This window comes from Antechinus flavipes, chromosome 1 (assembly GCF_016432865.1).
Source record: "Antechinus flavipes isolate AdamAnt ecotype Samford, QLD, Australia chromosome 1, AdamAnt_v2, whole genome shotgun sequence".
Taxonomy (NCBI): domain Eukaryota; kingdom Metazoa; phylum Chordata; class Mammalia; order Dasyuromorphia; family Dasyuridae; genus Antechinus; species Antechinus flavipes.
In genome coordinates this window covers 695,757,287-695,829,375 of record NC_067398.1, presented here as the reverse complement: position 1 = coordinate 695,829,375, position 72,089 = coordinate 695,757,287, and the positions used below count along the sequence as shown (strand labels likewise).

The 72,089-nt window shown below is 38.3% G+C and overlaps 1 protein-coding gene across 1 annotated transcript; it reads left to right on the top strand.

Moving 5' to 3' along the window:
• The first annotated feature begins 47,860 nt into the window (after nt 1-47,860).
• Nucleotides 47,861-70,794, top strand: PPP1CC (protein phosphatase 1 catalytic subunit gamma). The gene is made up of 8 exons (XM_051972778.1): nt 47,861-47,977; nt 59,872-60,003; nt 61,485-61,715; nt 63,860-63,964; nt 68,235-68,458; nt 68,609-68,743; nt 69,362-69,422; nt 70,402-70,794. The coding sequence occupies exons 1-8, from the start codon at nt 47,923-47,925 to the stop codon at nt 70,470-70,472; spliced, it is 1,014 nt and encodes a 337-aa protein (XP_051828738.1). The 5' UTR covers nt 47,861-47,922; the 3' UTR covers nt 70,473-70,794.
• Nucleotides 70,795-72,089: the final 1,295 nt, after the last annotated feature.

The window sequence follows — 72,089 nt, the reverse complement described above, 5'->3', positions numbered from 1 at the left end:
ATTGGAAAAAGAAATGTGAGCTATGCAAGAGAGAGTCAACAGCTTGGAAAAGAAAGGACAAAAATTGACTGAAGAAAACATGAAAAAAGAAGCTACCTGAAGAAAACAATTCCTTGAAAATTAGACTTAGGCATAGGACTTAGCAACTTCTACATCAAAGGATTGGAAAGCCTGGAATATAATAGTCTGAAAAACAAAAAAGCTTGATTTACAACTAAGAATCAACTACCAGCAAAATGTAACATAATCTTCCAAAGGAAAAAAGATGGACATTCAGTGAAATAGGAGATGATCACATTTTCTTGGTGAAAAAAACCAGAACTGAAGAGAAAATTCATTTTTCAAATACCAGACTCAAAGAAGCATAAAAAGATAAACAGAAAAGGGGGGAAAAAATGTTGTTCAATAAGGTTAAATTGTTTACATCCCTACATAGGAAGATAATACTTGTAACACTTGAGAATTGTATATCAATTGGGGCAGTTAGAAGGCGTATACATAGATGGAGGGTATGCATATTAAGTCAATTTTGATGTGATGATATGAAAAAAAAATTAGGGGTGAAAAAAAGAATTGTACTAGGAGAAAAGGAAAGGAGGAGGCAGAGTAGGGTAAATTACATCACATAAAGAGGCACAAAAGACCTATTACAGTGGAGGCGACGGACAAAGAGGTGAGCATTATTTGAAGCTTATTCTCATCAGATTTGACTCAAAATAGGGAATAACATACACACACTCAGTTGGATATAGAAATTTAACTTATCCTAAAGGGAAATAGGAGAGAAAAAGGTAAAGAAGAGAAGAAAGGATAGATGGAAGGGAGGGCAGAGAAAAGGGAAAGAAAAGGAAGTAGGCAGTGATAGAAGGGAAGGCAAATTGAGGGAGGCAGTGGAGCAAAACACTGATGAGAATTAAGAGAATGAAAGGAGAGAAAAAAGTATAAACAAGGAGAAAAATAAGATAGAAGGAAATACAGAGTAGTTATAACTATGAATGTAAATGTGATGAATTCTCCCATAAAACTAAAGTGGATAGCAGAGTGGATTAAAAACCAGAATCCTACAATATGTTGTTTGTTAGAAATACGTTTGAAATAGAGTTACACATAAAGTAAAGGCGAAAGGCTTGAGCAGAATATATTATGTTTCAGCTGAACTACCAAGCATTCCAACTCTACTGCAGAGAATACAATTATGTTGGGTGGGTCTCATTGTTCGAATGCCAGGTGTATGCTTGCCAAAAAAAATTGCTTTATGAAGGATTCACACAAGGCAAGTGCTACAAAATGGTCAGAAAAAGTAAGACAAGGACATTCTCAAGGTATCTCTTAAGAACTTTAGAATCAGCTGTATGACATGGGAGATACTAGCACAGGACTACCCAACATGGTGTACCCTCATCAGAGAAAATGCTATGCTCTATGAGCAAAGCATAATTGAATTAGCCCAAAGGAAATGCAAAATACACAAAATTAGAGAAACAAATCCAAATGTTCATATGGACTATTTGTGTCCAACTTGTAGTTAAGCTCATATTGGTCTGATCAGCCACAATCGGATACACTCTAACTTGATTCTAATATAGTAACTGAAAACAAAAGACAACAACAATGCTTCAGCTGCTGTTAAAAAAAAAAAAATCAAATATAGTAATCCCAATCTCAGATAAGGCAAAAGCAAAAATAGATTTAATTAAAAGAAATAAAGAAGAAAAACACATCTTGCTAAAAGACACCATAGACAATGAAGTAATATCAATAGTACACATATATGCACCAAGTGGTATAGCATCCAAATTTTTAGAAGAAAAGTTAAGTGAATTACAGGGAGAAATAGGCAGCAAAACTATTTTATTAGGGGACTTTAACCTCCTCTTCTCAGAACTAAATAACCATAAAATAAAAGTTAAGGAAGTGAATAGAAGTTTAGAAAAGTTACATGTAATAGACCTCTGAAGAAAATTGAATGGCAATAGAAATAAATATACCCTTTTCTCTGTGGTACATGGCTCCTATGCAAAAATAGACTTTTTTTCTTTATGAATATTGATGTAAAAAAATTTAAATAAAATATTAACAAAGAGATTATAGCAATTTCTCATAAGAAAAATATACTATGATCAGATGGGATTTATACTAGGAATTCAGGGCTGGTTTAATATTAGGAAAATTATCAAAATAATTGACCATATCAGTCAAAAAATAACAAAACTGACAGAAGTCTTTATTATTGCAATATATGCAAAAAAAAGCATTTGACAAAATGCAGCACCCATTCCTAATAAAAACACTAGAGTTTTCTTAAAATGATAAGTACTATCCATCTAAAACGATCAGCAAGCACTATCTGTAATGAGAATAAGCTAAAAGCTTTCTCAGTAAAATCAAGAGTAAAACAAGGGTGTTCATTATCACCACTATTATTAATCAATATTGTACTAAAAATGTTAGCTTTGGCAATATGAGAAGAAAAAGAAATTGAAGGAAATCAAACAGGCAATAAGAAAAACAAGACAATTACTCTGTGCAGGTTGTATATGATGGAATATAGGATGATAAGATGGTATATATGAGAATCTTAAAGAATTAATTAAAAACTACTTGAAATAATTAACAACTTTAGCAAAGTTTCAGGTTATAAAATAAACCCCACATAAATCATAAACATTTCTACGTATTATCAACAAAACCCAGCAGCCACAGAGAGAAAAAGAAATTCCACTTAAAATAACTATAGATAATATAAAATTTTTTATAATCTGCCTGCCAAGACAAATACAAGAACCATATGGACACAATTACAGAACACTTTGCTCACAAATAAATTTAGATCTAAATAATTGGGAAATATCATTATTCCGTGGCATACCAAATTTCCAAAAATTATTTTATAGAGCTAAAAAAAGTAACAATAAAATTCATCTGAAGGAATAAAAGGTCAAGAATATCAAGGGAAATAATGAAGAAAAAAAATAAGGCAGTTGGTCTAACCATGCCATTTCTAAAACTATATTATAAAGCAGCATTCATCAAAAGTATTTGGTACTGGCCAAATACAATGGGGAATCAGTAGAAGAGGTTAACTCTACAAGAAGAGTGACAAATGACTGCAACAGATGATAGCTTCTGTGACAAGAACCCACGATTTGGCAAAAACTGCTAAAAGAACTGAAAAATAGTATGGCAGAAAGCAGAGACCAACATCTTACTCTGCATATCAAGATAAGATCAAAATGGGTTCCTGATTTGCACACAAGGGGTAATAATTAAGCAAATTAGGAGATAAAGAAATAGTTTACCTACCTTTCTATGGAGAAAGGAAGAATTTATGACCAAATGATCATTTTATGACATACAAAATAGTTAATTTTGATTACATTAAATTAAAAAAGGTTTTGCACCAAAAAAAAAAAAAAAACAATGCAACTAAGATTAGAAGGAAAGCAGAAAACTGAGAAACAATTTTTTACAGCCAATGTTTCTGATAAAGCTCTTATTTCTCAAATATATGGAGAACTGAGTCAAATTTACAAGAATACAAGTCATTCTCCAGTTGATAAATGGTCAGAGGATATGAACAGGCATTTTTTAGATAAAGAAATTAAAACTTTCTACAGTCATAGGGAAAAAAATGCACTAAATCACTACTGCTTAGAGAAATACTAGTTAAAACACCTCTGAGATACCATCTTACACCTATCAAATTGACAATGTGACAGAAAAGGAAAATGATAAATGTTGGAAAGGAAATTTGGAATAATAATGCATTGTTGGTGAAGTTATGAACTGATACAACCATTCTGGAGAGCAATTTGAAACTATGCCCAAAGGCCTATCAAACTGTGTATACCCTTGATCCAGCAGGGTCTCTACTAGATCTGTATCCCAAAGAGATCATAAAAAGGAGTATATGGGATAAAGAGCACCAGCTCAAATAAATCAAATAAATTAAGGAGAGTTCTCAAGGTAAAAGCAGAAAGGAATTTTATTACGATTGATCTCATGAGAAAGGACATCTCCCTCTTTACAAGCAGTTAAGCAAGGAGAGGTGAGGCCCAGTTAACAGACAAGAATTATATAGGAGCCTGGGGTATGATTCCCTATATGCTGACTCATTGCCCTAATTAGTCAGGACAAATGATCTCACATTCTAAGTCATAAATAAGGAAAAACCTTTAACTCAACCACATCTTTAGAATTACTAAATTACCTTCTATGGGAGTTTCATTGCCAAGGTGGCCCCAACTTAGTCTCACAAAGAAAAGATCCCATTCCTTATAGACCACATGATTTCTTTTTTTTTTTTAATTTAAAAAAAAATTTTTTTGGCTATATGATTCTGGAGAAAGAAACCTGGCCCTGGGGCACAGCCGACCTTCACTCAGTTTTTAGAACACTGTCTCCATCTTGTGAGACAGCTTTCACAGTTCATTCAAGAGGAAAGGACCCACATGTACAAAAATATTTGTGGCCACTCTTTTTGTAGTGGCAAGGAATTGGAAACGGAGTGGATGCCCATCAGTTGGAGAATGGCTGACTCAGTTATGGTACATGGATGTTAGGGAATATTATTGTTCTATAAGAAAGGATCAGCAGGATGATTTCAGAGATGCCTGGAGAAACTTATATGAACTCATGCTAAGTGAATTGAGTAGAACCAAGAGATCATTGTACATGGCAACAAAATCATGTGATGATCAACTATGATGGATGTGGCTCTTTCCAACAATGAGATGATTTAGGCCAATTCCAATAGACTTGTGATGAAGAGAGCCCTCTGCTTCCAGAAGAGGACTAAGGGGACTGAAGGGGGTGTTTGGACCACAACATAGCATTTTCACCTTCCTTTTTGCTGTTTGCTTGGGGTTTTTTTCTCATTTTTTTTTTCCTTTTTGATCTGATTTATCTTGTGCAACATGATAAATATAGAAATATGTTTAGAAGAATTGCACATGTTTAAACTATATGGAATTACAGCCTGTCTAGGGGAGAGGGAAGGAAGGAGGGGAGAGAAAAATATGGAAAACGAAGTTTTACAAGGATGAATGTTGAAAATCATCTTTGCATGTATTTTGAAAATAAAAAGTGATTGTCAAAAAAAAACTCCTTAAGGGCAAGGCTTTTTTGTTTTTCTTTTTGCTTGTATTTTTATCCCCAAAGCTTAGCCCAGTTCCTGGCTTGTTGACCAATGGTTGAAATCCCTTCCTTGCTTTAAGATACAACTCAAGAGCCATTTTCTCCCTGAAGGCTTCTGTGACACTCCCTTCTCCCAGCTCCTAAGATAATGAGTTCCTCCCTCATCAAAGCTATAATGGCATTTTTCTGGATAATCTTTACTCCCATCACATTCTATTTATGCTTATTTATCTATGTGTTGTCTCTCTGCTAAGATAGCATAGTCATGGGATCCATGAGCTGGGCTTCTGCCAGGAAATAGTGTCCCTCCCCCAATGTCATTGCTTTGGGGCAAGGTCCCAATTGTTTAAGTTACCCCACCCTAGTTATGGCTTTGGAGCCTATGATCCATGACCTCATTGTTGTTTATTCTAGGAATGGTGTATATCTTTGGCAGTAGCCTCCAAGGATCTGATAGGTCAGTCATCATATTCCCTAAGAAGGGAATCCAGGTAGGGTTTGCTGTAGCAGTTGATTTTAGAGTCAACAGCTTTCTCCATCATTGCATCTGGAGGCAGCCATCCCTCTACACTTCAACCTCAGGATCACCCTGCAGAACATCATAGCCCTATCGGGTGGGCAGGAAGGTGGGAACAGGCCTCAGCAGGTACTGACCAGGCTGTGAGCAATAGCAAGAGGCAGAGCTGACTTCCTAAATCCTCACCCTCCTGCCCACTCCACTTACCTTAAACCTTCCCTTCTGCACCGGCCCAAAGTCTTGTTATGTCATGAGGAAATAAGGAGGAAGCCAATGCTACAGACTGCCCTGCTCTAGTACTCCCAACCCCAAGGCAGGGCAGGCTTCTCTCTGCTTTCAGAGCAGAAACCTGGACAGCCCAAACAGCCTGACATGAGCAATCACTTAATTATACAGGGAGGAACACCTGGAGTCAGAAGAATGAGGAGGAGGCATTGGGGACAGGGGGAGAATTCCAACAGAGTTGGTTTCTTTGTGAGCCCCACCTGAGATGTGGATGAATAGCTCAGTTCTCAGTCCCAGAAACCTGTTCATCTTGGGAGCTGCTTCCTGTTTTAACCCCGTAATCCCTCAGCATCTTGGATTCCCTAATGTACTTCAGTGGGGAGACAGCATGAGAGGCTGCAAGGAAAAGGGATTCTGAAGGAGGACCACCACCATTACTACAACCCAGCCAGTCCAAAGTGGGCAATGCCCAAGGTGAACGATGACCTAGGCAATATAAATTAGACTCCACTGTCGTAGGATATAAAGGGTCTGCCTTGTAGTTGATACCAGATTAATCTAGACCCAGCTTGGGAAAGACACCTTTGTCTCTTTTGTTTGGGCAGGGATGTAGACAAGAGCTGAGTTTGCTTCCTCTGACATTCTCACAGTCAAAGCCAAAGAGTATTAGGGAGACAGCAACATGGTAAAGTGGCCAAAGCATTGGATTTAGAATCAGAGGATCCCAGGAAAAAATGTTTCACTTCATTGGGCTTCAGTTTCCTTTTCTGTAAAATGAGGAAAATGAACAAGCAACTAGATGGTATAGTGGATAGACCTGAAGTCAGAAAGACTGTTCTACCTGTTTGACCCTGAGCAAGTCATTTTAATCTGTTTGCCTTAGTTTCCTCATCTATAAAGTGGAGACAATAACTGCACCACCAATCTCCAGTAGCTGTTGTGGGGATCAAATGAGATAAAAAGTATAAAGCACTTAGCACAATACCTGGCACACAGTAGGCACTATATAAATATTAGCTATTGTATTGCTATAGAAATATACCTGGCACACAGTAGGCACTATATAAATGTTAGCTACTATTATTACTTTTACTTCTGAGGTTTATTCCAGTTCTCTATCATGATCCCACATCTTGCCTATTTCAGTCATCAAGGACTCTCACTTTGGCCAGGGGCCTTGAATAGGATGAAAATCCAACATACAAGTTTTAAAAATATTGTTACCAGTGGACAGATTTGATGGCAAAAGATTTAGGATTAAATCTTACCTCTAATACCTACTCTTTGTGACCATTCCTTTTTCCTGTTCCCTCTGTCTCCCCTTCTTTGAAATGAAGGAGTCAGACTATATGGTTTCTGAGTCCCTGACACTTCTAGCTCTTTGATCCTAGGATAATTATTATTCAAATCACATATCTCTAATTAATATCCCCAAGGAGCCCTTTTATGATTCCCTCCCCAAATTGTGTAACATACTCTGAAATTATTTCATATTGACTTCTTATATATTTCACATTAACTTATCCATCTATGCTGTGCCCTTTGAACCTATACTTGAGAGTTCTTTCCCTTCCATCCTTTCCTTCTCTGGATCTGGAATGGTACTTGACATATGGGACCATTAATAAATGCTTGTTGAATCAATGGATGGATGGGTGGATGGATGAATGAATAAATGTATGAGTGAATGAATGAAACCAACCATGAAGCAATTTTGAAATTTGAAATGTTGAAAATTGTTTTTGTGTGTAATTGAGAAGATTCTCTCTCTCTCTCTCTCTCTCTTTCTCTTTCTCTCTATATATAGATGTTGCTCTCTCTCTCTCTCTCTCTCTCTCTCTCTCTATATATATATATATATATATATATATATATATATATATATATGACTCTCTCTCTCTAATTGATTTTTAAAGATGAATTCCAAATTCCCCACACTCCTCATAAAGAAGGTAAGAAATCTGATCTAGATTATACATGTGCAATCATATAAAATATATTTCCATATTAATTATGTTGTAAAAAGAAAGCAGACCAAAATAAAAACCCAAGAAAAATAAAGAAAGTTATAAAAATATGCTTCAATCTGTATTCATACTCCATCAGCTCTTTTTCTGGGGATGGATAGCATTTTTCATCATAAATCCTTTAGAGTATTTATCTTGGACCATTGCCTTGCTGAAAATAACTAAGTCATTCACAGCTGATCATCTTACTCTACGGCTGTTACTGTGTACAATATTCTCCAGGTTTTACTCTTTTCACTTTGCATCAATTCGTATAGGTCTCTTCAGATTTTTCTGAGAGCATCTAGCTCGTCATTTCTTATACCTGCTGCTCTTTCTTTAAAGGGTTTACTTACCTTTGAAGTATAAAGATCATTATTTGAAAACCAATAAAAAAGGGCGTCCTTCTCCTAGGCAGCAAGAAGTATGTATGTGGAGCCACTTACCCAACAGGTGGCCCCAGCCAAAAATAAAACGAGGGCTTAAATAAATCCTCAGATGATTGACATCTGTCAGTCGCCAGGAACTGTCCCTGACAATGAGGAACATGTTACTCAATGTAATAAGGGCCTCCCTCAAAAGATGTCCTGGTGCAGTCAGTCAAAAAGCATTTATTAAGTGTGCACTTTGTGCTAAGTGATAGAATTATAATGGAAGGCAAAACCAGAGCCTCCCTTCTTGGAACTTATATTCATATGTGTGTGTGTGTGTGTGTGTGTGTGTATATATATATATATATATATATATATATATATATATATATATATATATATATATATATATATATACACACACACACATATATAAGTACACACACACACACACACACACATTATATATATATTAATTTTTTTGCTGAGGCAATTGGGATTAAATTAATTGCCCAGGGTCACACAGCTAGGATGTGTTAAGTGTCTGAGGTCAGATTTGAACTCAGGTCCTCCTGATTTCAGGGCTGGTGTTCTATCCACTGCACCACCTAGTTGTCCCAGAACTTATATTCTTAATGGAAGAGAAGGAATTTCAGCATCCTGGACAGGCCACAGAAGGGAGCTGGCTCTATCTAATCAGTCATTTCTCTTCTTTTGATGAACCAACCCCATTTCCTATCTTTCTTCCCTTCAGGTTCTACTCCATTACTGATTGATTGACCAGGGTACTATATTGATCATTCATAAGATCATGGCTATGGAGCTGGAAGAGACTCAGAGGCCATTACTCCTCAATTTAGAGTGGAGGAAACAGGCTGAGGAAAGCCACGTGACTTGCCCGAGATGACAAGGCAATATCAGAGGTCCATTGTGAGAGTGTCAAAGGTTATTGGGAAAGCTCAGGTCCTCCTGACTTCGAATCCAGCACTTCTTTTCCCTGAGGAATCAGAATCATGAAACTATCCCAGAATTATTCTAACTGAAATCCTAGGGGATGTGGAATGAGTATATGAGTTACCATCATTACCACCCCTACCACAATCTTCTTTTGGTCCCGAGGACATCCAGTGGTGCAATGGAAAGAGGAGAAAACCTGGTTCTGTTATAGACTACCTTTGTAACCCTGGTCAAGTCACTTCTCCAGGCCTCAGTTTCCTCATTTGTAAAATGATAGAATTGGACTAGCTGTATTCTAAGGCTTCTTCTGGGTTTAAATCTATGATCCTTTGATAACTACATCTTTCTCTGTGTCTTTCTTTTAACCCGTCTCTCAGTTCTTCGAGTCTCCAGACTTATCATTCCCAGAAGCCTTCTCACCTTAAAATGTATCTCTGTCCTATAGCTCCTTCTATCCCCAAATCTTCTCCATGGATTGGAGAGTTCCTCTGTTTTAAGAAAGCTAATCACACTCACTCTTCCATTCCTCCTCTGTTTCTGCTCCCGACTCTCTGGGAGTCACCATGCCCCCATCATGGGTATCTTCTCCCAGACCATTGATCAGCTCCATTAAAAAGTAAGTTCCTTAGGGCAGCTAGATAGTGAAGCGGATAGAGCACCAACCCTGAAGTAAGGAGGACCAGAGTTCAAATCTGGCCTCAGACACTTAACACTTCCTGGCTGTGTGACCCTGGGCAAGTCACATAACCCCAATTACCTCAGGAAAAGAAAAAGTAAGCTCCTTGAGAGCAGGGACCACCTTTGTTTTTACATTCTCGATGTTTAGCACAGTGCCTGGCACATAGTAAGTGTTTAATAAAATGCTTGTTGACTTGATCTGATACAACATACACATCTGTAAAATGGGGAACTTGAACTAGGTGATCTCTAAAGTCCCTTCCACTTTTAAAACCTGTGTTGTTATATTTCCTCTTCACAAATTTCGTCATCAGATGAGGAAGGTTGACTGAATTCAGTTTTGCATGGCATAGAAAGACAGAGTGCTAGCTTTGGCGTCAGACAATCTAGGTTCCAATCCAACTCTTCCACTGGTGAGACTTTGGACAAGGTCCTTATGCTCCTAGACCTCAGCTTCTGACCCCGTAAAAAGGAGTTTGATTAGCTGATCTCTGAGAACTTCTTCCAGCTCGGTGTATATTATATAAGACAGCCTTCTTTTTCTCTGCCCCTTTAGAATTTTCCTATGTGCTTTTCTGTTTTATGGACATTCTTGCTTTCTTCTCCCTCTTCCTTTTCTCCTCTTCCTCTTCCTCCTCCTCCTCCGATCTCATCACACACCAAATCTCCAAACAACCAAGCATTAATTATTCCTATACTACATCTTGCAGCCAACCAGCCCACTCACCAAGAGAACTATCTTAAATAACACTGAAGAACTCAGTGCAGCATCAGAGTCAGAAAGACCTCCATTCAAGACCTGCCTCAGTACTTGCTTGCCTTAATCTTTGTCAGTATCTGTTTCCATATCTGTAAAATAAAATGCCTACTGTTTCACAGAGTTGTTGGGATAGGAAAATGAAATAAGTTATATAAAGGACTTTGTAAACCTTAAAATGCTATTTTAATACTAGTATGTTGTTATTAGATATTATATATCACATATTACATAAATAACATATATTACATATATAACTGTTGGAGACAGGAAACAAAGAGCCAAGAAGAACGTGACTACCTGTGCGTAAACTCTGATACGGTTAGCTAAAACCTTATTGTGAACAAACATTACGTCCTAAATTCCTGAGACAAGATAATGTGTGTCCCAGGAAATTGGCCATTTCCGCCCGGAACTAGATAACGAGTATGCCCCAGGATGTCAGCCACACCTGTGGTCTGACATTCTTCTCTTTACATTGCAACCCCCCACCCAGAAAACGCAGGCAGTCAAACCATATATAACTAAGATCCTTTTCTTTCAATAAATGAGACTCTTTTCCACCGCAATGTAGTCTCCCTCCTCCTTCTCGCCCGTTTCTCTTACAGGTCTTGTCCTCCTCGACACCCCACAAATGACGAGGTCCTGCTGGTTAGGACATATAACACATGTATTATATAAGTTATTAGGGAACAATTCAAAGGCTTATGGGTTCATAGAATTCAGGATTGGAGGAGAAGGATCTTAGATATTATCCAACCCAATCCCCTTAATCAACAAACAAGAAAAGTGAGGGCCATAAAGGTTATGGGACTTGTCCAAGATCACACAGCTAATATTATTAATGGCAAAGCTGGGATACTACTCCAGCTCTAGGTACAAATATAAGGAGTGTCCTTCCTACTATGGTATTCTCCTATTGCCAAGCTGTGATACATTTGCTGAGGTGATTTATGGCAGAAATTTCCTGGAGAGAAGAACTCACCACAAAGGTCTGGAAAGAGCAGCCTCAGTTAAACAATATGCCATCATGATCTAATAAACAAGAGAAAACCACAGTCGAATCTATAGATGAGGACAAGGAAGAAGAAAAATCCATTCCCAGCTGGAAATAATAAGAGCTAATATTTATAGAGCCAGTTACAGACACGGCCTTGTTTGATTCTTATACTAACTCTGGGAGAAAAGCACTGGGAATGTTATTATTCTGACTCAAGGGATGAGAAACTTGCATCTTAGTTAGGATTAATGATGGACTTGTGGATTTGAATCCAGCTCCCATCTTACTCGAAGTTCAGCACTAACCATTATACCTTCACAGCCTCCATGAAGGGTCTTTCCATTGTTCCACAATGGACCACCCAAAGGATAACTCCTCAAGGAACTCACTGAACATGAAGAATAATACTTTGATCCAGACATCGCACAGCTAAGCATATACCCCAAGGAGGTGATTGATAAGAAGAGAAGCCAAATGCACCTAAATATTTATGGAAGCACTTTTTATGATTGCAAAGAATTGGAAACAAAGAAGATATCCATCATGTGGGAAATGGCTAGGCAAATTGACATAGATGACTGGGCTGGAATATTAACAGTGCAGTAAGAAATGACATGCGTGATGGAGAAATGTGTGGAAAGACAGCCATGAACCAATGCAGAATGAAGTCGGTAGAGCCAAGAAAACAATATACACAATGACTACAACAATGAAAATGGAAAGAACAATCTTGAACACACACAGAGACTTTTTACTTTTGTCTTAAAAATAATTTATATTATATAGGATAATTCCCTGGTGGAGGGAGGGGAAGGATGTTTTATTTGTTATTTTCAAGACATCACTAAAGCTTTTTTTTTTTTTTTTTAAACTGAATGCTGTGAGATCATAAAGACTTCTTTCAGCTCCAAAGAGGAATGATCAAAGATATCTTCCCTTATTCCTTTGCAAAGAGTTCAGGGTCCAGGAGATATGAAACATCCTGTTTACATCAGAGTTTTTTCAAGTGTTGATCAATTTTGCTGAATTATTCTCTCTTCTCTTTCTCTTTTTAAATTTTTTATTAAAGATGGTTCCCTGGAAGAAGCAAAAGAGGGATAGATATAAGAGAAAATCAAAGTGATATAAAAAATAAAATTTATCAATGAGAATCTTTTTAAAAGGGGGGAGGGGGGAGTCAGGTTTCACGAGAAAAAAAGGACAGGGATTAATGCTTAAAGTATTCTACTGATCTCCTGGCAGAAAAACAATCCACTCAAGATGGAGAATGAGACACAAGTTTTTGGAGGGGGCCAAGGTGGGAATCTTTTTTTTGGTGGTCTAGGGATATTTGATGTGAGAGACTTGTTTTTCTTTTTTCTTCAATAAGGGAGAGAAAAAAATGATTATTAATTTAAAAAATCCTTACCCATGCATATGTTCTGTCAATAAAAAGCTATAATAAAAAATGTAATTGATTACAGAAGAAAATCCTTTAATTTAATAAAGAAATTGAACAAGATTTAATAATACTGAATTTGGAGCAAAGGCCCTGACTTCTAGTTGTAGGACCTTGGATAGATCCCCCTCTAGGCTGCCTGTGGAAAATGATGGGAAGGGAGCTAAATTTCTAAGGACCTTTCTAGCTCTGAAATTTAGAGATATGGGGGAAAGAGAAAAGAGGGTGGGAGGGAGGACATCCCATGGAGGCAGCCTGTGCCACAGGCACAGCAAATAAAATTCTAGGCTAGAAAGGAGTGTCCCACCCCCATTAAAGCCAGTGAAGAGATTTCTCTGTAATTAGCCGGGTCCCAGCTGCACGAGAGTCTCTCCTCCAAGTACTCCAGGGAAGCGAGTGGGTGTATTGGTTGATGCTTCCGTACTGGGAGTTTGCAGCCAAGGCATTTAGGGAGGAGGGGGGCGTTCTGGGCTGTCTTCTGTCAACCCCTAATAGCATCCTCCCCCCCAACCTAGCAATTCTGATTCATCTGAAGACTTCTCCGGTCAGTGCCATATGAGCCTTCACAGGGGGAAGGGAAAGTTGTTGCTATTCTAGATTCTTCCTGACCCCATTTGGGGTTTTTTCTTGGCAAAGATACTGGAGTGATTTGTCATTTCCTTCTCCGGCTCATTTTACAGATGAGGAAACTGAGACAAATAGGGCTAAGTGACTTTTCCCCGGGGGTGGTTTGCCATTTTCTTCTACAACTCATTTTACAGATAAGGAAACTGAGGTAAAGGGGATTAAGTGATTTGCTCAGAGTCACACAGCTAGTGAATATCTGATGCTGGATTTAAATCCGGAAAGATGAGTCTATGTGGTAGACAGAACACTGAGTCTGAAATCAAGTATTCCAGGGTATAGATGAATGGATAGAGTGCTGGACTTGAAAGAGCTTAAGTTCCAATCGCCTTTAGATATTTCTTAGCTATGTGACTGAGCAAATCACTTAATTTCTATTGACCTCAGTTCATTCATCTGTAAATTGGGGATGATAGTAGCATCTATCAACCAGAGTTTTGTAAGGATCAAATGAGATAACATGTTAAATGTTTTGCAAATCTAAAAGCCCTCCACAAAAGGTAGCTATGGTTATTTTCCGATTGAAATCTTCTGTATTTACCTGTATTTATCTGGCTACCTCCAGACTTAAAGACAGTGAGCAATACATACTTTCCCTTCCTACTTGTCAAAGCTTCCTGCTTCCTGTCCAGCTGACCAATAAGTCCTCTGATGAATCAAAATTGTTAGTGAAAAAATATCTAGATAATGTAATGCCTGAGAAACTGAGGCAAGATAGAGATTAGAGAGTATTTAATAATTTATTTGAAAGGGAGAGATTTACTGGGACCAAATGGATTCATGGTTTGGTCCCAGGGCTGAATGAGACTATCATCTCCAAGAATCCAGCAAACAATGTGAGTTCTCAATGATATATATACATGTGGCTCAGACACAGGAGGTAGACTGAGGCAGGGGCAGAGTCAGAGTGTTGAGAACGGGAACGGGACTCTGACAGGGTGGGGTGAGCCACTGGAGATGGAGGGAGGCATCTTGATAAAATAGTATCTGGTATTCTAATAGCTTGGGATGGGGAGAGGCATCCTGATATTCTAAAATATAAGATCTTTTTTCCTTATCAAATACTCTGATTAAAAGAGAGCGACAGTTTTGCAAGATTGAGCAGAACAATTATAAACTGAGGCAGAATAATTAGGGACACCGAGGCAGAACAATTTAGGGAAACTGAGTCAGGATAATTAGGGAAACTGAGTCAGGACAATAAAAGAGAACTGTGGCATAACAATAAATCAAGGGTTTTTAAACTAGAGTTTGTGAACTTACTATAACACTTACTATGTGCCAGGCACTGTACTAAATGCTTTATGATTATTATCCCATTAGATTCTCTTAATTTTCCAGATGAGGAAACCGAGGTAGGTAGAGGTAAAGAGGCTTGCCTAGGATCATATAAGTAGTATCTGTGATCAACTTTGGACAGTCTCCTAATATTCAATTCACTGTGGTACCCAGGTTAATACCCAAGGATTCTATTAGCATCTTATATATGATCACATAATGAATGTTTAATAAAATTTGTTTACTTGGATTGAACTAAGACAAGGCCTTTTTGTACTTCCTCACAAATTAGTGAGACCTTTGCTCTCCTCTCACCCATCTACCCAAGCACTCCCATCACGGCCCTTTACAAATTGACTTGTTTGCGCTTCCACAAATTCAGGTGGCTCTGTATCTTCCCCTCGACAGATTTCTCCACTTATTGATCTTTAGAAGAAATGTCACTGATGAGATCATCCATCCCCCAATGGCCAAAAGCATTGCTGACTTGGATCTTCAGAACACCAGCAGATTGCTAGCTCTCCTACACTCTCTCGTGTGGAACATTCATCGTTATATTTCCTGTATTTTGTACAATGTGTAAGGACTTTCTTTCCTATTAGAGAAATAACTCAAATGGAGTTTCCCTTGAGGTAGCCATGTTCTTGGGGCTTTTCTTCAATCAAGAAGTGAAGACTCTTCAGGGGATTAATTTGGACCTCTCAACAGGCTTCAGAAAACTGGTTCCACTCTGAATGTGGATCACAACATAATATTTTCACTCTTTTTGTTGTTGCTTACTTGCATTTTGTTTTCTTTCTCTTTTTTTTTTCCTTTTGAATCTGATTTTTCTTGTATAGTATATTTGTGGAAATGTGTATAGAGGAACTGCATGTTTAACATATATTGGATCACTTGGCGACTGAGGAAGGGTGGGGAAAGGGAGGAAAAAAATTTTAAAACATAGGGTTTTGTAGGGGTGAATGTCAAAAATTATCCATGTATATATTTTAACAATAAAAAGCTATAATTAAAAAAGAAAGAAAGAAAACTGGTTCCACTGGCAAGCCTAGTTCAGTAATTAAAATCAATCAATCATCAGGCATTTATTAACCAAGTACTACATACCAGGTACTTTACTAAGCCCTGCAAAGCTTATGGACCCCTTCTCAGAATAATGTTTCTAAAGTATTTTTTAAATTTAAAATTTATTTAAAATACTATATATGGGATTACAAAAGAAATTTATTATATTGAAACAGTTATCAAAATGTTTTTCCTAGTTTTTGAAAGGAAAATTTATTTGAAAATTTTCACCTAGTTCAATATATCTAAAAGGAGATTCATAATTCAATGAAAGATTTAAATCAAGGTTTCAGAATTTAATATGAACACCAACACCAAATTGTAAAATATCCAAATTGCATTTTAAAACTGTCTCCATTGGCTTAAAAAAAAAAAAAAAACACTTAAACATGTGTCTTACAGCAGGATGATTTCAGAAAGATCTGGAGAGACTTACATGAACTGATGCTGAGTGAAATGAGCAGGACCAGGAGATCATTATATACTTCAACAATAATACTATATGAGGATCAACTCTGATGCACGTGGCTCTCTTCAACAATGAGATGAACCAAATCAGTTCCAATAGTTCAATGATGAAGAGAACCAGCTACACTCAGCAAAAGAACTCTGGGAAATAAGTGTGAACCACAACATAGCATTTCCACTCCTTCTGTTTTTGTCCATTTGCAGTTTTGTTTTCCTTCTCAGATTATTTTTACCTTATTTCCAAGTCTGATTTTTCTTGTGCAGCAAGATAACTATATAAATATGTATACATATATTGTATTAAATATATACTTAACATGTTTAATATGTATGGGATTACCTGCCATCTAGGGGAGGGGATGGAGGGAAGGAGGGGAAAAGTTAGAACAGAAGGTTTTGCAAGGGTCAATGCTGAAAAATTTCCCATGTATATGTCTTGTAAATAAAAAGCTAAAATAAAAAATAACATCAAAAACATATGTCTTACAAAATAGTAAACAAAATAAATTAGAACAAACATGCCAAATGTTCCACTTCAAATATCAAAAAAAAAAATTTTTTTTAAACAAAGTCATGGACCATAGGTTAAAAGTCCTTGGCCTATCTATCCATCCATCCATCCATCCATCCATCCATTTATTTATCCACTCATCCATATCTCTGAGCTCCTAGTTCATTGACTGCCCCTCCTGTCCTACTGCTCCAAATGGTAGAGAAAAAAGAGCATGTAGGAGCTTTCGAGTCAGAAACATGGATTTGAATCCTGATCCTGACATTCTTCCTCTTATATGGGCAGGACAATGTACAACTCAGGTCCTCAGTTTCCTCATCAGTAAAATTAGGGGATTAGACTAAATGACCTCCAGAGTCCCTCCCAACTCTAGATCTATGAGCTTACTTTCTGCCTACTGTGAAAGGACTGAATGAAAAGAGTATTGCTGCTGGAGCCCAAATCACAGAACTTGGGTTCAGATCCCAGCTCTACCCTCTATAGTTTGTGTGAGCAATCCCTTTCCTCTCTCAGCACAGTTTTTCCAACCAGGAAAGCAGGGGCTAGAAGAGATGTGTCTAAAGTCTCTCCTCTTCAAGCAATCTTTGGGTGTTCATCTTTCCACTGCCCACCCTATTGGATCGTAAGCTCCTTGAGAGCAGAATCTGTGAAAAATGATAATTCTCTTAGCCTCCCTAGGGCCAAGCAGAGGAGTGTGCACATTATAAATGCCTGAGAAATGTTTGTAAATAATAAAATGGGATGAGTGACCAAGTCTTCCACTGGGATTGAGGAAGAAAGAAACAGCACAGAATCTCCACCTCTGAGCTCCTATAATTCTGACATCCCCTGTTCTAAGATTCCCCCCCAGCTCTGACATTCTCTGTCCTATGGTTCTGTCCAGTATTCTAAGGCTCTGATTATCCTGCTACAACCAGCAGGACTACACAGGATGTTCCAAAAGCTATTAAAGATGAAAACAGACATTTGGAACAAAATATATTATTTTCCTCCTCACAGCCAGACTCTGTTCCTCAAGGTCTATGTCACTTCAAGGAGATTTTTATAGGTTGTTTGTTGTCGAGAATTTCCACATCGGCCCCACCTCCCACTCCCTTTCTCCATAGCATGTAGGTCACTAGTCAGCCTCAGGGATCCACCAGCTGACATTCATCCTCAATTTCAAGCTCACCCCTGTGTCCAATTTTCTTGAGGCAATTGGATTATGGACACTGCTGATGTTGGAGCTTCTCTAAATGCGATAGAAGTGCGTTAAAAGTCTGTTGCTACTGATGAGTCACAGAATGTCAGAGCTGGGAGAGACCTTAGAACATGGAAGAGCAGAACCAGAAGGGCCTTATAACAAAGACTCTACGAATCGGTCAGTTATGGATGTATTAAGTACCTACTATGTGCCAAGCACTAGATTAAGTCTTTGGGACACAAAGAAACACAAAGATAGCTCTACTCTCAAGGAACTAACAGTCTAATGGGACCTTTAGGACAGGGAATGTCAGAGCTGGGAAGTCCCTTAGAGCATAGAATGTCAGAGCAAGGAGGAATCAACAAATAGAGAATATAACGGGTCTTTAGAACACACAATATAAAATTTTGGAGCTAGAAGAATCCTTAGCGACTTCTGCTACCTCCCACCCAATTTCTCAGATAGGGAAACTGAGACCCAATGAATGATGTGAGATAACTTGCTGAAGCCTCCACAGGTAACAAGTCTGAGAGTCCTAGATGGTATAAATCTGGAACCTTTTCTTACCTTGACAAAGTCTCAGCTCATGACCAGACCCTCCCCAACATCTATAGACTTCTCTGTCATCTTATACTGACCTGGGTTGGAAATATGATTCACTGTGACTTTTTAATTGATATTCCCTATCAGAACTAGATCTAATGTATTTTCTAGACCTTTGTCAAAGAGCTATAAGGGGTAGTTCAGCTTACTTCTTCCCATTACTCTGTCATCTTGGCTCTGTCTCCAGGAAGAGATAAGGGAAAGTCTTTCTTTGTATCACAAAGCTCAGTCCTGGGTCTAACACATAGTTAGTCCTTAATAACTGCTTATTGGTTGGTTGATTGTTTGGTTAATTGCTATTCTTATAAATAGCCCAGGGAACAGCTCTTGATCTTTCCTCCTTAGCCCATCTAGTTGGAGACTTAAGAGAGAACCCTCACTTCCTGCAAGTCAATAGTGACAAGTAAAGTACAATGGGCAATTGGACTGGGATCAGGGTGAGAGTGGTAAATAGGTAAAACAGAAGTGGTATAAAAGATATGAATATTATCCTCAATAAGCTTAATGTTTAGACAAAAAAGGTTGTCATTTTTAGCCCCCTTCCACACATAGACATATATCTTTGCCTAGCCCTCCCCTCTGTAGCCCAGCTAGTAACCTATTGTTGGTCTGGGCAACCCAGGGTAGCTCCTAAGGAAAAAAAATGTGAATAGGGCATTATCCCCTAATCACCTACTGAAACACCTCGGAACTGACTTGAATCCATCTAAACATAGCGTCTGTCCCAGCCCAACTACTAATGGATGGAAAGACAATCCTGAAGCAGACCCACAATCTGATCAATAGTCCACCAACCACAGGCCTTGCTGCTTCTCCAAGAGGCCTGACCTGTCAACAAGCAAAGAAAATGGAACTTGACAAACTTCCTTGCTTTAAGAGCAATTGCTCACATTAAAATTTAAAAAGAAAACTCTTCTATAAAGAGATGAATGTTTTGTATTAGGCCTAAAAATTTTTCTGACTCACTAGACTTTTGGCAGGATAGATTTGTGAAAAAAATAAAAAAACAAAAAAACCTTTATTTAGTGTTTTTCTGTTTTCCTCTCTCTCTCTCTCTCTCTCTCTCTCTGTGTGTGTGTGTGTGTGTGTGTGTGTGTGTTTTTCTGTCTGTCTATCTCTCTCCCTCCCTTCTTGCCTCCCTCCCATATCTCTCTCTATCTCTGTCTCTCTGTGTGTATCTCTGTCTCTCTCTGTCTCTCTTCTCTCTCTTTGTCTCTCTCTCTCTCTCTCTCTCTCTCTCTCTCTCTCTCTCTCTCTCTCTCTTCTCTCTCTCTCTCTCTCCCTCCCTCCCCCTTCTCTCTCCTCTCTATTTCACTGTCTCTCTGTTTCTGTCTTTTGTCTCTCTCTGCTTTTGTCTCTCTATCTCTGTCTCTTTCTCTTTCTCCCCTATCTCCGTCTTGCTGTCTCTCTCTGTCTCTGTCCCTTTGTCTCTCTCTCTTTCTCTGTCTCTGTCTTTTTCTCTCTCTCCCTTATCTCTGTCTCTCTCTCCTTTTTCCCTTGTGTAACCATGCTCTCTTACTCTACCACCATCCCTACCATTTTAAAAACCCCACTCCCTCCCTCCATTATTCTCTGTTTATTTAACTCCCTGTTAATAGAGATGATAATAAACATGAATGAAAGTGGAAAGGTCAATCAGGCATATAGATATTTACAATACCCAGATGTTTAAATATCATTTCAGAACCAATCAATTGAAAGCATTTAAATGCCTATTATGCACTAGAGCCTGGGGATACAACTACAACGAATGCAATAGACTCTACTCTAATGCAGTTTACTTTCTAACAAGGAAATATAGCTATAGGTATATCACAGAATAAGTATAAAAATAATAAATACAAGGCAGCTAGGGAGAGAAAGCACTAGGGTTTGGGTAGGATCAGGAAAGGTTTCCTAGAGAAACTGGGGCCTGAGCTATTTGTTGAAAGAGAAGAGCATTTTATGAGATGGAGGTGAGGAAAGTAAGCATTCAGTGCAGGGGATGGCCAGTACAAAGGCAAAGGTGTGGAGATGAGAGACGGAGCCTTGAATGTGAAGAACAGAGAGGACAGTTTGACTTGATAGCAAAATGCAGGAGGGAGACTGTAAAGATATATTGGGATTAGGTAGTGAATGGCTATAAAAGCCACTGGTGAATTTATATTTGATTCAGGCAATAGCCGAGTCATTGGAGTTTGTTAGGATGAAAGTACCATGGTCAGATCTGTCCCTAAGAAAAATTTATTTGGCAGCCGGGCATAGTGGAGGCTGGAATGGGGAGAGAATTGAGGCAGGAGGAGCAGTTAGGAGGCCTGGACAAGAGGTGATAAGCTAAGTTGGTGAATCTGTAAACAGGGAAGGCATTGATGTGAGAGATGTTGAAGAGATAGAAAAAGAAAAGATTTGGCAATCGATTGGATATGGAGGATGAAGAAGAGTAAAGGGTCAAGTTCTTTATTTTTCTTGCTTTTTTATTTGCAACATAGAAAATGTGAGACTACGTTCTGCATGGCTTCCTATGCATAATGGATATTGCATTTCTACCTTCTTGATAGATGCCGGAGGAAATAGAGGGAAGAAGAGAATTTGAAACTGATAATTTTTTTTTCAAATTTAATTTTTTTAAAGAATAAAGTCAAGGTTATAAATCTTGAAAACTGGAAGAATGAGTTTTTTCTTTTAAAAAGTTATTTCTTTTCTAGATATTGTAAAGTTTGGAAGAGGGCTGGATTTGAAGGAAAGATGCCAAGTTCTGTTTTGGACATTTGAGATGAGTTTGAGATGCATCCAGTACATCCAATTGGAAATGTCCAATCAGCCACTGTCAAGACATGAATGAAGCTCAGAGGAGAGAAATGAAGTTACCATGAGGTTAATGGATAAAGAGCACCAAACCTGGAGTCCAGAAGACCTGAGTTCAAATCCAGCTTCAGACACTCGCTGTGTGACCCTGGGCAAGTCACTTCACCCCAATTGTCTCAGAAAAAAAAAAAAGAAGAAGACATTTGAGGAAAACTATCAGATCTGACCATTAAGAGCTCTTAATTAATAACCTGCAATTTGGACAAATTTATAGCATGGCGGGAGAAGAGGAGAATCTGGTTACCTGAGGGACTTCTTCAGTTTCCATCTGGATTATTGACCATTCAGTGGACACAACGGGCATGCATGTCTCCATCCTTGATCCCCTAAGGTCATAGGATCATCAGGAAATCACAGATTTACTCTGACTTGTTATTTTTAAGTACAGTCACGACTTTGGAATGTCCTTCCCTAAGACTCCAATGATCATTCAGTTCCTCCCATTGAAAGATGAGTGAACTCGGGAAGTTGTTGAGTCTTAGGACGGATTTGCCTTTCATTGGGTGCCCAAAAGCCTTGCCAACTACTGGAACAAGAAAACAAATCCCACCCACCCCCAGCAGAATAAGCCTTGCCAATGGCAGCAAGCATGAGGATGCGAGACTGTCTGACCCTTTCCAAGGCTCACTCCACCCATGAGAAGCATTTGACCAATGGGCCAACATTCTTGCTTCTCTTGTGTTGGAGCCATTAGTCAAAATGCAGCAGGACATTCTGAGCTGCCAGCCTGACCTCAGACTCTATGAAAATTCGATGTTCGCAAGATTCTTGAGAGTTTTTATTATTAAATTCTCATATTATCAAAAGATTTGGGGACTCACGGGTTGATTTCCTTTAGGCTTTGGGCCTGGGATTAAAACCCAACAAATCCTAGAGCCTAATATGTTATGCTTTTTTTTTTTTGAGAAGCATTTGGGGTTAAGCATCACACAGCTAACTAGAGACAGACCCAAGACTAGACTTCAGTTCTCACTTCTCCTAAGTCAATAGGCTATAAATGCATCAAATGCCAGACTCAGCAGCAGGAAGACCTGGGTTTTGTGCCCGACAACGAGTCTAAATCTATGATTCGATTGTGATAAATTGCTCCTAAATAATCATGAATTTGTACATATATGTATATAGACACAGACATACAGAGCTGTAATGCACATACATGTTTGCATACAACAGACATTGTCATTGCAATGTATGTACAACTAGGAACAAACTGCATGTACATACACACAGGTTTAGATATATACAGTCACAACACTCGATGCATGTACACATGTACTGTTACATTACACATGTGTCTGCATTGCTCGTGTTGACATGCACTGGAGCTGGAGGTCTTCTCACTTTCTCCCAACATTTCAAGGGCACCAGCAAAGTACTTAGGCTGTCCCAACTATAGACATGTATTATATGCATTCATAAACACACATGTATACCTATGTGCATGCACATGCATGAGTCACATATGTATATAATGTACATCCATATCTCTTTTTTTGGAGGCAATTGGGGTTAAGTGACTTGCCCAGGGTCACACACCAGGAAGTCTTAAGTGTCTGAGGCCAGATTTGAACTCAGGTCCTCCTGATTCAGGGCTGTGGCTCTATCCACCGCCCCTCATTTTTTTACATCCATATCTTATATCAACACACCTTTATATATACTTGCCTATATTCATATGTATACACGTGCATACATAAGTACACCTTTAGGTACGTGTGCGTGTATACATCCATCCATAGCTTGCACGTGTGATTTATACACTGTGCGGATTTGTGATGTTGCCTCATATTTATTGCCATTTGGTCACAAATCCCAGAATGCAGCTGCTTCTGAGGAGCTTAAACCCGGGATCACGCCATGGGGCTGCAGAAGCGGGGAGCAGGCGCGTGCTGGCTGTCCCAGGCCACTCCCACCGTCCCAAAATCCAGTTTCCCCGGGATTGACCCTCAGCACTGCAGCCGGGATGTAGCCGGCTCAGAACTACACAATTCCCAACGTGGCCAAAAAGCTTGAAGCTATTAAAAAAAAAAAAAAAAGCCACGAAGAAACCCCTTGACTCTTCATGCCAACATCTAGCAATGCCGTCTGGGTGTCTTTCTAGTCCAAACAAAAGTTCCCATTCTCTCTTCCAGGATGGACGGCTTTCTTCGTGCTGAGATGCACTGAGACGCGTGCCTTGGAGCTACAATACAACACAACACCAAAATATTCTTTCCCCTGAGACCCCTCTGAGCTCCTGACCTGCGCGGGAGATTCTGGGACTAAAATTAGCCGTCTCTCCCCTTACCTTTTTAATTGTGGGTTTCTCATAATTTTAGCAAAGAATAAAGCACTGTTCATTACAAGGTTATGGAAGAGCAGGGATAAAGGAAGAGATGGGCTGGTCAGGTGGTGAGGGTGAGGGATGGACTCTGCTGATGCCCTTGAAATGATGGGAAAACAGCAGTACAATGATCCAGGATTACTTGGAAGGACTTATGATGAAGAATCCTATCCATATCCAGAGAAGCTGATTCTGTCTGAATATAGGTTGAATATCTCTTCCTCTCTCTCTCTCTCTCTCTCTCTCTCTCTCTCTCTCTCTCTCTCTCTCTCTCTCTCTCTGTCTCTGTCTGTGTCTCTCTGTCTCTTTCTGTCTCTGTCTCTGTGTGTGTGTCTCTGTCTTTTTCTGTCTCTCTCTCTCTCTCTCCTCCCTCCCTCCCTCTCTCGCCCCCTCTCCCTCTCTTCCTCTCTCTCTCTCCCCCTCCCTCTTTCTCTTTCTGTCTCTCTCTGTGTCTCTGTGTGTCTCTCTCTCCCTATCCCCATCTCTCTATCTGTTCTCTTTCTTTCTTTTTTTCTTTCTTTCTCTCTCTCTCTCTCTCTCTCTCTCTCTCTCTCCTCTCTCTCTCTCTCTCTCTCTCTCTCTGTCTCTGTCTCTCTCTCTCAAACTTTATCTTTCTTGAAGTTTTTTTTTTTTTAATCAGGGTAGGAGATTTATGTTTTCTTTCACAATATGATTTTATGGAAGTATTTTACATAATTTCACATGTGGTTTCTTAATGGGAGCTGAGTGGGGAAAAAATAGAGAATCTGGAACTCAAAAGTTTAAAAAATATTTTAAATGTAACTGGAGAAAATATTAAATAGATAAATAAGATTTAAAAAAGAAAGAAAGAAAGAAATATTGGGGGAAAGTAAGAAGTCTTCCAGCTTGTTAGGAGGACCCCCTGCAGCAAGCTTATAGGAAAACAGATCCCATAAGGGTCACACAAGAAGAGCAGGCACAGATGGGTTGTGCAGATCAAATTGAGCTGAGTGATTTTGCACGCTAAATATGATCTATATGTATAGAAAAAATGGATAGCTAGCTTCAATGACTTTTTCGGTTTTTAAAGAAATTTTTTGACATGTAAAAAATTTTTTAAACATTTTAAAATCATTTTTGAATTCCAAATTCCTTCCCCCACCCCTTGGGAAGCTAAGAACTTTAATATAGATTCCTCTTCAGTTTTAATACCTATTCTTCCATCCTACTTTAGAAATCATATAAAGCAGTGGATAGAGCACCAGTCCTGGAGTCAGAAGCACCAGAATTTAAATATGGCCTCAGATGCTTACTAGCTGTGTGATCCTGGGCAAGTCACTTAATTCCAATTGCCAAGAAGGAAACAAACACACACACACACACACAGAGAGAGAGAGAGAGAGAGAGAGAGAGAGAGAGGAGAGAGAGAGAGAGAGAGAGAGAGAGAGAGAGAGAGAGAGAGAGAGAGAGAGAGAGAGAGAGAGAGAAGAGAGAGAGAAAGAGAGAAAAGAAAGAGACAAAAAGAAGGCAGAAGGGAGGGAGAAAGGAAGAAGGAAAGGAAGGAAGGAGGGAAGGAGGAAAGGAGAGAGAGAAGGAAGGAAGGAGGGGGAAAAGGAAGGAGAGAAGGAAAGAAAGAAAAGCAACCTCAACTCCCAAGAATGTCTGATACTTAGTAGCTATGTGACTCTGAGAAAGCCACTTAACTTTTATGTGTCTCAAGAGATGAATTAAGATTTAGGAAGCAAATCAATGACAGGTTATGGTCTACATTGGTGAAAGGAATGTCCACACCAGGAATTCCCTATGTGAATGAAATCAAAGCTCACCCTTGTAATTTATACCTAGAAGCAAAAAATTAATCAACAAACATTTATAAAGTGACTACTCTGTACTAGGGCTGTGTTGGGTACTGAGGATATAAAAATAAAATTAAAACAGGCTTTACCCTCAAAGAGTTTCCATTCTGTGGCCAAAACCAAAACCAAACCAAACCAAACCCCCCAACATGTACACTTATAAACTTTGTATGCAAAATAGAAACAATTGATTAGGGGAAGGGGTGATCACAACATCCCATGAAAATAGAATGTAAACCCTTTGAGGGCAGGTATTATTTAAATCTTTTTTAATTTTTTAATTTTTAAAATTTTTCCTCAGCTTAGCACAGAGTCTGACATTACTAAGTGCTTAATACATGGTCACTGGATTGTTGATTAACTGATTAAAACAGGTTTAAATGGAATATCCACCCCAAGAAAGATTTTGAAGTATTGGAGAAAACAATAATGCAATTATCCAGTTTCAATTCATCAAACACTTATTAAGCACCTAACACTGCCAGGTCCTGTGCAGGACTAGGGTATACAAGGCCCAAAGGAAGAGTTCCTACCCTCAGGAACTTACTTTCCAGTGACAAAGTACTATAACAAGTATCAGGTAACAAAGTTGGCATTTGCTTCTCTCACCAAGAGACAGTCTTTCCTGGAGGCTGCGTAGAAGTCAAACCAGAACTATTCCTCTCCAGATTTGTTTGTTCTGACTTTGGCAGGTCATCCTGATACTCTGCAAGGTGTTTTTGTCCTTGGGATAGGAGCCAGATGTGGGTGTAGTCTGTCACATGCGCGCTCGCGCGCGCACACACACACACACACACATACACACACATACACACACAGAGTATGGATGGATGGATGGCATGTTGGGTAACAACACAGACTTGTCACTTCCCATGAGAATTAATGAAGGAACAAATGAATGAAATATATTTATTAAACATTTACCAGATGCAAAGCCATTAAATAACTGAGCAAGTAAGGCTAAAATAGAGTTTAAGAGCTGCTCAGAAGAATGGAGATCTTTCCTTTTTTGTTGTTTCAACAAGGTGAGAATCTAATTCCCAAAAGTCTAATTTCTTGTGAGGAAGAAATGAAAGGAATAAGCATATATTAAGCACCTACTATGTGCCAGACACTGTACTTTACAAGTACAATGCTTTACATATATTTTTAAATTTGATCACAACAGTTCTGGAGAACAAAACTTATGCTACAGTTCTCTTTTATTGTCCTGACTCAGTTTCCCTAATTATCCTGACTCAGTCTTCCTAAATTGTACTGCCTCGGTTTCTAATTGTTCTGCTCAATCCTGCAAAACCACCCCTCTCTCTTAAGCACCAGAATACTTGATAAGGATAAAAGATCTTATATTTTAGACTATCAGAATGCCTCTCCCCGTCCCAAGCTATCAGAATATCAGATACAGTCTTATCAAGATGCCTCCCCCCATCTCCAGTGGCTCACCCCACCTTGTCAGAGTCCCATTCCTGCTTTCAGCACCCTGCCTCCACCCCTGTTCAGTCTACCCCCTGTGTCTGACCCACATGTATATGTCATTGAAAACTCACATTGTTTGCTGGATTCTTGGAGATGATAAGTCTCATTCAGCCCTGGAGCCAAACCATGGATCTACTTGGTCCCAGTAAATCTCTCCCTTTCAAATAAAATATTAAATACTCTCTGATCTCTATCTTGCCTCAGTTTCTCCGGCATTACAAAACTCCATTTTACAAGTGAGGAAACTAAGGCTAACATGATGCTCAGGATCTCACAATCACTATGTCTGTGAGGCTAGAGTTGAACCCAGATAAGCTTTCTTGCTTCCAAGATTAGTGATGTAACCATTGAGTCACTTAGTTGCTACTGGTTGGGGGTTTTTGAGAAGGGAAGAATCAGTTTTGGATCAGGAAGTTGATCTCCTTTGGAAGACTTGGAATCCAGCAGGACTTTGGGGAGTGCACTACCAGGGTGGTTTTTTACTTTGCCATTGGGGTTTGATTTATTCTTTTTAATTATAAAAGTTCAGCAAAGAAAAACAGAATGGGAACTTCCTTCTAACCCAGAAACAATGGCTCTCTGCTCAATCTCAATAGGATATGGCGTGCCTTCTGTATATCCATGCAAAAGAAAATCAGGTAAATAACTGCATATTCAAGCTTGCAAAGAATTGTCCTGTGGGGACCCATGCTCTATGGGAGATGCTCCTGCCAATCAATAAATACTCAAGAAGCATCTACTATGTCCTAGATGATGTGCTGAAAATTAGAAATGCAAAAAAAAGAGGGGGGTTGGGGGTTGTTCTGTTTTTTTAAGAGGGCACTCCTAACCTCAAGGAGTTTACAATCCAATGGGAGAGACAAAAAATTGTAATGCCGGAGAAACTGAGGAAAGATAGAGCTTAGAGAGTATTTAATAATTTAATAAAAGGGAGAGATTTACTGGGATGCATGGTTTGGTCCCAGGGCTGAATGAGACTATCGTCTCCAAAAATCCAGCAAACAATGTGAGTTCTCAATGACCTATATGCATGTGGCTCAGACACAAGGGGTAAACTGAGGCAGGGGCAGAGTCAGGGTGCTGAGAGCCGGAAAGGGACCCTGACAGGGTGGGGTGAGCCCCAGGAGATGGGGAGAGGCATCTTGATAAGACCGTATCTGACATTCCTATAAGCATTCTGATATGCTAAAACACAACATCTTTTATCCTTATCAAATATTCTGATAAAGAGGGAGGGAGGTTTTGCTGGACTGAGCTTTGAGTTGACAATTATAAACTGAAGCAGAACAATTAGAGAAACTGAGTCAGGACTGGTTCAGGATAATTAGGGAAACTAATAAAAGAGGACTGTGGTATAACAAAATAAACCAGTATGTACAGATAAGATCTGGACTAGATAAAGAGGAAATAGTACAGAAAAGGAAGACTCCAGCATTAAAAGGGGCTGATGGGGGTGAATAAAGGCCCCAAGTCCTTAGTGACTGGGTAAATCTAAGGAGGAGCATTAATAGGAGAGGGCCTGATAACTTCCCAGCTACCTGGGATTAGAGATTAGATAAAAAATGGGCTTTTAATTTGCATTTAAAGGAAGCTGGGAAAGCCAGGAGGTGGAGAGCACTCTAGGCATAGGGGACACTCAGAAAAAGTGAGCTGAGAGAGAAAGGGTTTTGTTCACTGAACAGCCAGGAGACTAGTGTCCATGTATCAAAGAGTAATTAGTGAGGAGTGAGGTAAGAAATTTGCAAGTATAGGAAAGGGCTGAGTCCTTAAGGGCTCAGAGTTTGTATCTGATCCTAGAGGCTATAGGGAGTGAGGTGTGTGTGTGGTGGGGGAGTGAGGTGAGTATAGAGGTTAGAAGATTGAATCTAAGTTGTAGAAAATCACTTTGGTGGCTGAATGGGAGAATGGATTGGAGTAGGAAGAGACTTGAGGCAGGCAGACCTCCCCATCTCCCACCCTCTACCCCAGAGCTACTGCCATAATCCATGTATGAAGCAAAGAAGTGGATGGTGGGACTGTCTCAGCAGAGAAGCCAGTGTATTTGGGAGATTTTGTGAAGGTAAAATAAACAGGCCTTGAAAACAGATTGGAGATGAGGGGTGAAAAATAGTGAAGAGTCCAGAATGACTTCTAAGTTGGGAGCCTAAAAAAGCCAGGACAGGGTTACCCTTGACAGCAATAATGAAGTTAAGAGGGAGGAAGAATTTAGAAAGAAACCTCCTTCACTCCTCCACCTCTTACTTCTGCAGACAGGAGGCTAATTTCAACCTCATAACAAATCTATGAGATGGATTCTACAAATATTATTATCCTTAGGTTACAGATGAGGAAACCAAGGCTCAGTAGGATAAAATGACTTGCCCTTGGTCACTTAGCTATTATCAGAAATAGGACTTAATCAAGAAAAGCCTTTGGGTTTGAACTTCTCCCATGCAATCTCTCTAGTCTCATCTATGTCAGTGTGTGGCTAGAATAGCTTCCAGGTCAAATCTTTCTGCTAATTCTGTGTTGGGTAAGTGAGAATGGGTTAGTATATACATATATATACACATGTGGTGTATATATATATATATATATATATGTATATATATATATATATATATAGGGAGAGAGAGAGAGAGAGAGAGAGAGAGAGAGAGAGAGAGAGAGAGAGAGGAGAGACAGAGAGAAAGAGACAGAGAAAGAATGTTATAGAGATGCCTTTTATATGGATTGGACTTGATGACAACTAAGGAGCCTTCTGCCTCTCAAAATCTGTTATTCCTCCAGCCTACTAAAAGTGAATATACTGTTAAGTTTTTCTCCTGGACACTCATCTCTCTCTAAACTTCTTTTCCTATAATGATCTCATCAGTTCTCATGGGTTTAGTGACAAATTTACAATCTCTTGCCTGATTTTCCATTTCACATTCCCTATTGCCTTCTGGACCATCTCTACCAGTTTGTCCCAAAGACATCTCAAACTCAACAAATATAAACAAAAAGTCATTCTTCCCCATCCCCCCAGCCCACTTCTCTTCCAAACTTCTCCATTTCTGTTGAGGGCCCCATCATCTTTTCAGTTAACCAAATTCATCACCTTGGAGTCATCATTGAACCTTCAAGCCTACTTCTGATTGGTTACCATGAGAGCTTATCACTCTCATATCCACAGAGCTCGAGTTATTAGGAAAGCTGCCTCTCTTCAGTTTTTCCAAACATCGCTTCCAACTTCTGGGGCTAAACATAACAGATTTAATCATTCCTTCACGTGACAATCTTTTAGATACTTGAAGACAGCTGTTACAGACTTGGGATACATAGTCTCATCTTAAGAACTCTTCAAATTCTGGGCACACTGACTTCTCATTGAGTAGTGTTTTTATACACTTGAAGAATTTTCTAAAGTGCTCAGAAATGCCAAGTCAGATGACTGGTACAAGATAAAGCCTGACCTGGGCACCACAGTACATCCCATCTACTGGGATTATTCGCTGAAGACTTGCACTTGAAGTCACCTGTCATAATCTCCAGATGCCCCAGGCAAGGCTCATCCACCTTCCCCAACCCAAAACTCACTGCCCACATATCCAACACAGAATTAATATCAAAGATTTGGCCTTGGGCTTATTCTGGAGAAGTGCCCGGGGGACAGAATGGATGTATGGGAGAGGACCATACCTAAAGATTGTTCCATTCTACAAACACATATCTGCTTCACCAACACATGTAATGATTTACACCTTTGTCTCTCACTTCTTTACTCCTTTTTCTCTCTCCTTCTCCCTCTCTGTCTTTCTTTCTCTGTCTCAGTCTCTCTCTAGCTCTTTCTTTCTCCCCCTCTCTATATATAATCTACGTATAAATATTGAAAACTATAACATACTCAACAAGTGATCATCCAACTATTAACCCACTGGCCTTGGAGCCATTCTAGCTACACACTGACACTGAAGTGTCTGGGGAAAGGGATTGCATGGGAGAGGTTTAAATCCAAAGGTTTTCCTTTTTTTTTTTTTTTTTAAACTAAAGCTTTATATTTTCAAGATATATGCATAGATAGTTTTCAACAATCTCTCCAGGCCTTTCTGAAATCATGCTGCTGATCATTTCTTATAGAACAATAATATTCCATAACATTCATATGCCATAACTTATTTATCTATTCTCCAACTGATGGCATCCTCTCAGTTTCCAGTTCCTTGCCACTACAAAAAGGCTGCTACAAACATCCTTGTACATGTGGATCCTTTTCCCTTTTTTATACTCTCTTAGGGATACAGGCCCAGTAGAGACACTGCTGACTCAAAGGATATGCACAGTTGGATAGTCCTTTGGCATAGTTCCAAATTCCTCTCCAGAATGTCTGGATCAGTTCACAAATCCACCAACAAAGTATTAGTGTTCCAGTTTCCCACATCCCTTCCAAAATTCATCACCTTTCTTGTCATCTTAGCCAATCTGAGAGTTGTGTTGTGGTACCTCAGAGTTTTTTCAACTCACATTTCTCTGATCAATAGTGATTTAGAACATTTTTTCATATGACTAGAAATGGTTTCAATTTCTTCATCTGAAAATTATCTGTTCATATTCTTTGACTATTTATCAGTTGGAGAATGTCTTGTATTCTTATAAATTTGAGTCAATTCTCTATATATTTTAAAAATGAGGTCTTTATCAGAACCCTTGAATGTAAAATTTTTTTTGCAGTTTATTGCTTCCCTTCTAATCTTGTCTGCCTGGGTTTTGTTGGTACAAAAACTATTTAACTTAATATAATTATCCATTTTGCATTCCATAATGTACTCTAGTTCTTCTTTGGCTACAAATTCCTTCATTCTCCACAGATCTGAGAGGTAGATTATCCTTTGTTCTTCTAATTTGATTATAGTATCATGCTATGTCTGAATCATGAACCCCTTTTGACTTGCCCTTGGTATAGGATGTTATATATTTCTGCCATAATAATTTCCAATTTTCTCAGAAATTTTTGTCAAGTATTGAGTTCTTATTCTAGAAGCTGAGGTCTCTGAGTTTATCTAAAACTCGATTTCTATATCATTGACTATTGTTTCTTGTGAACCTAACCTTTCCACTGGTCATCTATTCTATTTCTTTGCCAGTACCAAATGGTTTTGATGACCTCTGCTTTATAATGTAGTTTTAGGTTTGGTACAGCTAGGTCCCCTTCATTTGCATTTTTTTTTCATCAATTCCCTTGAAATTCTTGACCTTTTGGTCTTCCAGATGAATTTTGTTGTTATTTTTTCTAGCTCTGTAAAATAATTTCTTGACAATTTGATTGGTATGGCACTGAATAAGTAAATTAATTTAGGTAGGATTGTCATTTTTATTTTATTAGCTCAGTGAACACTTGACATTCTTTCAATTGATTAGACCTGGACTTTATTTATGTGGAAAGTGTTTTGTAATTGTGTTTATATAGTTCCTGACTTTGTTTTGATAGGTAGACTCCCAGATATTTTATATTATCTACAATTAGTTTAAATGGAATTTCTCTTTGTATTTCTTGCTGCTGGACTTTGTTGGTAACATGTACAAATGTTGATGATTTATATGGATTTATTTTGCATCCTGCAACTTTGCTAAAATTATAAATTGCTTTTAGTAATTTTTAGTTGATTTTCTAGAATTCTCTAAAGATAACATCATATTATCTGCATAGAATGATAATTTGGTTTCCTCATTACCTACTCTAATTCCTTTATTTTTAGCCAAAAGCTAACATTTCTAATACAATATTGAATGGTAATGTGATTCTTTCACTCCTGATCTTATTGGGAATGGTTCTAGTTTATCCCCATTGCATATGATACTTGCTGATGGTTTTAAATAGATACTGATATAATATAGCTTCTAGGGAAATACAGTAGTGGTTTGGGGGACCCCTGACTTTGGGGGGCAATCTGTTCTGGCAATCTATTTGATTCCAAAGTCCTTTGGCTTTGCCTCACCCACCTGTCCAACCTAGAAATGTAATTGTTCTAACAATCTGTCTGATTGTGGAGACTACTCCTCAATTCATTGCTGAGAACCAAATTCTGGAAACCACTCCTCCATCCTACCTATGAGCCATAGAATTAGCATATCAGTGATAGATAGCTGAATAAATGTGTTTTCTTCTGTAATGGGCCAGCCACCACAATACTGAAGATGGAATGTCTCTCTGAGTCTGAGAGCTTGAGCTCCAGCCTCCAGTCCTCTGTCTTCTCCGAGTCTGTCTCTAGATCTGACTCTGACCTCTTAAATACTCTATTACAATTAAATCCATTCATCATACTGAGTATAAGCCAATCATTATATCATTAGGGAACCATTATTTATTGTAAGATTAATTCAATCATACTGAACTAGAGAACTATTAATCACCATGTAAACTAGATAACCATTATATTATCAATTCCACTTGGCACCTTGTAAGAAGAGTCCTGGCTCTCTACATCCTTGCTTCTATTTCTCTGCTAATTTCTTTTGGAACTTCGACTGGCTTTGTAATGGCCTTACAATTACAATAAGTTTTACCCCATTGAACCCCTTGGAATAGGTTCAAGTTTGCAAATTCTTTTGAGACACCTCATAACACTGGTCTGTGACCCCAAACTTTTGGGGTCCTCTTCCCAACCTCAACAATGCTATTGATGATTTTGAGGGGAAATTCCTATAGTGTTTTTAATAGGAATGGGTGTTAGGTTATGTCAAATCCTTTTTCTGCATCTATTGAGATAATTATATGATTTCTATGAGTTTGGTTATTGATATAATCAATTATGCTAACAGTTTTCCTAATATTGAATGATTTCTTGATTCCTAATATAAATTCTACTTGGTTATGGTATATTATCCTAGTTATAACTTGCTGTAATCTCTTTGCTAATATTTTATTTAAGGGAGTTTCCTTTCTGCAGACATTCACCTGCTTCATCAACATATATAATGATCTACACCATTGTCTCTCACCTCATCCCTCTTCTTGCTCTCTCCTCCCTCTCTCTCTGTCTTTTCTCTGTCCCTGTCTCTCTGTTTATCTCTGTCTCTCTGTCTGTCTTTCTCTCTGTCGCTCTCCCCCCTATAAATACATATATGTATAAATATTAAAAACTGTAACATACTCAATAAATTGTTGCTATCCATCCAACTGCTAACCCTCTGCCACATACCCAACACAAAATTAGCAATAAAGATTTAACCTCGGACCCAGTCTAGCTATACACTAGCATAGAAGTGCCTGGGGGAGAGGATTGCATGATAGAGGTTCAAAACCAAAAGTTTTTTCTTTTTGCAGATACTCATCTGCTTCACCAATACATATAATGATCCATGCCAGAGTTTCTCACCTCATTACTCCTCTTGCTCTCTCTTCTCTTTCTCTCTCTCCATCTCTGCCTCCCTTATTTTCTCTCTTTGATCTCTCTACTATCTCTCTCTACTTATTTGTCTCTGTTTCTATGTTTCTTTGGCTCTAACTCTCTCATATCTCATGAAACAATGACCATTAGAATAACTTCTGTTCCTTTAAGGTATAAGAGGCAATCAACAATACTGAACAACTGTTCAACCATTGTGCCAACCAAGTGCATTTATCCTGACTCGGTTTCCTCAGCTGTAAAATGGGGATAATAATACCCATAGTACCTATCTCTCAGTATTCTTGAGAAACAACCTATGACTGTCCTCTCATCATAGAATCATAGATTTAGAGTTGGAAGGGACCTCAGAATTTACCTACTCCAATTCCTTCTTTTTATAATTGATGAAAATTGAAGCCCAGGGGAGTCATTCAAATGGTGTCAGAAGCAGAGACAGACAAAGAGACAGAGAGAAACAGAAATTCACACATAGAATAAGACATACATACACAGAGAGAGAAAGGGAGGGAGAGAGAGAGAGAGAGAGAGAGAGAGAGAGAGAGAGAGAGAGAGAGAGAGAGAGAAGTGAGAGCAGAAGGGGTAAAGAGGTGAGAGACAACAGTGTAGATCATTACATGTATTAGTGAAATAGATGATTCAAGGCCCAATGATCTTTTATGGGTTGGACTAGTTAGCCCCAAAGGCCCCCTCCCAATCCTGAGATTTTGTGATTATATGACTGTCCATCTGTCCACAAATTTCTTTTATTTACCCCCTTAACCAAATCATCCACCTTTAGGTCCACAATTCCTTTCAAATGTCTTTTCGTTGTATCTGGCATGGACTTGTTTATATAGTTACTGCCTTTGTTACATGGCTCTTGGACATAAAGTTTTCATTTGCTTCACTGTATCACTTTTCAGGTCTTCCTACAATTATTCCAATTCCCCATCATGTATTCTGGTGCAGTAATAGTGCATTGTATCCATCAGCCATTGCCCAGATGCTGAGAGCTTAATTTGCTTCTGGTTTTGTTGCTGTTGTTTGTTTTTTAATATTACAAAAAGGGCTGCCAAGAAGCATGGTAACATAAAAGGATTTGAAGCCAAAAGACCTGGATTCCAATCCCAGTGCCTTCATTTATTCTCTATATGACTTAGACAAATCATTTAATTTCTCCAGGCTTCAGTTACCTCATTTGTAAAAATAATAGCATCTCACTGGATGACCCATGTGGTCCTTTCCAACTGTTTTTATGATGGTTCTTTTATAACTTCCTTAAAATTCTCACTTTATCTAACCCATGCTATTAATGTAATTATTATAGCATTAGAAAATGTGGAAATGTAGTTTTTCTTCATCTCAAGCATTTTATAAATGCAACCAATTATCTTGCAAGACTCAGACAAAGTAAAGGGAAAGGTATTATGAATCTGGAATAAAAGGACCAGAGTTCAAAGCCTAGCTGCACAAAAGAGAATAGAAAGTCACAGAAAAGTAGGATGTTGCAAAGTGGCATGTCGAATTTATTACATATTTTTAAAGGAAATCAAGCTTATGTAATAGAAATTCAGTTTCACATTCAATCCTTTTTTTTCTAGGCTAACATATATGGAAATGTCCAGTTTATGTGGTATTTGTTAAGTTCAAAATTTTAAAAAATATATTTTTAAAAAATCCTGAATCATTCTTCAATAGATAAATGATCAAAGGACATGAATAAGCAATTTTAAATTATTCACTTTTTCTCAATTATATGTAAAAACAATTTTAAAGATTTTTTTTTAATTTTGAGTTCCAAATTCTCTCCCCTTCTTCTCTCTTCCCTCACTGGGAAATCAAGTAATTATATATATAGGTACACATGTGCAGTAATGCAAAATATATTTCCATGTTAGACATATTGTGGGGGAAAAAAGCTTAAAAAACTTAAGAAAAATCTTTTTAAAAATTAAAGTATGCTTTGATCTGTATTCAGGCTCTTATCAATTCTTTCTTTGAGTATGGATAGCACTTTTTTTTTTTTTATCATAAATCCTTCAGAATTGTCCTGGATCATTATATTGCTGAAAATAATAATTATTCACAGCTGAATATCTTATAATGTTGCTTTTGCTATGTACAATGTTCACCTGGTTCTGCTCACTTCACTCAACATCAATTCATGTAAATTTCCAGCTTTTTCTGAAATCTGCCTTCTCATAACTTTTGATAGCACAATACTATTACATCACAATCATATAACACAGCTTGTTCAGCCATTCTCTACTTAATGGGCATCTCCTCAATTTCCAATTCTTTGCCAACACTACAAGAGTTGTTATAAATAATTTTGTGCCTCTGGGTCTTCTCTCTATATATCCTTCTTTCCTTTCCTCCCTCCCTCCTTCCCTCATTTTCTTTCTTTCTTTTCTTTCTTTCTTTCTTTTCTTTCTTTCTTTCTTTCTTTCTTTCTTTCTTTCTTTCTTTCTTTCTTTCTTTCTTTCTTTCTCTCTCTTCCTTCCTTCCTTCCTTTCTCTTTCTTCCTTCCTTTCTTCCTTCCTTCCTTCCTTCCTTCCTTTCTTTCTTTCACCTAATAGTGGTATTGCTGGGTCAAAGAGTATTCATGGTTTTATAGTCCTTTGGGAAAATGAACAAGAAATTTTAAGAGAAAACAATCCAAGCTATCAAAAAAAACCCATATTTTTAATGTTCTGAATGACTAATAATATAAATTAAAGCAATGCTGATGTTCTATTTCACAACTAGCAGACTGGAAAAGATGGCAAAAGAGGAAAATGGCAAATGTTAGAGGGACTATAGGAAAACAGGTACATTACCCAGTGATGGTGCAGTTATGACTTGGTCCAGCTATTCAGGAAGGCAATTTGGAATTGTGCCTAGAAAATTACTAAATCCTTCCATCTAGTTTTACCACTATTAGAATATATCCTAAAGAAATCAAAGAAAGAGGAAAAGGATAAAATATTTATAGCTGTTCTTTTTATGATAGACAAAAGTTGGAAACTAAAGATACATCATTCTTTGGTAGTTAAACAAATTATGACACATACATGAAGACAATGGAATATTTTTGTGCCCCCCAAAATTATGATATTGAAGATTATGAATCTATGTAGAGTGAAGTGAGCAGAACCAGTACAATTTATAAGCTAATTACCTTATAGAGAGGTACAATTTTGTTGTATTTTTTAACATAATAGATTTTTTTTCAAAATACATGCAAAAATAAATTTTAAATATTCATCCTTGCAAAAGCTTGCATCCCAGATTTTTCTCCTTCCTTTCCCCCTCCCCCAGACAGCAAGTAATCCAATATATGTTAAACATATGAAATTCTTCTAAACATATTTCCACATTTATTATGCTGCACAAAAAAAAAAAAAATCAGATCAAAAGGGGGGAAAATGAGGGGGAAAAAAACAAGCAAGCAAATAACAACAGCAAAGGTGAAAATACTAAGTTGTGATCCATATTCAGTCCCCATATCCTCTCTCTGGATGCGAATGGCTCTTTCCATTAGAAGTCTATTGGAATTGCCTTAATCATCTCACTGTTGAAAAGAGCCAAATCCATCACAACTGATCATCACATAATATTGTTGCTGGAGAGGTACAACTTTGAAAGACTTTAGAACTCTGATCAATGCAATATTAAACCACAAGTCCAAAAGAATGAATATGAGATACACCATTCATGTCCTTATAAAAGAAGTGATGAAACTCAAATACATTAAGAGACATATTTCTGGAGATGGTTAATGTAGGAATTTATTTTGCCAGACTCTGTACATTTATATTAAGTATAACTGTAATATATGTATATATATAAAATTTAAAAACAAATATTCACAATTAGGGGAGGATAGTGGGAGGGTCAGATTAATTTTCTAAAACTTATTACTTGAAAAACAACATTGATGCACTACGAAAATTTAAATTAAAAAATCCCCATGGTACCATTAACTGTGTGAGTTTAAGTAAGTCACTTAATTTCCTCAGTTTCTTCATCTGCAAGATGAATGTGTTGACATTATAACATTCTATATTCCCAGGACCCTCCCAGCTTCAACATTACAAATATTATCTCATATGATCTTTATAACAACTCTGGGAGGTAGGTGCTATTATTATGCTGAGTTTACTGTTAGAGAAACTGAAACGGATAAAAGTTCTGTGATTGGCCCAGTCACACAGTAGAAAGTTTTATGGCTGAATGGGAAGTCAAATTTCTGACTCCAGGACCAGCCTCTATCCAATATGTGTTCTATCTACCTCTAGAATTTGCATATGGTATCAAATTGTGTAGATATGTTAATTTTCCTGAATTGTTTTTTTCCTTCCATTTTCTCAGATATTCTTATCGTTGGATTTTTGTGAGGGAAGATAATTGGGAAAGATAGTGGAAGATTTCAATGGAATATTTTAGAGTGTTACTTATTCCAATCTATGATCTAATGACAAATGCAGTTGAAGAGTCAGAGTCCTGGCTAGAAACCTGAAACAAAAAAGTCACACAGTTATTAAACCATCTATTATTATAATATAATGTTATTTTTAAAAACCTTAAATACTGTTTTAAGGTTTTATTTTTCTCAATGTTCTAAAGCAAAACAGGCTATTGTGTAATAAGCATCAAACTCGCCATTAGGAAGAAACTCTGGGTTTAGGATTTGTCTCTGTTAATTTTAAGCATTTTGACCTTAGGCAAATCTATTAATTTTCAGATCCTTATCTGCATCAGTTTCCAATTGGTCTCCTGGGCACTGACCTTCTCTCATCTAGTCTTCTCTCAACTATGAGAAAAATCTTCCAAAGACATATTCAAGGAGTGTGTTGGTAAATGTTTAACAACCATTTCTCTGGGGGAGGGGAGGAGAAATGTATATGCATAGAGAATTTTTAAAAAAAATTTCCCAATAGTACATATCCTTCTAAATACATGTAAAGACATCTTTCAACATTCATTCTTGCAAAAGTTTACATTCCAAATTTTTCTCCCTCCCTTGCTCATCATCCCTCACTCTAACACAGCAAGCAATGTGATATATTATAAAATATCAAAGTATAATCTGCTTAAATATATTTCCATTTTTGTCATGTTGTGCAAGAAAAATCTGACCAAAAGGGAGGGAAAAAAAACACAAAAAGAAAAAAAAAAGTGAAAATACTATGCTTTGATCCATATCCAGTTTCCTCAATTTTCTCTCTGAAGTGCATAGACTTTTAAGTTAAAATTTTATCATTAATATTTTCTCCATCACTTTCTTAAGTCTAAACAATCAAGAAAACAAGGATTAAAATAGAAAATTTAACTCACACTAAAAATGTAAACATCTGCTCTCATGAGTCATATGAGCTAGTTCTATCCTATCCCTGTACAGGTATGACTGTTGTTCAAGTTTCTTCTATGGTTCTCTTTTGTCTATGTGAAAAAAATACAAAATTAACAGGTTGGCATTGCAAACTTTCTCCTGTCTGGTTCCAACCTATCTGTATGTTTTGTTTTTTTTTTTTTTTTTTATCATTGTATTTATTTATTTTACAACCAAAACCTCTCATTCCCTGCCATTTTCCCCAATTGGAAAAAAAGGAAAGGAAAAAAAAAAAAGGGTGTGTGTGTGTGTGTGTGTGTGTGTGTGTGTGTGTAGAATCCTTTATAACAAATGTACATAATTAAACTAAATAAACTCCCAATTGAATTTTTGCCATCTCTGAAGACATCTCTCCTACTCTGCATCTTCAATCCATCATCTTTCTATCAGGAAGGAGCAGAACACTTCATCAATTGTCTTCTAAAGCCTCTTATCTCACAATACTTAATACTTATCTCACAATAAAGGATAAGTGCTCTTACCTTTTTCAAATTATCTTCTTTTTATATATCTGTATACAAGGACTATCTCATCCAGGAGAATACAAGTTTCTTGAGGGCAGGGAAAGTGTGTCTCACTCTCATATTTATATCCCCAGTGGCAAGACAATGTCCAGCACAGAACAGACCCTTATTAAATATCTGTTGAATTAAATTATGTCAAATCTATAAAATAGGGTGGATTATATTCTGCCACTAATGACACAAGTTTGTGATGAGGCAAAGTCTTTTCAAAGCACACTAAGTAGATGAGAAATGAAGACTAGGAAGAACACAGAGGAATATGGGAAGATTAACAGGAATGATGCAGAATGAAGGAAGTAGAACTGGGAAAACAATCTATACAATGACTACAATATGAGAAATAGAAAGAAAGTTAACAAAATAATTGACACAAAATACTACAAAATTATGATAACTAAGTCTGGCCCTAACAAAGGGTTATGAAAAGGCACATCCTTCCCTACTTTGCAACTCTGGATGTGCAACACTACATATAAGGAAAGAAAAATAAAAACAAGTATTTATTAAACACAACATGCACTTTATAAATATTATCTCATATGACTTTTATAACAACTCTGGGAGGTAGGTGCTATTATTATCCTGATTTTTCTGTTAGAGAAACTGAAACGGATAAAAGTTCTGTGATTGGCCCAGTCACACAGTAGAAAGTTTTGTGGCTGAATGTGAAGTCATCTTTCTGACTCCAGGACCAGTGCTCTATCCAATATGTGCTCTATGTACCTCTAGAATTTGCATATGGTATCAAATTGTGTAGATATGTTAATTTTCCTGAATTGTTTTTTTCCTTCCATTTTCTCAGATATTCTTATCATTGGATTTTTGTGAGGGAAGATAATTGGGAAAGATAGTGGAAGATTTCAATGGAGTATTTTAGAGTGTTACTTATTTGAGTAGGTTGCCAGCAATGAAAAGTGACATAAAATCCTCACTGAAGCCTTGAAAACCAAAAAAGGAAGCTGAGGGGTGAGGAGAGAAAGGAAGGTCATGTAGGGAGAGTGAATAGTGGTAAAGAACTTGAAATCTACACTGGTATCCATGATACATTCAAAGAGACCGAAGATATCCTTCAGGACCTTGGGATAGAGGGGTTCTCTATGGGGTAAAGTTTGTGGGAAGAGGAGAACAAGAGTTTGAGAAGGCATAGATGAGTTGTCATCTGATTCAGGGGAGTGTGGGCCCATATTGATGAGATCAGGGATCCTTGCTAGTTTAAAATATTGATGAACCAGATTGTGTTATGGTAGAAAAGCATAGGATTTGGAATCAAAGAGCTCCTAGCTTTCTTACTAATTTCTAGTGTTACCTTAGGTAAGTCAGTTTACTTTTCTTGGCCCTAGTTTCTCTGTATGGAAAATAAGAAACTAGGCCACAAGCTCTCCAAGGTCCTTTCTAGCTCAACACCTCTAGCCTAATCTATAACTCCTTAGTAGTTACTAAGGATCTGCTAGGATCCTAGGTCTAAAGCTAAAAGGGACCTCAAAGTGTCCTCATCCATCCCTCATTTGACAGAGGAGGAAACAAAGGAGCAGGGAGGCAAAATGTTGCCCAAGGTCACACAATTCATAAGGGTCAGAGGCAGGATTGGAATCGAGGTTCTACACCAGAGCAAATATTCTTCCAGATATGGCATTCAGTCAACCCAAGAACTCTCAGGACAGAGCTTGGGCAGTTTCTTAGGCCTGCTGCACCATTTTGGGGCCTGCTACAGCTCAAAGACATTTTACATTCTCTTTTCTACAAGAGGCCTTTCCCAGCATCCCTCCTCTCCTCTACCTGCAAATGCCAGCCTCTCTCAGCCTTGAAATGCTTATTGACTCTCCCATTAGGTATCCCTCCTGCATGAATGGGAAGCTGGTGTCCCTGTCACGAATAGCAAATATACTTTGAATTATAATGTTTTTTCTTTTTTCTAGGGAGAGTTTGGCTCCCTACCAGCCACACTCTCATCCTCCTCATGCCCAAGGGCATACACCTGCAAGTTAACTATCCAAGGACACTATCTCTGCTCAGGGAAAAAGTTCTGTGTGTGTGTGCCATCAAGCCTGCAGCTTTTTCCACACTGCACATTAACCAACTGAGCTAACTAGCTGTGACAGAGACACTACAGCTCTGGGAGAAAGGGGAAGCAGTAGCCCAGTGAGACTCAGCCTCTGGCAATGGTTCTGTGATATCTAATGACTCCAGAGGAAGACAGTTCCACTGAAGCAATTCCCAGGACTTATGCCCATCATTACATAACACCAGCCACTCTCTGGTGTCTGCTGGTTACAAAGAGCAGAGAGGTAGAGATAACAGTGTGGGATTTGGAGTTAGAAAGATCTGAGTTCAAATCTTCCCTCAGACTTAGACACTTACTAGTAGCGTGATCCTGACAAATCACTTTCACCTGGTTGCCCCAATTTTCTCATCTATAAAATGGGGATAATAATATTACCTGCCTTGCAGAATTGTGGTGAGTATCAAATGACATAACAGTTGTAAAGAACTCTGCAAACCTGAAATACTAGCTGTAGTTATTATCGGTGGCTTAGAAAAGGGAAGATTTCAGTACATAGGAAAGGTAGTTAATTCCAAGGAAAAATTAGTCCTGAGGCACACACACATAAATACACAGCCCTTTACTTTCTCTCACTCCAGAAGTGTACTTTGTTCCAATAAACGCCCTGAAATATTAATGTCTCTTCCCAGGAGGCTGAACAGGAGCCATCCTGTGGACAGATGGAAGGATTTGTAGAAAGCATTTCAGAGACTCCATCAATCCTGATCCTAGACATATGAGATGAGGATCAACGTATCTCAAACTGTTACAGGGCAATCCCTAGGAAAAACTGCAGACAATAGAATAATGTCCCCAAGCCCAGCTAGTGGCCCCTTTATTTCAAACATTCTCTCTTACAACAATAGCATCAAAGATCAGTAATAGTTAATATAATGTTAATAATGTAATAATAAATAATCACATTTATATAGCATGTTAAGAATTGCAGAATACTCTGTTATTCTCATTCAGTGCAAACAATAATTCTGGGAGAAAATGTATTCCTAGTGGCATTCCAACAACAATCTTTTATAGTAGGTGATATAATTATTACTGTTCTCATTTTATAGATGGGAAAACCGAGACTCAATAAAGTTAAATATTTTATACATGTTCACATAGATACATAAGTATTACAAGCAGGATTTGAACTCAGGCCTTTATTCACTAGACCTTACTTTCTCCTCAAAAGCAACTTTTTATGGGACTCTATATCCATTTATTCATTTACCAAGTATTCTACCATGCATCTATTTTCCTGGCTAGATGCTCAGGATTCAGATTTTCTTTGCAACCAGGGAGCTTACCTTCCAAAAGGGAGAATTAGATATTCATAGACAAGTAATTATGAAAAATACATACAAAAGTAAATACAAAGAAATTTTTGATGAGGGAGGAAAATAACCACAAGAAAAATCAGAGATGGGCCTACTGGGATATGGCACGTGAGCTGAGCCTTGAAGAGCACAACAGGCTGCAAATAAAGTCCCACTCCTCCTCACCATGTCGCCCAAAACTGTAGTACTCACATTCAAGATTAAACTAGTTATATTGCCCAAAAATGCCACTTTGGGACCTATGTCCTAATCATGTTAAAGAGAGAAAGGCCTCATATATATCAAAATGTCCATAATATCACTTTTTAAAATAGTAGTCAAGAACTAGAAACAAAGTGGGTACCCACTGAGTGGCAAATGGCTAAGCAGATTGTGGTCCATGAATGTAAAGGGCTATTGTAGTAACATAATAATGAAGAAGAATTCAGGGAAGTGTGAGAAGACTTGGATGAAATGATTCTGTTTATTATAAGCAGAATCAGGAAATAAATAGATGCAATGACTGCACTGTTGTAAATGGAAAGAATGATTGTAGAAAGGATCAATCATATGCTCTTAGTTGCATAAGCTGATAAAGTTTGACCCTGAAAAAAAGGAAGAAAATAAAGTACCTCCCTTCTTTACAAAGATGGATGATTATGAATGAGGAACCTGCATATGTCATTTGATTCAACTGATATGTGAGCTGATTTTGCTAAACTGCCTTTTAAAATTCTTATTTTTTTCATTGTTTTTGGTCACACAGACAAGTGTTTAATAAAAGCTTTTTCATTCAATTAAACAAGGAATAAGGATCAATCAAGTAATTTTTAACAAGTATTAACTATCTCCACTACCTATTTTACCAGGCAAGTGATTGGATACTAGAGATGCAAAGACAAAAGAAATTCTCTCTCTATAAAGGGCAGAAGGTAGAGTGTTGGGTCCGGAGTCAAGAAGATCTAGTGCAAATCTAACTTTAGATTCAATGAGGATAATAGCTGTACTTCCTACCTCTCAGGGTTATGAGAATCAAGTGAAAGAAAACACTTTCCTATACTAGGTATATAGCATTCATATAACATGCTTACAAACATTGTCTCATTTGATCCTCACAACAATCTTGAAGGGTGGGTGCTATTATTATTTCCATTTGACAGACTTGTCCTGGATCATAAAGTTAGCAAGTGCTTGAGTAGGATTTGAATTAAGAACTCCAGGTCCAGAAATGAGGTTATGTAAAATAAGAAATGTCACTTGATTTTTTTAAAAATTAAATATTAAATCAAATCTTTATCTTTTCCTGGCCAGAGTTGGTTCTGACAAAAAAATAAAATAAAATAAAATAAAACAGTGAGTTTCCCTCTCCTCTGCCCCTTTAGACCCTCCCCCTCCCAGTCGATAGCATCCCCAGGAGCCTTTGTTCTTAGCAGCCTCTTTGGCTCTCTCAGCATGAGGCCGTATGTCTTGAACTCTTCAGCCAGTTAATCCACTTCTCCAGCTGCAAAGGGAACAGAAACTTTTTTCTGCAGGTGAATTACACAACCAGACCAGTTTCAAAGCTTCTACATGTGCCAAAACCTATGTGGTGACCTTGTCAGGCTTGGGAGGCTCCGACTCAGGAGGATGTTAATACTCCTTGTAATTTGGTAGATTGCACCCAGTTCTCCATCCAACAAAAATTATGGGCTTCTTGCTATGTACAGTGCTAAATTTATCGCATTCAGACATGAGCTGTCTTGCAAGAACAAGCCAGCTGTGCACAGCTGTGCACACTAGAAATGTTTAGGGGAAAGGCCCATACAATCTCCATCGAAAAACAATAACATGCCTTGGAACCCTGCATGGAAAAATGACTGGCTGTGGGGCTGTTAAATTGTTCCCATTTAACAGAGAAAGACCATGACAGGGGGGAAAAAAGGCAAATGATTCTATTTTGGTGCCAATTGGTGGTGAGGCTGGGCCTGGCTTCAACCCCGTAACTTCCGGGCTTTAAAGATAAGGGAGACATATGCCCAGACTATATTGTACAAATATAAACACTCGGAGTTTCAAGGTCAGAAAACTAATGTACCGCCCAGCTTGTTTTTTCATAAAATGAATGTTCATTGCCCTTTTTTCCTTTCTGCAAATACATTTCTCCTTTCTTCCCTCTCTCTCCTCCCTTGTTCCCCTAGCCCAGGTGGATCCCAGGCTGTGGATGAGAACATAGGGATTTTTAGGCTAGAGTGAAAGGGCAAGAGAATGTGACTTCTCTACCCATGGAATGAGGTGAAGTCAGCAACCCTTTATTGTTTTGCTCAGTTCTCTCAACTGACATCAAGAGATACAAGAGACACTTGGGACCCTTTCCCAGAGCTCTCCCTCATTCCTCCTAATAATGAGGCATCTCTGCTCCAAGGGCAGTTTGTAGAGGGAGACTACAAGAGAGGAGAAAGGGGGGGATGGGATGGGAGAAGGGAATGGAGTATTAAGCGGGAAGGAGGGAAGAGAAAGAGGAAGAGATAAAAAGAGAAAGAGGGGAGGGAAGGAAGGAGACAGAAGGAAAGAGAGAAAGAGAAGATGGAAGGGGAGGAAGGAAAAAAGAGCAGGAGGAGGAAAAGGAGGAGAGGAGAGGAAAACAGGAGGGGGAGAGGGGGAAACATGAGGGGGGAGGACAAAGAGGAGGAAAAAGGAGAAGGAAAGGAGAGCAGGAGGGGGAGAGGAGAAAATAGGAAGAGGAAGAGGAGGGAAGGAGAGAAGAGGAGAGGAGAGGAGCAGACTGAAAAATGAAAAAGAGAGACATCCGGAAAAGAAGTGTGAAGAAGCAGATGGGGGAGGGACAGAAAGGGGGAGAGCAAGAAAGGAAAAAGGAAAGAACAAACGAGTGTAATAGAGGGAAAGAGGGAGAAACGGGGGGAGAGGGAGGTTAAAAAAGTGAAGAAAGAAAATGAGAGGAAGGGCCAGAGAGAGACCGAGGCAGAGAGAGTGGCCCACGTGGCCCCGGCTCTAGGCAGAGCGCCCGGCCCGTCGCCCTGGCGCCCTCTTCTCGGACCCCTGTGGCCCCCTCGCCTCCCTCTAGACAGAACGGGGGCATTTAAAGCTTTTACTTCTCCTATATCCCTCAATCCAAAGTCGGAGCCCTAGAAAAGGGGAGACAATCTCAGCAGAACTGCGGGGATGGCCGGGGGCGGACTGGAGCCCCGGGAGGAACCATCAGCCCCCTCCCCTCTGCTCGGGTTCCCCGGCCAAATGCGCGGCGCTTGGGGCTCCGAGAGATGTACAACGGAATCTCGGGACAGTGGGGAGGAACACCCGGCAGCTGCAGGCCAGGAAGGCTCCCGTGCGAGCCTCTCGGACTGAAAGTACCCGTGTGGGTCAGGGAGAGGAGCCCCAGAGCCGCCGCAGCCAACTCTAGCTCCACAATCACTCCCAGTCTCTCGGCAGCCCGCGCGGCTTTTCGAAATCCCTCCTTAGCCGGGGTCCTATTTGTTCCTTGGTTCGCGGACGGATCCTGCGCAGACCGTGGGAGCGACGCGTCTAGGCTCCTCCCACCCCCTCCTGCCTCGCGCGCCGAGTCCCCGCCCCTTTCCCCTTTGGTCCTAGCACCCATAAAGAGGTCCCGGCCGGGCTGCCGCGCTACTCCCGCGTATCCGTACGCCGCCCGAGGCTGGCTGAGGAGTCGGCGGCCATTTTGTCCCTCTCGTGGCTCCAGCGGGAGAGAAGGAGGAAGAGGGAGCCCGGGGGGGGGGAGGGAGGGGACGGGAAGGGAGCCGGCCGCCGACGCCTCCACCGCCGTCTCCACCACCGTCTCCACCACCGCTACCCCCGGCGCCTCCACCGCCGCCGCCGCTTCTCTGTGCTCTGGAGCGTGGGGAAGGGGCGGACGGGGCCGGGAGTCCAGGGGCTGGGGGGCGGGCGGCGGCGCCGCCGCTGCTGCTGCTGCTGGGGCCAAGCCGGGCCGAGCGGAGCCGAGCCGGGCCGGGCCGGGCCGGGGGGTGGGGGGAGGGCCGGTGAGGAGGCGCCGCCGCCGCCGCCGCCGGGGCCGGGGTGCAGGAGGAGGCGATGGCGGATATCGACAAGCTCAACATCGACAGTATCATTCAACGGCTGCTGGAAGGTGAGCTGCCCGCGGGGGATCCGTAGGGTGGGAACGAGGGTGCACGGCGGGGGGTCTGAGGGGGGGGGCTCGGCTGCGGCGCCGCCGCTGCCCGGGGGGGGGGAGGTCCAGGGTCCCCAGGCCGCCCGGCCTTGCAGGCTGAGATGGAGGAGGAGTGCCCACCCTGAGAGCTCCCTGGGGAGGGGACCCATTCATCACCCCCGACTGTGATCCGGGGGATGCATGGACACGTCTCTGCTGCTTAGCCGCGATCCTGGTTTGGCTCCCCCCACCCCTTGGCTTTGAATTAAGAACCGAGGTGTGAAGCACCCCCCTCCCCAGCACCCACACTCTCCGAAGCTTGGCCGGGCTCTCTGCAGGCTGGTTCTGGAGGCTAGAAGGGCTCGTCCCAAGCTGCAGGACGCCGTGTTCCGTCCCTTGTGCTGGCCCAGCATCGGGTTTCTCAGAGGAGCCTCCACAAAAGCCCCCTGGGAGGGAGGGGGTGTCCCTGGGCTTCTAGGTTTGCGGGCTTTTGTCCAGCCTCCCCTCTTTCCCTCCCTCCCCCACACACCTTAGTCCGGGAGTCTTCTTTCTAAAGTTTAGCCCCAGAGTCCTAGCCAGACTTGAGTGATTCACCTTCTCTCCTCTCCCCCTTTAAAAAAGACAATCCCGTTAAGTAGGTGGGCACTTAATGCACTTCCTGGCACAGGACCTGAACCAAGGAGGGAGAAAGGTTCTATTTGTTTTCTTAAGAAAAATAAAATAGCGGGAGATTTTCCCTCCCTCCTGCAATAATTGAGGGCGAAAATGCACTAGTTTTGGCTGACTAAAGGATTTTTAGGTAACGTGATTCATGGAGATCGATGTAAGGCAAAGATGCGGCTCATTTCCATAAAGCAGCCTGAGATTCAGGGCAGATGTGAGGAGGCTAACATTTTATCCTGACTTTCGAAGAGCTCTTGGCACTAAGTAATCCAGGCTTTGCTAAGTTTGCTGTGAAGTGCTTATCTGCTGTCCTCTTAAAAGATTCTTTGTGATGTGAATGATGCTGATGCTGAGGCGAAGGAAAGAAGAGCATGGACAATATGGCTTTGAAATTCTCATCCCTTTTGGGACAGATGACTTACATGTAATAGCCAAAATGAAATTTTGTTTTCTTTCTAATAACTTTGATTTTTTAAAACAACCATCAAAAATTCCACTGACGTTTAGGTGTATGCTCTGAAGTGTTTTTGACATGTTGCTACGTTTAGGTTTGAGCTGCCTGGGGGGAGGGGAGGGGGCTCTTGATGCTTGTTACAGATATTTTGCAGGATAAGATTGTTCTGTTTTTTGAATGTTTAATGTAGTTTTTTGCTTAGATGAAATTGCAATTTTCTCTTGACCAGAAATTGATAAAGCAAACTACATTCTGTGATGAATAAAGAATCTGTTTAAATAATTTGACAGTTAAAATAATCTAAAATTGAAATTGAATAAATGAGAGAAATTAAAAAGATAGAATTCATTCTTTTTCCTCCTGTTCAGTTGTTAGTTTGTGGGTTGCTCTTCAAAGAAAAACTGTAGAGTCTTAGATAAATCTACTAAATTAAGATTCCTTTGCCTTAATGTCATTTAAATGCAGATTTTTTTTTTTTTTTTAATACCAGCATCCTTACCATATTCCCTTTGGAAGCCTTGTTTTACATTTCCTTGTCATTTAGAAAATCTGTCATTACAAAGCTTATCCCATCACATTAGCATGAGTTGATTATTCATATAAATGTAATAAACTAGTATTTCCTTAATGCTTAGCTTCTAAGAAAAGAAGCCACACTGAATATTTAAATAACCTGTTAGCATCTGCTTGGAATTAGCAAATAAATTATTGCTTAAGCACAGTAGGCAAAAATACATATAGGTAGTGAAGTGGTTCACCATCCAAGTAGGAAGACTTAATGAAATTTAGTTAGGGTTTTTTGGGGTAGAGTTTTTTTTTTTTTTTTTTTTTAACCCTAAAACCTTAAGTTTTCCATTTAGATGTGTTTGGAAATAGGGGAAGGGAATGTTTTCTCAGCAGGTACTAGAGTTTTCCTTCTTTGAGGCAGATCTTTTACATATTCAATTTCTTCAAATTGATTTAGGACTTTGCATGTTTATGGATGTTGATGTATGGCTCAGCAAAATGAATAGACACTAGAGAAACCAACTCAAAATGGATGACTTTCTTAGTTAGGTAGAGGGTCAGTTCTCTGCAGAAGAGCTTTATTTTAGATTTTACTCATGTGAACTTTGCCATTTTAAGTCTAGGGGCATTAAGCTTTTTTATACTATTTTTTCCATCTTATGAATGGTGTTTTACACATATCAGAAGTTAATGTATACAGTGTATTTTAGAAACACAACAGCGAAATTAACATTACTAACATCTTAATATTTACTAGCAATCTATTTAAGCTATTGAAAGATTAAAAACAAGCTTGTTAATTTTAGCAAAAATGTGTATGTGCTTGCATTTTTTAAAAATACCCTCACGTTATTATACTGAACAGTAGTAGTGCTTCTTATAAAGCATAAGATTATTAAGGAGTATTAAGGAGCTCAGAACCTTTGCTCATGTTTCCTAATGAGAGTTGCCACATTTTCCGGGAAAGTTAGAATGGGCTGTTTATTTCTCTTTATTAGTGGAGGCAAAAAATTTCTTTCCTTTAGGGTAGTTCTTGCCCAAAGTCATGTAAACAAGTCTCTGGCAAGGCTCCACTTAGGTTAGAATTCCCTGACTTGTTTTGACATCAGGGATGTACCCTTTCTATAAAAAAGGTACCTCTAATAGCCTCCTTCTATGTAATCCTTTGTAATCTTCCTCCTGAATAAGTACATTGGTTCTGTTGATAACATTAACTTATTTTTGGAGCAGTCAACTCTGAGGTGGAAATTTTAAAATACATTTCAGTTTTTAGAGCACAATACCAATTAGCATCTAAGTATTAATAAAATAGAAATACTTGTTCCTGGTGAAGCCTTGATTCAGCATTCCAGAAGGGGAAAAAAGTTTAAAATACATTTAGTACAAGTAAGCTTAATATGTGGATTAAATTCACCTTATTAAGTACCTCTTGTAGAGGTGTCACAGTGAACAGAGAGCCGAACCTGGAGTTCTGGAGAGGACCCAAGTTCAGATCTAGCTGTAGACACTTCCAGCTGTGTGAATTTGGGCAAGTCGTTTAACCCCGTTTGCCTTAGTTTCCTCATATGTAAAATGAATGAGAGAAAGACATGACAAGAAAACCTCAAAAGAGGTCAAAAAGAGTCAGAAATGAGCAATTGACAAAAAACCCTATAGTATTAAGGAATTAGAGTTTGGAAACTAGCATGAAAATTCATACAACCCCTGCCCTTAGAGATCTTATAGTTGGCTAGTTAGGTAGCATAATGTATCTATAAATGTTTGTCCTGGGCAGAGAATGTTAAATGCAAAGAAGTATCTTGAGAGTGCTATCTGTGGCCGTGAGTCTTATTTTTGAAGATGGGAGAAATGTCCTGAAGGTCAGTAGACCTAGCAACAATAATTAGGTCAAGGAGGTATAACTGGGTAGCACATCATACAGAGGGGAACATACTGAATGTTAGCAAAACAAATCTCTTAAAAGGGAAAAAAGCATTTTCTAGTTAGTGATTCTCAATCGCTAGGATAGGAGAACAGGAGGTTGGTGTTTATCCTCAAGGTTCTAAACAGACATGTGCGTGCTAGTCATCTCCCTGGTGAATACAGAGGGCCAGTGGTCCTTTGGGGAGAAGTCTTGTACTAAGAAGAGATTAACAATTTTGCATTTCTTTTCTTGGATTTAAAATATGGTTTATGTTCAGTGCAGTAACAATTCTTGCAGGTGTTCCCTTCCATCTCTCAAAATAACTCCTAGCACACTGAAATTTTTTTTTCTTGCAGCTTTGTGTAACTGACGTCCTCTGATTATGCCCTTGCTAAGACATTGGAAATTCGACACCAGATTCAAATAATCTGCTGTTTTGAGGCAGTTAGAGAAGAGTGGATCTGTGATTAAAGAGGATTTCTCTCCCCTTAGAACTTTCATTGCCTGTATCAAGCAGGAGGCAATGGTGAAACTGATATGTGTTTGATTTTGTTGCTCGAAAGGAATCATTGTGTACAATAAAGAGATAGTCCTTTCCTACAGAATTGTGAACACTAGACAGAGAGATCACCAACAGTGGAGGGCGGGGGAAATAGGTTTTTTTAAATGGCATGTGCTTATGACAGAAAATTTTCATTTAACAGTATTATGATTAGCTTGATCTAGAGAAGAATTTAAATGTCAGTTTTAACTATGACTGTTGACATATCTTAAAGACAATTGAAGAGTCCAGCATGACTGACTTGAAGGTTGGAGGAAAGGGAACAGACTTCAGGCTTCAAGAAAAAGAGTTGGTTTTTTGTTTGTTTTTAAGGTTAAATTACCTTAATAGTGCTGGCATTCTGGAAAGATGACCAAATCTGGCACTTAAGTATATTCTTTGTGAATTTAAATTACCTCCAAATAAGTAGGTATAGATAGGTCTACTAGTGTGTATTCAGGTCTTTTACTATCCTGTTCCTTAGAGTTTATGAATTTTCATTCTCAGAATGAAGGATCATAACTGATTAGTGGCACCCCTTACCCTCTCTTTTGCTGACTTGTCTCAGACTTTCAGGGCTTCTGAGAATTGAAAAGCAGTTACTTTTCACACACACACACACACACACACACACACACACACACACACCACAGGAAAAGTCAGAGATCCCAAATGGAATATTTCCGTGTAAAGAGCTATTTTGTTTGTGTTTTTGCTAAACTGAGTACTTTATATTTCACTGTTAAAGCATGTTGCCTATAACCGCCCTGTAAGATAGTATCATAGGTGATTTTCATTTTGCAGATTAAGAGGTTGGCTTTCAGACCATTTCATTGACTTGCCCAGAGCCTCACAGTTATTAAGTTTCAGAGTTCAGATTGAAGTGGGGAGTCAGACACTGATTCATAGAATCGCAAGTTTAGAGGTCCAGTCTAATTTTTTGGTTTTATACTAGAAACTGAGGTTTGGATTCAACTGACAGAAATAATTTGCCTTTGCTATTGGGTAGAAATGCTATTATTTAGAGACTATAAAAAGGGCTAAATTTTGAGTGCTTTCACTTCTAGAATCCAGTGTTGTGTTTAGAGGTTTGGGTTTTGGTTTTTGCAACATTTTTCAATAGGCTTGAAGTTGGGAAAATGACTAATCAAATGATATTTTATGAGATTTTTCCTAGATTCAATTGTATTTTACTGATATTCATATTCTTTGAATAGAATCTAAACTTTCTTTGTCATTTTTTGTGGCTAATGGAAATAATGGAGTTTCTTCTCTGAATTCTTTCATTTAGTTTGACAATACCTTTTTGTGGGCTGGTTTTAATTTCATTTAATTTTCTGCATTAGATGAGGGCAATATCCATTTATGCAGAGAGTCTTTTAGAAATCTTCCCCTCCCCCAAAAAAAGTTGTGAAATTTTAGAGTAACTTTAGTAGTGAACAGGGAATGTGTTTTTGTTTATTTCTAGCCTAAATAGAAATGTTAACGTTTATTTGCAGAGATTAATTTTAAAAGCAAATATTTTAAAGTGTTAGACCTATAATTTTGCCATTCAGTTAATGTAATATGTTACAGAGAAATTCTTAAATTGATACGGCAGTAGAACAGTGAGTTTGTAGTCTAAAATTTGCTGTATGTAATTTTCCCTGTTGTAAAGATTTTAAAGAATCCCAGAGCTTTGTTTTTTGTTTTTGTTTTTGCAAGGTTGCTTTGCCCCAAGATCTGATTGGAAATTTTCAGGCTTTAGTTTGGAGGAGACAAGACAGTATTTGGAGAATTAGAAGAAAATTTCTACTAATCTCAATTCTTTATGCTATTCTTATGTCCTCCTGAATGCAATTCCCACCATCTATAAACTTCCTACAGGTGGGCAGAGTTTATTCTTTGTATCCTCCAAAGGACAAAATACTATGACTTAAACAGAGGCAAATACTGTCAAGTAGTATAAAATTAATGTGCTTATTGGGCACCTTCTCCGAGTTCTAGAAGTTGAAATCCACAGAATAAAAATGTAGTTTCTCTCTAAAGACAAAGATTCTAATATGACTCTATGGGAAAGTTTTCGCACAGATAGGCCATATAAATCCACATATAAATGAGTTCTGTCTTTCCTCTGACAGTGTTATCAGTTACCTTGAGACAGGCCCTCATCACCTCATAGCTGGACAATTTCAGTAGCTTTGCTGATTGATCTTCCTGTCCCAATCTGCCCACTCTAATCCATCCTTTGCTTGAGTGTCAAATTAATCTTCTTAAAACTCAATTCTCACGTGTCAGCCTAGTTAGCAAATGCCACCAACTCCCTCCCTAGCACTTTCAGAATCAAATATAAAATACTTTTGGAGATATTCAAAACTCTTTACAATCTCAACTCCACCCACCATCACCCCTGTACACCAGCCTTCTTACACTCTTACTGAAACCATGTACTCTGTGGTTCACTGATACTGGCCCCTCCTTGCTCTCTCTCAATAAGTCATTCTATCTCCTGAATCTAGACATTTTTACTTGCTGTCCCCTGTGCCAGGAAGTCTCTCCCTTTTTTTCACTTTTTGACTTCAAGTTACTGCCGAAAAATCTCACTTACAGGAAGATTTTCCTGATTCTCTTAACTGCTAGACCTTTCCTTTTATTCATTGTCTTCAACTTAATCGTGTCTATAGTTTATTTGTATATAACTGTGTTGCCCACTGTAAGCTCTCTGAGAACAGTCTTGCCTTTCTTTGTATTCTGAGTGCTTATAGCATAGAACCTGACACACTGAGTAAAGACTTAATAAATGCTATTTGATTGTCTATATTGACTGTCTAACACATGGTATACCCACCGTAGTACCTAGTTTTGTACAAACTTGCAAATCTATTTAAAATGTTGCATGTAGCTAAAATAGAGTCCTTAATAGGAATCCTGAAAATAACAAAACAATTATTTCTGAAAGGAGGCCGTTAATAGATTATTCAGCCTGAGACTGGAGGGCAGTAGGAACTTAGCCTCTAACAGAAGGAAAGAAAAGGTTGCTAATCACTTCCAATCTGGACCAGATAGGGAAACTCACTCTTTCCCTAAACCTTGAAATGCCACTAATTTCTTTGCTAATTTTTAAAAGGTTTTTTTTTTCCCTTACAAAACCAGTAGTATATCTTGTCTAATTTCAGTGTTGTCGATTTTACTATATTAGGTCTATAACATTTCCCAGTTTAAAAGACTAATTCTCAGTTAAGGAAAATGGGTAGCTTTTTGAGGTCATGTAAGTATTGCTTATATAAAGCATTATTTTTTGAATCTTTGTATATTCTGGAAATTTTTGTTTTTACATTGAAAGTTCATCTCTCATTGAGGGTGGTTAGTTTGGTAGTGGGGAATAAATACAACCAACTGATGTGTTTTATGAGGTGACTGAGAATAGTTAAAGGTAGCTAGGTGAGCCAGTGGATAGGGTATTGGATGTGGAATCACAAAAGACTCATTTTCCCGATTTCAAATCTGGCCTCAGTCAGATATCTACAACTTGTATGAAGATTAATCTTATTAGCTTCAGTTTCCTCATCAGTAAAATGGGCTGGAGGAGGAAAGAACAAACCACTAAGAAGTATCTTTGTCTAGAAAACTCCAAATGGACATGACAGAAATGATTCAGCAGCAGTAACATGAAAAGATACGGTATTATCTCTATGGCTAAGACTCTTTTAGTTTCCTTGTATTGGAGAGGTGTTTATTTTATTGGGGGGAACAAGAATCTAAGAAGTCAAAAAATAATATTGAGGGAGAAAATAAGTCATCACATAAATATCCCCCAAATCAATCCAAAAAGAAACTATGAGCGATATGACCAAGCAGTAACATTTGTATTTGTGTCAAAACAGTATGTAAATCAGTGTCATCAGCATCATATATACTGCAAAAAGGTATCTCTTTTCTATGGGAGAATTGCCTAAGCTTCTTAGGTTCATAGCTTCCCTGCCAGATGGCAGTATCATCAATATTAGGATTGTTTTGTTGTTTTTTTCTCTGGTTAGAAAAGCAAGAATCTTTGCACAGTGAGTGCTTCTGAAGAAAATAATACAGTATTGCTTTTTGGGGGGAAACATTTTATCTTAATCTTATCTCATGCTTAGTTGGTTTTCATAATGCAGTTTTGGTGTTTCCTGAGTCCTGAATTTCATAAACTGAATATTCTCTTAAAGATTAAAAAAAAAATTTCTCTTCCCTATTCTTTCTCATTTCATAAAGTGGTTTGAAAGGGGAGTTAGCTAAAATGCTCACAGAATTAGAGCTGGAAGGGAACTTTAAGTTTACTTTCATCTATGTTCTTCATTTTACAGATGGAGAAACTGAGGCACCCAGAAATAAATCACTCCCCTAGTATTTCACACTATTGAGGTCTTATACATCAAATTGAGGCTCCTTTTTACTGCCCTGTAAGAATTCTTTATTTTATAGAAAGAGGGAAGCCCTGACCCAGAGAAGTTAAGTAATTTTCCCAGGCTCACATAGCTGCCTATCTTTAGTCAGTGTTCTAACCACAAACAAAGACCAGGTCTCTGTACTGAATTCATAATTCCCTTCTCTTTACTTGAGTGTACTGTTCAACTGTACTTCTATGCTTTATATTTGGGGGGGAAAGTCACTTTGATCAATGTCCTAGTTACAATCAGAACATATTAGAAGAGAATACTGAGCTGCCAGTAGAATTGCTGACCAGAAGGTGTTTTTAGAATTAATGTATGCTTTACCCCAGATGCCTAAGATTCTCCTGCAGAAGGAAGGAGCAAGACCCCCTTCCCCACCTCTGGCAACCAGTTTCTGTGGAGTTCTACCTAGGCACCATTGGCCTGTTAATGTATATTGAGTGAATATACTCAATTGAGTCTCTAATGGTGTACACTTCACTTTTTGTCATCCAATACAGTGTGGTTGTAGAGCCTTTCTTTTTTAGAAATTACATGGAGTGGGGGGTGGAGGGGCTTTCAAGGAAGCTGGGTTAAGTGACTTGTCCAAGGTCACACAGCTAGTAAGTGTTAAGTGTCTGAGACTGGATTTGAACCTAGGTTGAGCTGACTTGAGGGTTGATGCTCTACCTACTGTACCATCTACTTACCCCAAAATTGTCTACACCTTGCCTTCCCATTAGAACACAAGCTACTAGAAGGCTGGAGTTAGATTTTGGTTTTGCTGAGGCAACTGGGCTTAAGTGACTTTGCCCCAAGGTCACACAGCTAGGAGGTATTAGGTGTCTAAGGCAAATTTGAACTCAAGTCCTCCCTTCTGCAAGAGCTACCTTGCTGTTCCTGGTTGTAGAGCGGTCTAATTTATTTGGGTCATTTTAATTTGAACACTTGCTAATTCAATATCATTTGAAGATTTAAAGAGAATGTTTTGGCCTTTGTTTTTTTTAGGTTCTTGATAATTATACCATACTTGCTACATCTAAATTATAATGAAATTTCTGAAATTATCTAATAGAAAGCAAAACTAATTCCACTTACTGAATGCAAAAAATAGTTTTTGTAGCTTTTAAGATCTAATCATTATAGTTCTGTAGAATTTTAGGAAAAAAGAGAGAAATGTAGATAGAAGATGGGTGTGTTCATCTTAAACCCCTTAAATAAATTTGTCTCTGACAAAATTTCTTTTCTAAGGGAAGTAGTATCTTAAATAACAGTTCAGTTCATGTATCAAATGCCTACAATATATGCAAAGCACTATAGGTTTTTTTTTGTTTTTTAACTGTCTAATATCTGTATGATCTCAAATACCTCAAGAGAATTCCTTATTGGAAGTAGACTATAAAAAAGAGGATAATTATAGGTGAGCTTCTGTAATAAAGTAGCATTTTCAAATTTAGTTATTAGTGTGTTTGCTGGAGATGGACAAAGAGGAGAGAATTGGAGGAATCTTGGGAAATGGAAAAAAAAATAAATTTGGAAAGAGTAGATTCAGTAGAGTTTGCAAAAGGGAGATCTTTAAAATTTCAGACATTCATCCAAGAAATGTTGTTTAGGGGTTAGGGCTACAGAGGAGTAAATGAATGTAAATACATTTGAAAATGGCTATTATCTTGACTATGCATATTTGTTACAGGAGTTTTTGTTTTTAAATGCTTAATAAAATTTTCTTTAAACAAATCTATAGTATGTGGTCAAGTAGGCCATTTCAGTATTCTACTTCTTTAATAATCATTCCTTTGGCTTTCATTGTGAAAATGACTAGCCTTGAGATTTTATTTCAGCTCTTTGCCTGAATCTTCATTGATCCCCTGAGGAATGGCTAGTGATAGAGTATGCTTCTTGATATAACTGTTTCCTGTGGTTACCCATTCATAATGGAGCTGGAATAGGTCCAAAGCAGGTCAACTTAATGATCAAAGGTTGAAAGAGCTGCCATATGAGGACATTTAAAAAAAAAAAAAAAAACTAGGACTTTTTATATTAGTAATAGAAGAAAAGATTGAGGTCCATAAAATCATGAAAGATAAATAGGGATTTTTTTCAGTAAATTGAGAGTTCCAAAAAGAAGTACTTAAGTATGAGAACAAGAAATAGTAGGTTTTATACTGTCAATAATAAAGAATTTATTCCAAGAATTATTATTGGGTAAAGCCCTATGGTACATTGAAGTAAAAATTTTGACTACTAAACCCATAATTCTTTGGTTTGAATGTGGACCACACTGTTAAAATAAGACCCTTTAGAAAGGGGAAAAAATCACTAAGTATTTATTAATAATAGTAGCTAATATTTACATAGCACTCACTGTATGCCAGGCACTAGACTAAGTTTTATAATTATCTCACTTGATCTTCACAACAACCCTGGAAGGTAGATACTGTTATTATCCCCATTTTACAGATGAGAATACCAAGGCAGGCAGAGGAGACATGACTTGTCCAGGGTCACACAAGTAGTTAAGTGTCTGAGGCTATGTTTGAATTCAGGTTTTTCCTGATTCAATGCCCAAAGCTGCCCCTATAGTGTTTGTTATGTGTCAGATACTTTGCTAGGTACTGAGGATACAAATACAAAGAAAGGATGAAGAGATCCCTACTTGATAAGAATTATGTTTAAATTCTGTATGAAAACTGGAAAGAATTGTCTTAATTCTTAATATCTGTACATGTATCAAAAAATGAAAGAACTGGTGAGGTACTTGTGATATGACCATTTCCCTTTAGCTCCAAAGGGCAGCAAAACCAGCAATGGGGGTAAAAAAGCTTTCTTTGCTAAGAAAATTGCCAACAATTAGAATTGTTCCAAAAAGGAACAGGCTTCCCCCTTCTGGGAGTTTTGAGGCAGAGATTACATGACAGTCTGCTGGCATTCCTACCACAGGGATTCTTTCCAATTGGGTATTGGGAACCCCTGAGTATTTTAAGTTTTAAAAGCAGACATACCAAACACAAATATTACTATTTGTAATACTTTATGGAGTCTGAACATTGTCATCCTCAAGTTCAACAAATTACTTAAAAGGACCCTTCAAAATCAGTATGAATTTATGTGATGTCTAACTTTCCATGTAAATGTCAAATATTAGATTTGAAATTAATATTAAAATTACAGGTTCTTTTAAGTACTGTACCAGAATGTTTCTAAGAAAATACAATATTTTTCTTAAAGTTTTCTGTAAATACTAAAAATATCTGGGGGAAATTATATATACATGTCATATTTTGCTTAATTTCATCTGTGTATTGAACTATTGCTTGAGAGGTGAGAATTTGGAACTCAAATTTTTTTTTAAATGCTAAAAAAAAAAATAATGTTTTGAAAAGGCATTTCACCTGATTGTATTTTGTATTTCCTCAGTGAGAGGGTCGAAGCCTGGCAAAAATGTCCAACTACAAGAGAATGAAATCAGAGGACTGTGCTTGAAATCACGGGAAATTTTTCTCAGTCAGCCTATCCTATTAGAACTTGAAGCACCACTAAAAATTTGTGGTAAGTTCTGGTATATTAACTAGTTATTTTTGTCATTGAATTGAATTGTGAATGTGTTAATAAGGCAAATATTTCCTCCTCCCTCCCCCACCCCAACTTCCTTTCTTTAAGTGGAAAGACCAACAAAGTTCTACTTTTCATTGGCTTAGAAAACTGCCAGTCAGCAGTCTTGATGTCTTCATGTGGGTACCTCTTCTGGGCTTAGAGTCTTAGATAGTTATTTAGGCACAGAGACCATTCCTGCTCAGAGTCACACAGCCAGAACTTGGCTCTTGAGCTTTCCTGAGTCCGGGGCCAACTCACTAACTGTATCATGCTGCCTCCCATTTATTAATTAGGGAGAAGTATTTGAGGACTAGTTCATTTCTTGAAGCCTTACTTCTGTAATAGCCAACTTAGTTTATATGTCTCTTCTCTCTCTCTGCATTATGATTCTCTGTTATTTAGATGCTTGAGAAACTTCTTTGTAGTAGAAACCCTGGGGTCAAGTCTGTTCTCTGACAAAAAGGGATGTAGGACTTAGAGCAGAACACTTAACCTATCTACTTAACCCTCCCAGTCATGCTGTGCTGATTAGAGGGGATTTCCTTCCTGGAACTTCCCAATGTCAATGAGATCTCCATTTAAGTCTTTTCTTCCCATCCTCTCTACCCCTGAGGTATAACAGGGGAAAAGGACTTCATTTTCCTTAGGTGATCAAGAAGAAAAGAGGTTAGAGATGGGGAAAAGTGGGGGGAAAGTAGAATCGTTTGGGGTTTTTTTGGGGGGTCAGAGAATTTAGAATGAAGAAAGAGGCCTTGGAAAAATCATTTCCTAATCCCAGCTTTCATGTTTTTATAAATGAGGGAATGGCATTATAAATTTGAGTTATTATTTTATAGTCATTCCTTCATACAGATTGGGTATTTAAGCCCGAAGACTAGAAGTAAAGACCTGCCTAAATAGCACTTGAAAATCTGTTGGTGTTAGTGCTCAGGAGACCTGGAAGAAAAGCTATTCTTTTAACAAGATGATTCTAAAATGTCTTCTTAATGAGACATTTAGTCTCTTGATTAGATGTGATTTGCTTCCCTTGGTGAAAAAAATTAATAAGTATACAAAGTTGCATTGAATTGAGTAAAGTAAGTACTAAACTACATAGTATATATAATATAACATAGAGTCGGTGGATATTAGTTTGCTAAAGAATTACTGAATTTATAGGTGCAGCTAGATGACATAGTGGATAGAGCACTAGCCTCTGAAATCAGGAGGACCTGAGTTCAAATCTGACCTCACATACTTAAAACTTTCCTGGGCAAGCCACTTAACCCCAAATGCCTCAGCAAAAAAAATAAAAGTTACTGAATTTTAGGCCAGCTGTGAAATTAGAAGATATTTATTTGATGACTTACTATATGAAAGAATCTGCAAAGGCTGTGTTTCCATAGGTTTTACTAGTTTAAAAAAAAAATGCTTCATAACACAATTCTTGTTTTTAGGTGATATTCATGGACAATATTATGATCTGCTTCGGCTTTTTGAATATGGTGGTTTCCCACCAGAAAGCAACTACCTGTTTCTCGGAGACTACGTGGATAGAGGGAAGCAGTCCTTAGAAACTATCTGCCTTCTACTGGCCTACAAAATCAAATACCCAGAGAATTTTTTTCTTCTTAGAGGGAACCATGAATGTGCCAGCATCAATAGAATTTATGGATTTTATGATGAATGTAAGTAACTTGTCCATGTGAGCAGTTATTTAATCTTTTAAAGTTCTTTGTCTTAAGAAGCAGTGTCCATCACCACAAGTGAGAAACACTGTCCTTGACAACTGAGATGCTTCTTTCAGAAGATTGGAATTTGGGAATACCCTGTATATTGTCACACACCTTCCAACATAGTTCTGAGACTTTTTAAAAATGAGTTCTTGAAATCACTTATTAACGTGTATTATTTTTCCTAGTTTATATGTGCCAGTGAAAAGTTGAATTTGCTAACTTCAGAAACGTGCTGTGAGAGGCAAAAAAATAATCGTATTGCCAGGAATTCCATGCAGTATCCAGAGTGGTTTGTTGTAATGGATTTTTGTTAAAAATGCACACATTGCTTGAAATCCTTCTATGAAATTATGTCTCTAAAGTGTTGAGTAAGTGCCTGGCACATTGTAGGTACTCAATTATGCTTATTCCCTTCCCTCCCTCTGCTCTTCATGTCCTGTAGAAGAACCTCACCTTCATCTGTAAGTAGAGAAAAGAGGACTTTGAGGGAATCTAACAGGAGGAGGCTCATTCTTACTCTTCTCCTTTGTATTCTTTCTGCATGTAGAATCTGGGCTGGCTAAGGTGGTAGCTGCAGAGTAGCCTGAAAAGGAGAGTGAGCCCTAAGGACATCTTTGTATTTCTGTAGCAAAAGCATCTACTGGTTTTGTGGATGCCAACAAAGCTTCAGCTGTTTATGCAGTGTGCTATGAAGGACAATGACTTTGGGGTTTCCCATAATTTGATTACAGGAATTGGTAATCATTCAGGCTTTTGGGATCCATGGCATCAGTGACAAAACCAGATACTAGATGCTTAAAATCCAAGGGTTCTGATTTCTTAAAAATTATTTTAAAATTGATAATTGCTGGTGTCATGCCTTGATTAACCATTGACAGTCGACCAGAATTGGTATATTTATCTTTGAAATTAGGATCTTTAGAATTTTCCATTTGTGAAAATTGATCCTGTTGTCAATTTACATAAAATGTTTTATATGGCATATACATCAAGAGAATTATTCTTTTGTAGCAACTCTCTGTCATTGTCTTTATTTTTTTTTTAATTTAATGGAGTTAGTGTGTTGATGAGGTTACAATCCAACTTCACAGACAACATTAGCTAGTTTCTGTTTCCTCAAACATATTTGGAGGAATTGGGGGTGAGAATTGGACTACATATTGTTTTACAGTTTGTAGTGGGGACACATTTTCTCCAAAAAACTGTTCTAAAAAGAAGTTAGTTTCTTATTCCTTCTGAATTCCCACAAAAAATATACTTAATTCATTTACTTTGTACCTACATACTAATGCTGGGGGGGGGGGGGGGGGGGGGGGGAAGGGGGCAATATTTTAATTACTATAAACCTTCCCTTCACTAAAAAGATCTTTAAGTACAGTGATTACCAAAGGGAAAAACATTACCTTGTGGCCAGCTTTTGGTCAAGAGCTTCTCTGAACTTTGCTTGATTAGTATTTGGTTTACATATACTTCATTATTGAACCTTTCCAACCTGCTTGGTTGGTAAGACAGAAATTATACTTCACGGGTAAACAGAAGCTTAGAGAATTCGCATTAGGTCCATTTCGGGAAGAGGTATTGAATAAGCAGAGCACAAGTGTCGAGTTTGAAATGTAGTTCTGTACAGTGATCAGAAATCCTCCCTACCCCGGCCTCTCTTCTTACTCCCCACACTCTCTTTCCCTGATTCTGGCCTCCTTGCTGGTCTTCATAGGAGTACTGTAGTAGCCACAGCATGGATGGACATTGGAGTTATAAGGGGTGCGTGTGTGGAGGGGGTTTCGAGTTGAATTTGTGTTAGTACATAATCATTGACTTTGACAAAAATGACTTAATTATCTTCTCAGGTCAAAATCTAACTCAGCCATGAAATTCAAAATGCCTTGGTCCACGTAATAAGAACTAAATTTGGTGTTATTGATCAGATACTGCCAAATAAATATTCTCACTCTCCTAAGTCCTTTCTAAACTCCCTAGTGTTTAATACTTGAGAATTTTTTTATTATTAAAAAGATGTTTCAAATCTTTTAATTTGTCAAAAATTATGTTGAGCAAGTGAATTTGCAGATTAACAGGTCATTCTAAAATCTTTGTAGGTAAAAGAAGATACAACATTAAACTATGGAAAACCTTTACGGACTGCTTTAATTGCTTACCAATTGCAGCCATTGTGGATGAGAAAATATTCTGCTGTCATGGAGGTATGTGATGGCTCCTGTTTTCTGAATAACCATTTGGAGAGAGCCGACTTGATTTTATACCCATGTTTGTGAGTCTCAGACTTCCAAAACCCAATTCTTCTTGTCAGCTCTTACGTCACCAGTCTTCTCTGACTCATCCATATCTATCTCAAAGGAGAAGTTCAGGGTGAGTAGGTGGACATTGGGGGCTATGCAACTCTAGTCTTTGGGTTCTAGCCTTTTCCTTTTTTAATCTCATTAAAAGATGTCCTTGAATCATTCCCTTTGCCTTAGGATTTCTAAGGCTGTTCTTTGTCTTCATTATTATATCAGCTGAACCTGGAACAAATTCAGGTTTTCAAAACATGTTACAGCAGAACTGTGTACCTCTACCATCTTAATCCTTCTATCCTATTGAACTGAACCCACAAGAAATCATAAAACTATGTTGAATGTTTATGCTGTAATTTGTTATTAATCACAGTGTCCTTCACTGGATCAAGGAATTCCTGAGCTCCCTAATTAGTTCTTTATCCCTCTCTCCAGAGGCACTGTTCTAAACCTCTCTTCCTCATAGCTGAGACTCTCATCTCATTTTTAAATCTTTCACTGAGAACTCTCTCCCTTTCTCATTTTATATCCCTCTGGCAATATAACCCACTAACCCTTCCTTTTTTCTTGTCAAAGTCAGCTTCTCATATACTTTGATACTCCTCCCTCCCCAATACTTTGTACCTATTGCATTCTTCCCTCCTATCTACAAACGCCTGTGTCTCCCTTGTCCTTGAATCCTCACTACTTTTAGCTCCTCTTCTCCCCATCTCCCTAAAAAGGAAGGTACCCCTACATCCTCACCTCACTTTTCCAAACCTCCTGCAGTCTGATCTCCAAACTTTTCACTGAATGGAACTATTTTCTCCAAAGCTACCAGTGTTTTTTTGTTTCTTTTTTAAAATGTTATTTATTTATTTTTTTAATTATAGTTTTTTATTTACAAAACATATGCATGGGTAAATTTTTCAATACTGACCTTTGCAAAACCTTCTGTTCCAAATTTTCCCTTCCTTTCCCTCAACTCTCTCCTAGATAGCAGGTAGTCCAATACATGTTAAATATGTTAAAATATATTTTAAATCCAATATATGTATACATGTTTATAGTTATCTTGCTGCACAAGAAAAAGCAGATCAAGAAGGGAGAAAAAAAAAAAACCTGAGAGAGAACAAAAATGGAAGCAAACAACAACAGAAAGTGTGAAAATGCTATATTGTACCAGTTCTTTTAATGGCCAGATTTAAAAGCTTGTTTTCTATCTTTATCTTTTTGGGGAAGAGGCAGTACGTTGTAGTGGTCTAAAAGACTTGGGGAATTTCCTCACTGGGGAGCCGTCATTTCACTTAAAATCAATGAGATCCAGGTTTCCTTTAATAATAGCTTTTTATTTTTCAAAATACATGCTAGTTTTCAACATTCATCCTTGCAAAACCTTGTGTATTTTTTCCTCCCTCTCTCTCCACCTCCCCTAGACAGTAATATAAACCAATATAGGTTAAACATGTTAAAAATCTTTTATTCATATTTCCACAATTATGCTGCACAAGAAAAATCAGATGGGGGGGAGGGGAGAACGACCAAGCAAACAGCAACAAAGGTGAAAATACTATATTGTCTTCTATATTCAGTCTTCTCTCTGAATGCAGATGGCTCTTTTCTATTAGAGTTGATCACTGAATAAGCTTGTTGCTGTGTGCAATGTTCTCTTGGTTCTACTCACTTCTCTTGGCATCAATTCATGTAAGTCTCTCCAGGCTTTTCTAAAATCATCTTGTTGGTCATTTCTTATAGAGCAATAATATTCCATAACATTCATATACCACAACTTATTCAACCATTTTCCAACTGATGGGTGTCTACTCAGTTTCCAGGTCCTTGCCTTCCTTCTTGACCTCTCTTCAACATTTGATGTACTGTTGAGTTCCTCTTCTGTGGGTTTTCAGAACTTTCAGATAGACTAAATGATGTGCTGTGAATGTTCTCCTTGTGGTTTTCCTCCTACTTCTCTGCTTAGGTCTCACTTGTTGGATCATTGTCCTTGTCATACACACAAATGGGATATTCTCCAAGATTCTGTCCTGGATTCTTTTCTCTCGGTGCCAGGAATTCTTAACCTTAAGTCCATGAACTTGAAGTTTTTGTTTGTTTTATAACTGCCTTCAAATATAATTGATTTCCTTTATAATCCTATGTATTTTACATATTAAATGTCATAGAGAACAAGTCTGTAGGTTTCCCCAGACTGCCAAAAGTCAATTCGTGACAAAAAAAAAAAGCTCCTGTTGTATACTATGTTCTTTGTGAGCTGCATTTCCTCCTTCCCAGTGGACATCTCAAGCTGGCTGTCTAGTAGATAGCTCAGATGCAGCCAGGTACAAAACAGCTTGTTTTCTTCTCGTCACTCACCCCTTTGCAACTTCCTAAGTTACTGTTGAGGGCACCATCATTCTCACAATTTTGGTGCCAGTTCTGTTGACAAATCTTGTCAGCTGGGTGGCAAATCTTGAAGCCTTATGTTCAAAGCCAGCCTTAGACCCTTAGCGAGTCACTTAAACGGAGTTTGCCTCCATTGCCTCATTTTTTTTTTTTATAATAACTTTATGTTGACAGAATCCATGCCAGGGTAATTTTTTTTTACAACATTATCCCTTGCACTCACTTCTGTTCCGATTTTTCCCCTCCCTCCCTCTACCCCTTCCCCTAAATGGCAAGCAGTCCTATATATGTTAGATATGTTGCAGTATATCCTAGATACAATATATGTTTGCAGAACCGAGCAGTTCTCTTGTTGCACAGGGAGAATTGGATTCAGAAGGTAAAAACAACTCGGAAAGAAAAACAAAAATCATTGCCTCATTTGTAAAAAGGAAATAAGTCACAGCACCTGCCTCTCAGAGTTATTGTGAGGATCAAGTGAGACAGTGTTTGTAAAAGTGCATGGCAGAGTGCCTGACACAGAGTAAGCACTGTGTTCATGTTAGATCATTGGTGGTATTATACATTCCCTTTTCTCACTCTAATCAGCCATCACTCTTGTTTAAGTGCTTATCAACAGCACCACTCCAGTACTGTTGTGGTTGTTGTGCTTGGTCTCCAGGTCTCTCTCCTGTTCATCTTCCTTTCCATCTAATGGCTCTTCCTAAAGTCCAGCTCTGACTATGTCACTTCCTGATTCAGTAAACTCTAGTTATTCTCTGTCTCACCTCCAAGGTTAAATAGGGAATTTTGGGTTTATTTAGTAAAACCCTCCCCTTCCTCTTTCCAGTCTTATATTTTGCTTATCTTTACACACAGTGAGTGCTAATAGTAAAATTCCTATTTAAAAGTGATCCCAGTATCCAAAAAAGGTTGGGAACAAAACTCATCTACATCACATTCTACTTATAATTTACAAAACTTAATTCTAGATGTGTCCCCTTCCTAATTTAACTGTTTCTCTACAATATTACCACTGTGCCTCCCAAAATTGTATTGCACAAAGCAGTAATAATAACACTGATTTAGACAATATTAAATGTATCCAAAACAGCAGAAATGAGCAGGGTTTTTTTGTTGCTGTTGTCCTCGTTGTTGTTGTTTTTTAACATGTGCCACCTTCATGAAAAGGAGACAAAGTTTTTAAAGGAAAAAAATCAGCATATCCTTCTCCTTTCATTTGTTTCCAGATTTTGTTACTCTAGATATTCTGGTGTTTTGGGGACTTTTACTCTTATCAGCTCCTGGGGGCATAAACCCAGTGATGGAATTTCTGGTCCAGGGGGTGGACAGCTGGCTGCTTCTGAAACAGCATTGGGTTTTAACATTTCTAATCACTTGAATCATCTATATCTGTAGTTACTTCAATATAAATAGTGATAGAATCTAGAATTTACATGGCCTTTAAAAAAAATCTCAACTAATAAAATAATTGTCAAAAACAGATTTCGTTTTAACTTGAAAGAATGAGATAATTTTTTAAAGGCACTAAATACCTTCCAAATGGTAATGTTATGATTTCTACTTGAGAGAGAGAGAGAAAGAGAGAGTGAGTGTGAGTGTGTGTGTGTGTGTGTGTGTGTGTTTGTGTTCAAGGAAAATCTTGATTTAAAATAAAATTCTCTAATTTTAAGGTCCTCACTGGCAAGCTTTAGCCAATTCCAGGCTCCCCCTGATGGACCCTTGATTATTTAAATGAAGTTGCTCTAGCCTAATTTTGGGGATCCCCCTTCCCCCCAAATGTTTCTTTTTTGTCCTCCAGGTTTATCACCAGATCTTCAGTCCATGGAGCAGATTCGACGAATTATGCGACCGACTGATGTACCTGACCAAGGTCTTCTTTGTGATCTCTTGTGGTCTGACCCTGATAAAGACGTCTTAGGCTGGGGTGAAAATGACAGAGGCGTGTCCTTCACATTTGGGGCCGAAGTGGTTGCCAAATTTCTCCATAAGCATGATTTGGATCTTATATGTAGAGCCCACCAGGTATTAGATTTTGAATTTTACATCAGAGCACATATGCTAAGCTTTTGACGTGAAAAGTTTCCTTAAGCAAGCCACAAACTTAAAAGGCAATTGAGGACTGTTTTTAGTACACTTAGAATTATGTGTAATAACAAACTTTTTCTCTCCAAGGTGGTTGAAGATGGATATGAATTTTTTGCAAAGAGGCAATTGGTAACACTCTTTTCTGCCCCAAATTATTGTGGTGAATTTGACAATGCAGGTGCCATGATGAGTGTGGATGAAACCCTAATGTGTTCTTTTCAGGTAGAGTATTTTTTAAATCTTGGCTTGTTTTTGCTTTGGGGGTCAAATTTGCTATTGTTAAATCAGTATTTTCTTTTACTTTGTGTTTGTGGAAGAAATTTCTGGTAGGCACAATGGTCATACTCCAGAGCAATAATTAAATTAGAAGAGATACTTAGAGTGAAGTTTTGTAAATTGAAAATAGAATGGACATAGAACTTTCAGATAGACTAAATGATGTGCTGGGAATGAGCTGTTCAAGTGGGGTTTTTTTAAGTATTGTGATCACTTTTTAAATAGTTTTATTCTTAGCATTCACTGAGAACATATACAGTGTGAAAAAAATTGTATGAAAACAATAACATGCTTCATTTTTTTTTTTTAGTCATAGTGGTTTTATATGCATTTGAAAAAATTTTTCTAGATTTCTTGATTATTTACCCAAAAAGTTCACTTAATTCATATCTAAGTCCCCACTCTGATGATTGAGTCTGTCACCAAAACCCATTCTATATGGGGCTGTCCCCCAAGCTTGCAGAGGGTTAAAGGTCAGAATTGACTGGGCACCCCAGCATCCGGGTCATCTACACCATTGCAGCCTCCTCCTAAAACGCCCTCTTGCCTGTGTGACCATTTCAGATCCTGAAACCTGCCGAGAAGAAGAAGCCCAATGCCAGCAGACCTGTCACACCACCACGGGGTATGATCACAAAGCAAGCAAAGAAATAGAGGTCAATTTGACACTGCCTAGTTGGGACTTGTGTGATAGGATAGAGCCTTCCTTCTTTTTTTCTTTCCTTCCTTCCTTTTTAAACTGGAACGTGCACTGGTCAGCTTGCTCAAATAGATACGTATTTGTGGTTTCTTTTTCCCATTTTTGATTTAATGAATGGCATTTGCTGGTTACAACAGCAAATGAAAGACTTTGTCCACTCCCAAGGAAAGTTTCTTTTTTGAAAAACAATTCTCTATTTCTTTAAAAAAGCAACTTCCGTTGGTGTCCCTGCTGCACACTCCATAGCAGTTGATCCCGTCTTTCGGGGTAACTGCACGATTGACTTTTTTTTTTTTTTTTTTTTTGATTCAGTACAATATACGTGTAGTGTAAATGCTTGTTTTTCTTTAGAATCTAAGGAGGGCCCTAGTGTTCTCTGAGACTAGACATATGTTACTGTCATAAAATGCATATTGTTTATACAAACCACTGTGAATGTGTTTTTTTTCTTTTTTCTTTTTCTTTTTTTTTTCTTTTTTACACTTTTTAAAAGATTCGTTTCAAAGGGATTGCTTTTTTTTTTTTCATTGTCTTGTCATGTACAAACTAGTTTTATTGCTATCAACATTAGGAATAACCTTCAACCTTGCCAGCATCACTGGTATGATGTATATTTAATTAAAGCACACTTCCCCTACCGTATACTTTTGACAATTAAAGCCATTATTTTAAATGTTTGTGACTTTCCTAAAGCCAAAGTTTCTGTTGAAATATGTATCGACACAACCCATAAATACACGTTGGCATGGTTGTATGTAAATGCCTTCCTTTTGGGGATTTAAAAAGAAGTTTTGATTTTGAATAGCCAATAGTAATGCAGTGCTGTTTATGCTATTAATGATTAAAGTTAATAAAATTTTGTACAATTTCCATATTGCCTATTCATTAAGTAATCTTTTTACAGTTGCATCAGGCCTGAACCCGTCCATTCAGAAAGCTTCAAATTATAGAAACAATACTGTTCTATACGAGTGATCGGTTATGCTTTCTTTGGCCTACATGCTTTATTCTGCGGTGAAGCTGAGGCTTGTAAGTCAAAAAACAAAGGAATTAACTTAATGTTCACCAGTTTATACAAAACTCACAGTATCTATGACTTTTTTAAACTAAGATCTGTTAAAGAAATCTGTTTGAACAGATGACAGTGTACTATACCATGTGGTGAAAACGAATTCAGACTTATTAAATGAAGAACTTGTTAAATCCTCTCAGTGTCAATTTATCAGCACAATACACACAGGAAAACTGTTGATGGCATATTGAGTAGATTTTAATGAATAAATTGCTCTGGAAACCACCGTGTCTCCATTTGGCTTTGTCTCTTCACATTCAAATAAATCTTTTTCAAAAAAGAAATGGTAAAAACTGAGACTCTGTTAACCTGGTTAAAGGTCCAAGGCTGAGCCTGAGAGCTGCAGGACAACGCCCTTATTGTGGTGGGATGGGAGGTGTGGCTGACCCCACATTAGAGACCAGTCATTATTGGTGATGTCATTTTTTAGCTTTTGATGACTTCCATGTTTTGCAGCAATAAGTTGCATCATAAAGGCAATCTATTGTGCTGTACAATCCTTTTCAAAGTTAAGATTCACATTGGGGCTTGAAGTAGAGGATAAGGTATCAGTTCTCAAGTTTGGGGCTGAGAAAGCTAGAGTGTGTGTGAAAAGAACAACACATTTTGAGGGGCTCATGGCCAGGGGCCTAGGTTTTGGTTTTATCTCCCTTTGTGTATACACATCCAGAGTACCATACACACAGTATGAAAAAATAAATGGTATGAATGAATGAATGATTGCAGAATGGATAAGACTCGACTTGCAGGGCCGGCTCACCTTGGCTCTTAAATTTTTGAGTGGTTTCCATTCAGCTGGGAACATTAAGTCTCAGGCTTCATGGTGTGGCCAGGGGAGCTGGCTGCCTTTCCAGTGTCACTGGTGACGGTCCCCTTGTTTCTTTTCACTCGCAAGGATGATTTAAGACGAGGACATTATTAGCACCAGCTCTGAACCTAAGACTAGCTAGGTGGGGAAAGAAAGCAAGGAACAAGTGCCCTCAGGGCTCTGTTATGGGCTCCTGGATTGGTGTGGGGTTAATAAGTTAAAAGCCAATTGAGGGCTGGTATCAATCACCTCTCTGTCTTTGATTTACATACTACTCTGGTTGTCAGCATATATGCTTCTTTTTTTAATGCAGTATTTTAAGTTGCCTCAGGAGAACTTGTCTGAATTGAAAATCAAACAGCTTTTCCCTCGAGCATATTCACTTCCCAAATTGCACTGAGGTGGGTCTTTTGTGGATCACTTTATGCCTACTGAAGAAATGGAGAGTAAAAATTCAGGTTTTTTTTTTTTTTTAATCAGATAACTCTGCCTTCAATTCTGTTTGATTCCCAAGTGGCCAAGCAGCAAATTCCAGTAATATTTCTGTTAAGAACGGGCCAGCCCACGCAACAGTTGTCTGGGACACTTTCACGGCAAATCAGTTGTGTTCTTGGGTAAACAGGCTGTTTGACCTTTTCTAGGAAGACATTGGAACGTGTTTCCTGCCTGTGTGCCAGTGTTCTGTGCACCGGAACAGATGAATTCTGCATGT

Bases quoted from the DNA above. Each gene is read 5' to 3' on its own strand.
- PPP1CC (XM_051972778.1), top strand. From the start codon at position 47,923: ATGGCGGATATCGACAAGCTCAACATCGACAGTATCATTCAACGGCTG. The intron at 60,004-61,484 runs GTAAGTTCTGGT...TCTTGTTTTTAG, and splicing joins AGCACCACTAAAAATTTGTG to GTGATATTCATGGACAATAT. The intron at 61,716-63,859 runs GTAAGTAACTTG...AAATCTTTGTAG, and splicing joins TTATGGATTTTATGATGAAT to GTAAAAGAAGATACAACATT.